This window comes from Schistocerca serialis, chromosome 8, assembly GCF_023864345.2.
Source record: "Schistocerca serialis cubense isolate TAMUIC-IGC-003099 chromosome 8, iqSchSeri2.2, whole genome shotgun sequence".
Classification (NCBI taxonomy): Eukaryota; Metazoa; Arthropoda; class Insecta; order Orthoptera; family Acrididae; genus Schistocerca; species Schistocerca serialis.
The window spans coordinates 581,741,740-581,813,828 of NC_064645.1; positions in this window are offsets into that span (position 1 = coordinate 581,741,740).

Genomic DNA, 72,089 nt, shown 5'->3' on the forward strand with positions numbered 1-72,089 from the left:
GCGCCGTAGTCATGCCGCTCAGGTTGATGCCATGTTTCTTGCCGTCAGAGAGGCATTTGACACCGCCCCAGCTGCCGTTGAGTGAAAACAATTCTAGCTTATCGAGTACCGGAATAGATTTGCGATTGGATTCGAGACTTCCTTGCAGACAGAACTCAACACGTCGCTCTTAACGGAACAAATTCGGCAGATGTTAAGGTAATTTCCAGAGTATCCGAGATAGCGTGATAGCACCACTACGGTTTACATTATACCGGGTGGTTATAATTAAACTTTCCCTATTTAACATCTTATAACACGGAAACTAATTACCCGCCAGGGTATCCGAAAGCGCTAATGCGCTGCTTACTGGACTCGGGTAGGCGCGCTGGCCCCAGATCCAATGCGCCCGGCGGATTAACGACGTAGGGCCGGTGTGCCGGCCAGCCTGGATGTGGTTTTTAGGCGGTATTCCACATCCCTCAAGGTGAATAAAAGGGTGGTCCCGACGTTCCGCCTCAGTTACACAACTTGCATACATTTGCAACACATTCACACTATTCCATGGCTTACTTTAGACACAGACAGCAGGGGTACACTAATTCCTTCCCGGGAGGTACAAGGTGGCGGCAGGAAGGGCATCCGGCCACCCCTTAAACTTACCATGCCACATCCAATTAACCATGGCCGACCCTGCGTAACTGCGAAACAAGGCTCAGACAAAGAAAGAAAGAAAGAAAGATCACGGAAACTAATTACCGTACGAGTACCAAATTTGGTAGCATTAATGTCCCGAGTATGGGGTGCATTATTTCCATGTGTCACAGCGCCACCTTCCAGTCCCAACTATGGCCGCCAGGCGCCGCGATCAGTCGCAATGATTCATAGTCTCTCACAGTGCAGTTGTTGAATTGTCAACATGGGCCTGGACAAAAGGAGCAGGGCATTGTTGGTGAAGCTCTATTATCAAAACAACAGTAATGCTGCAGCTGCACTTCGAGAATATCCCCGACTGGAAGGATTAATGAAGGGTCCTCTTTCTCCACCTGCTGTGTGCAACATGATGAAGAAGTTGGAATCAACTGGACAACTGGGCGTCGCTCTGCTATGAGGCAGACGACCGGTTGCACCACAGGTGGTTGATGAAATTGCTGTTACTATGGCAGACAATGCAGTAAGTGAAACAGGCAAAAAGGAATACAAACGTCTCAAAAATGAGATCGACACTAAGTGCAAAATGGCTAAGCAGGGATGGCTAGAGGACAAATGTAAGGATGTAGAGGCCTATCTCACTAGGGGTAAGATAGATACCGCCTACAGGAAAATTAAAGAGACCTTTGGAGATAAGAGAACGACTTGTATGAATATCAAGGGCTCAGATGGAAACACAGTTCTAAGCAAAGAAGGGAAAGCAGAAAGGTGGAAGGAGTATATAGAGGGTCTATACAAGGGCGATGTACTTGAGGACAATATTATGGAAATGGAAGAGGATGTAGATGAAGATGAAATGTGAGATACGATACTGCGTGAAGAGTTTGACAGAGCACTGAAAGACCTGAGTCGAAACAAGGCCCCCGGAGTAGACAATATTCCATTGAAACTACTGACGGCCGTGGGAGAGCCAGTCCTGACAAAACTCTACCATCTGGTGAGCAAGATGTATGAAACAGGCGAAATACCCTCAGACTTCAAGAAGAATATAGTAATTCCAATCCCAAAGAAAGCAGGTGTTGACAGATGTGAAAATTACCGAACTATCAGCTTAATAAGTCACAGCTGCAAAATACTAACACGAATTCTTTACAGACGAATGGAAAAACTAGTAGAAGCCAACCTCGGGGAAGATCAGTTTGGATTCCGTAGAAACACTGGAACACGTGAGGCAATACTGACCTTACGACTTATCTTAGAAGAAAGATTAAGGAAAGGCAAACCTACGTTTCTAGCATTTGTAGACTTAGAGAAAGCTTTTGACAATGTTGACTGGAATACTCTCTTTCAAATTCTAAAGGTGGCAGGGGTAAAATACAGGGAGCGAAAGGCTATTTACAATTTGTACAGAAACCAGATGGCAGTTATAAGAGTCGAGGGACATGAAAGGGAAGCAGTGGTTGGGAAGGGAGTAAGACAGGGTTGTAGCCTCTCCCCGATGTTGTTCAATCTGTATATTGAGCAAGCAGTAAAGGAAACAAAAGAAAAATTCGGAGTAGGTATTAAAATTCATGGAGAAGAAATAAAATCTTTGAGGTTCGCAGATGACATTGTAATTCTGTCAGAGACAGCAAAGGACTTGGAAGAGCAGTTGAATGGAATGGACAGTGTCTTGAAAGGAGGATATAAGATGAACATCAACAAAAGCAAAACAAAGATAATGGAATGTAGTCTAATTAAGTCGGGTGATGCTGAGGGAATTAGATTAGGAAATGAGGCACTTAAAGTAGTAAAGGAGTTTTGCTATTTGGGGAGCAAAATAACTGATGATGGTCGAAGTAGAGAGGATATAAAATGTAGGCTGGCAATGGCAAGGAAAGCGTTTCTGAAGAAGAGAAATTTGTTAACATCCAGTATTGATTTAAGTGTCAGGAAGTCATTACTGAAAGTATTCGTATGGAGTGTAGCCATGTATGGAAGTGAAACATGGACGATAAATAGTTTGGACAAGAGGAGAATAGAAGCTTTCGAAATGTGGTGCTACAGAAGAATGCTGAAGATTAGATGGGTAGATCACATAACTAATGAGGAAGTATTGAATAAGATTGGGGAGAAGAGAAGTTTGTGGCACAACTTGACCAGAGGAAGGGATCGGTTGGTAGGACATGTTCTGAGGCATCAAGGGATCACCAATTTAGTATTGGAGGGCAGCGTGGAGGGTAAAAATCGTAGGGGGAGACCAAGAGATGAATACACTAAGCAGATTCAGAAGGATGTAGGTTGCAGTAGGTACTGGGAGATGAAAAAGCTTGCACAGGATAGAGTAGCATGGAGAGCTGCATCAAACCAGTCTCAGGACTGAAGACCACAACAACAACATGGCAGACAATGCTGTACACAATTCCCGATCGTGAGGCATTGCGCGTGTTTTGTCACGACAGTTTAACATACCGTGGTCCACTGTGCGGAAGGTGCTTCGAACCGTTCTCAAATGGTATCCGTACCAGAACCATATTGTACAGCAGTTTACAACACAGGACGCACAACGACGTGTTGACTTCGCTCTCCACTGTCTCGCAAGGATTGAAGTTGACAGGGGCTGGCCCTGGAACATCCTATGGACAGACGGGGATGATTTTTCTCTGACGTTTCAAGTGACGACACAGAATTGCAGAGCGTGGGGAGCTTCTCCTCCAGTCACTGAGGATGAAGTTCCTCTGTATGGTGAACGTGTCACTGTATGGTGTGGCTTCACAGCTATATTCATCATTGGGCCATTCTTTTTTGAACAGGTTAGTGGGACCAAAAGGGGGATTATGGCTCACTGGCTCACTTTCTGACTCAACCTCAGTGTTCGTCAGAAATTGATCCAGTTATCCACAGTCCCCCTTTTGCTCCCACTATACCCCAAATTCTCAAGCCTTACTCACCCCACATCCATTCAAAAGAATATAATTTTGAAAAAGGTGCACGTACGAAAAATGATTTATAGTGTTTTTTATATATATAAAAGGTGCTCATAAGAAAACAAAGTTAACACAATTTTTATAAATGATGCATGTAAGAAAATAAATAAAATGAATTATGTTGAATGTGCGAAATCTATTCCTTATCCAAAATTTTAGTAATTCTTTCTTCCTCAACAGCAATAAGATTTTTATGAACTGCCGAATTTTTATGTTTTTTGAGATGAGACTTATTTACAGTTCTACCACATTCACATTTAACTTCTGGCCTATTAAGATATTTACTACATTCTTTACAAATCCAACAATATCTATCTTTTCGATCATTATATTTATAAAATTCATTAATATTCCTTTTCTCTACACAGAAACCACATTGCTTTAGCTGTTTGGTACTGTCCATCTAAAGAATATGACATATAAAAAGTCACCGAATTTTCCCCGATTGAGAATATTTGGAGCATTACGGGCAGGGCCATCAAACCAGCCCGGAGTTTTGACGATGTAAAGCGCCGATTGGACAGAATTTGGCATGACATCCATCGGGAGGACATGCAAACACTTCATCAGTACCAAGGCATATAACGTCCTCCACAAGCGCCGGAGGTGGACCAATGCGGTATCGATTTTCTCAATTTGTAACGTTCTTTCTTGTGAATAAACCATCCAGTTTTTATGAAGATATAATCATTTGCTTGGCTGTACATGTGCATCACATCTACCTAAATATGGCCCATTCGGATGAATCCTTCATGCTGCGTTGATCTTTTTTTTTTCCTTTAAATAGTGTAATACCAACACTTCTTAACGTTTTTATTGAGATCGACTGGAAAACATTTTACGTTTCACTATGTTCCGTACACGCATTTTCGTATAATTCAACTTTTGTTTCTCACCTAAGCTTTCACTTCGCTTCAATTTGTGATAAAACTCTCTTTGCTTTCATAGCAACATTCTGGCATGGCTATTAAATCCTGCTCCTCGCTTTTGCCTCATTCCTAATGTCCTCACTTTGACAGGATGTTAAAGCCTAAATTTCCATCCTTCAAACATCTCTGACACTTAGGAATATAGATCTAGAGATTAATTTATTATTCGCTGTTTACGAAATGCTGGACGATAGTCAAGTTTGAAAATAAGGCTAAAATAACTTTGGGCTCACTGTTCATTATCTCGTAGTCATTTATGCAACCCCCTCCTTCCACCATCCCCACCCCTCCACACCCCGGGAGCAACGCAGCAATTTCCTATTTAGATGCTTATCTCTTCCTCATCCCACTCATACATTTCAGTAAACGTATTCGAACATAATATTTTCTAATGGTTGTGTTCCATAACTTTTATAAGCTTTAGAAATGATATGTGTTACACTGAAATTTTCTGATAAAAGTATCCTTCACAGAGTGACCATTTTTCAGCACATTTAGTACAAACGTCATGAATATATAGAATCTAGGTGACAAAGTATGTTTCAAAATCATAGCTTACGTGGGAATACAAAGAGGTCAAAAACAGAGCATAATGTGAAAAAAAAAACAGTGAAAAAAAAGATTGACTGAAGTGCAGAGCAAGAAACAAGAAGTTACAGCCAGCAGATCACGTATGTGAACATGATATGTGTGATAGTTAAACATATTACATCACGTGTATCAGGAAACAACGTGATAATATGGCACAGAATACTCTGTGCTGATGAGGTTTGTACAACAGGTACTGGAAAATGCTGTTTACCTGAAACTGGCTAGTTATTAAAGAATATTTTTAAAAGTAGCTTACAGTGTTTCTTAATATAATTTCTAAAATTTGAACATAAACTGAATGATATTCTAGACAAATGGCAAAACCTCAGATAAAAAAAAGTTTTTTAGATAAAATGGGAACCAGAACTAGCATACAGATTTTCAACAACATACAAACATGGTTTTTGCCATGATAACATATATAAACGCTGTTGGCTGCAATGTTTTGTCCTGTTTTATGTGAAGAAATGTAGAGTACTGGAAGACAAAGTGAAATTAGACGCAAAACGCTAGCGACAGTTGTAGAAATACCTGAAAATTGTGCATGCAGACGATACTTCTTGAAGAAAACGAAAATCAGACAAAAATCCTGAAATAAAAATCACACTTCAGTATATTTTAAGACTAAAGTGTTTTTAGATCTAGAAGTAAACCAGAAACCCTTAAATGAAGCAAAACATCTTTTTAACGCAGCAGAGGTTTACTTTAGCACATTCCCATAAATATACCTTCAGAGACAGAGTGCAAAAAACAATGAATAGTTTCACTCCACACCAGTAACAATGTATCACGTTACTAAAGAGTAATGCGCGGTGGTTGTCTGTAGCGTATCCCCGATGTTATTCAACCTGTACATTGAGCAAGCTGTGAAGGAAACCAAAGGGAAAACTGCAAAGGGAATTAAAATTCGATGAGAAGAAATAAAAACATTGCTGTTGAAATTTAAATCTGTCAGAGACAGCAAAAGATTCGGAAAAGCAGATGGACAGAATGACAGTGTATTGTAAGATCATAATCAATAGAAGTACACTCCTGGAAATTGAAATAAGAACACAGTGAATTCATTGTCCCAGGAAGGGGAAACTTTATTGACACATTCCTGGGGTCAGATACATCACATGATCACACTGACAGAACCACAGGCACATAGACACAGGCAACAGAGCATGCACAATGTCGGCACTAGTACAGTGTATATCCAGCTTTCGCAGCAATGCAGGCTGCTATTCTCCCATGGAGACGATCGTAGAGATGCTGGATGTAGTCCTGTGGAACGGCTTGCCATGCCATTTCCACCTGGCGCCTCAGTTGGACCAGCGTTCGTGCTGGACGTGCAGACCGCGTGAGACGACGCTTCATCCAGTCCCAAACATGCTCAATGGGGGACAGATCCGGAGATCTTGCTGGCCAGGGTAGTTGACTTACACCTTCTAGAGCACGTTGGGTGGCACGGGATACATGCGGACGTGCATTGTCCTGTTGGAACAGCAAGTTCCCTTGCCGGTCTAGGAATGGTAGAACGATGGGTTCGATGACGGTTTGGATGTACCGTGCACTATTCAGTGTCCCCTCGACGATCACCAGTGGTGTACGGCCAGTGTAGGAGATCGCTCCCCACACCATGATGCCGGGTGTTGGCCCTGTGTGCCTCGGTCGTATGCAGTCCTGATTGTGGCGCTCACCTGCACGGCGCCAAACACGCATACGACCATCATTGGCACCAAGGCAGAAGCGACTCTCATCGCTGAAGACGACACGTCTCCATTCGTCCCTCCATTCACGCCTGTCGCGACACCACTGGAGGCGGGCTGCACGATGTTGGGGCGTGAGCGGAAGACGGCCTAACGGTGTGCGGGACCGTAGCCCAGCTTCATGGAGACGGTTGCGAATGGTCCTCGCCGATACCCCAGGAGCAACAGTGTCCCTAATTTGCTGGGAAGTGGCGGTGCGGTCCCCTACGGCACTGCGTAGGATCCTACGGTCTTGGCGTGCATCCGTGCGTCGCTGCGGTCCGGTCCCAGGTCGACGGGCACGTGCACCTTCCGCCGACCACTGGCGACAACATCGATGTACTTTGGAGACCTCACGCCCCACGTGTTGAGCAATTCGGCGGTACGTCCACCCGGCCTCCCACATGCCCACTATACGCCCTCGCTCAAAGTCCGTCAACTGCACATACGGTTCACGTCCACGCTGTCGCGGCATGCTACCAGTGTTAAAGACTACGATGGAGCTCCGTATGCCACGGCAAACTGGCTGACACTGACGGCGGCGGTGCACAAATGCTGCGCAGCTAGCGCCATTCGACGGCCAACACCGCGGTTCCTGGTGTGTCCGCTGTGCCGTGCGTGTGATCATTGCTTGTACAGCCCTCTCGCAGTGTCCGGAGCAAGTATGGTGGGTCTGACACACCGGTGTCAATGTGTTCTTTTTTCCATTTCCAGGAGTGTATAACTGGAGTAGGCGAATGTAGTCGAAGTAAGTTAAGTGATATTGACGGACTGGGATTGGACGATCAGACACTAAACGCAGTAGATGAGTTTTGTTATTTCATCAGCAAAATAGCTAGTGACGGCAGAAGTATGGAAGATACAATATGGAGACGCAATAGCAAGAAAAGCATTTATGAAAAAGAGAAATTTGTTAACGTCTGGTATCAGTTAATGTGTGTAACAGGATGCTGGAACTTAGGAAAGACTGGAGCGATTGATTAAGCTCCGTTGCCAGTTTAAACACAATATATTTGTTGTAAACAGATAAATAAAAGATTTCAAATTCAATCAGTAGAAGATATACTGATACACTAAGAATCATAACAGGATGTGAACTCTGAATATATATTCAACGCTCACAGTTTGAAAACCGTAAAAGGTGGCCGTTACAATTCTTTATGATCCCACATGTGATACGGGTCACATCGCCTAAGCAAATTTCTGCAACAGACAGGTTTACATCAGCAGCCAGGCGGCTTCCTCTTTCATTCCTTCCCCCATTCCATGTTCACCCACTACTTTTCCTTCTCTTCCTTTTCCTACTATCGAATTCCAGTCCCCCATGACTACTAAATTTTCGTCTCCCTTCACTATCTGAATAATTTCTTTTATCTCATCGTACATTTCTTCGATCTCTTCGTCATCTGCGGAGCTAGTCGACATATAAGCTTGTACTACTGTGGTAGGCGTGGGCTTCGTGTCTGTCTTTGCTACAATAATGCGTTTACTATTCTGTTTGTAGTAACTTACCCATGCACCTATTTTTTTATTCATTATTAAACTTACTCCTGCAGTAACCCTATTTAATTTTGTATTTATAACCCTGTATTCATCTGACCAGAAGTGTTGTTCCTCCTGCAACCGAACTTCACTAATTCCCACTATATCTAACTTTAACCTATCCATCTCCCTTTTTATATTTTCAAACCTACCTGTCCTATTAAGGGATCTGACATTCCGCGCTCCGATCCGTAGAATGCCAGTTTTCTTTCTCCTGATACCGACGTCCTCCTGAGATCCGAATTCGGAATATTTTATCCAAGAGGACGCCATCATCATTTAACCATACAGTAAAGCTGCATGCCCTCGGGAAAAATTACGGCTGTAGTTTCTCCTTGCTTTCAGCCGTTCGCAGTACCAGCACAGCAAGGCCGTTTCAGTTCATGTTCAAAAGCTAGATCTACTGACACACAATTGAAATACAGTTACAATGATGTGGAATCATCACATCGAAAAGAAAATAGTATGAACGAACAATGAAGTCGAAGAATCTGTAGATGAAATATTGTATTTAGAACAGTTGAAGATAATGACCTGATGGACAGGTAAGTAAATTAACAGAAGAGTAAAAATGGCATTGTGTGATGCTGGTAAACTAAAAATAATTTTCAAAGGGAAAATTCTGATGTTTCTGAAACAGATTGCTTACTGCTATTAGGCATTGCATTTTAATGGTTTAAAAACTGAGGGCTGCTCAGTAAGCAATGGATTTTGTTAGGAATTAGTAGGAAAGGCAGGAAAGTACACCGGAATTTCCATTCCCTAGTTATCACTTTAATAAAACTGCGATTCCATGTCCACCTGCGTTCTTCAATGGACTCTGGAAGAGTTACTGAGTCACGATGTCCATATTTGTAACTTCAGAGGTAACCGTGTCAGAGAGCGGCTTGCGGTTCGTTAAGGATTTTGAGCGTCCGCAATTGACAGTGATGTTACCCAGTTCGACTTAGGAACAGCGAGACCGAAGCTACAATGTTAAATCCAGACCGTTAAAGGAATTAAATGATCTCTTTCGTCTTGATCCCGTATCTTATCTCTTCGAATGCCTAATCTCGCCAAACAGCAAAGTTATAAAATAAACATCTAAAAATCGTTCCTAAAAATAAAATTATCGCAACAGTAAGTGATGGAAGATTTGCATGGCTGCCTTATATAGAGTAAGTATATCTATATTGTTCTAAAGAAGAAAAAGGGCTGCTTCTTGTCTGAATGTAGGGGAAATCATAACGTGTGAACTGTAAGGTGTTCCCTGGGACACAGATAACAGCTGTCAGATACAGGAACAACGGTAGAAATGTGCTGCTAACTTCTGTTGTCATAGCAGGTGAAGGAGCATTTTTTCCTTATTCCGGCTTATTCGTGAACATTATTCAGAGATCTGACCAATGAAGTAATGTTTTCAGTTTATTCGTACGTGCACGATAGCTAGAAAAGTTCTTAAATATGTTTTTTTTTTATTTATTTACCCCATCAGTTCAAAAAGTTTCGAGCCTGGATTAATAAAAGAAATGGTTTCAATGCTTCAGAAGTACTACATTTTCTTCCGTCCCCCCTCCTCCGCCACTTGAGTGCAACGCACAGAACGTTCACAGTCACATGAATCTGTCAGAAAAGTCCTTGTTCGGGATGCTGTTGAACTTAGCTGGAATTTCGATAGTGTCGTCAAAGCGTTGTCTCTTCAAGTGAATTTCTCAGTTTTCAGTTTTGCGGTAGGTTCGTATTGAGTCAGCAAGCCTCGCCACCCGTTATGATTTTTTCCCGGAAACAACTGCCCACGTGTTGCACTTCAATCAAGTCGCGGCAGGCGTTCACGCGTCCTTGCTTTTGTTCGGGTATCAGTTGTGCGGGACAAACTTTACAAATACTTTTTCAGTTCGTTAAAACATTCTGGAGACTGTCTTGAACATTTGATTTACAGATGTTGCTCCATTGCAATCTGTGATACAACAGTGTTGACGTTACAGTCACACGTCCATTATTTAACACTTCCTTTTCACGACTCTCTGGTAGAATGCACATCCGTTATGTACAGTTGTTAGTTCAAGCTGCCACCATAGTGACTTCGGTGACGTCGCATATAAGCTAGGAACAAAATGAGTCTCGTAACTTTTTCGGTAGATGGTGTTTATTACCCTAGTGAATGTCACCGGCATTAATATAATCATTACCATAATGAATGATTTAACTGCTCCCGTACTGTTCCGTCGAATGGTCGAAAAGTGCATTTAGTGTACGCAAGAGGTACACAAGAAAAGGGCAGACAATCCCTCCACGGTAGTAACGCTGGCCAGACAAACAGGTTTGTCGGGAAGCATTGAAGCGGGGCGTTAGCCCTACAAGCAGGCCAAACCTGAGCAGCTAATGTAGCAGCCCTAGGGGTCTTCTGCGTAACACAAGCCTTTGAGGACAACTGATCCCTCATTTAAAACGTTCGCATGTAAATAGAGTCTATTCTCGAGACGTAAAAAACAGTATTAACATTAATAGGGCTCGTTACCCAAAGCTTGGTTGTAGTACCATCGGGCTGAAGACAGCACGCCCTTACCTTCCTCTGAAATGAGAACAGGTTCACATGCTTTTTGTAGTAAGGGCTACAGTATGACTCATACAATAATTTCAATAGACGAACTGCCAGCAAATGTCATAGGGACAACCGGTGATCTAATCTCCTACTTTTCGACTTTAACTTACCTGCACATCTAGCCTCGACTACCGTAACTTGGCTCGTATTTAGATATCTTACACTAGCCATAACCAACAGAAGACAATTTACTTAAGACTAGTAAAAATGCTGAAGGCCACGCGGATTAGAGGCGCCATGTTACGAACTGCGCGGCCCCTCCCGCCGGAGGTTCGAGTCATCCCTCGGCCATGAGTGTGTCTGTTGTCCTTAGCGTAAGTTAGTTTAAAGTAGTGTATAAGTCTAGGGACCGATGACCTCAGCAGTTTGGTACCTTAGGAATTCACACACGTTTGAGCATTTGAATGCTGCAGGAAGCTCTGCGTATTACTACAGCATGCATACGATCATTCTACTAACTTACTTAACACATAACAGGAACCTGTGTCTCCAAATATGTACTAAGAGTTCGTTTCTTCTTATTTGGATTCGTTTGCTCAGCGATGTGGTTTCTTGTACTCCCCGCAGCATCTCTTCATTGGTAACACATCTTTGTAGCTGATCATCATCCTTCTTTGGCTCCTGGGAAAGAAACGCCGGGGACGGCCAAGGATGTCACACGTGCAGCAGATTATGAATACTTTGGGATGCACTACATGCGTGGAATGAAGATAAAGACAGAAGAAGGAATGGCACACTGCTGCAAACCGCCGGTCGGAGTGGCCGAGCGGTACTAGGCGCTACAGTCTGGAACCGCGCGACCGCTACGGTCGCAGGTTCGAATCCTGCCTCGGGCATGGGTGTGTGTGATGTCCTTAGGTTTAAGTAGTTCTAAGTTCTAGGGGGCTGATGACCTCAGATGTTACGTCCCATAGTGCTCAGAGCCATTTGAGCCATTTTTTGCTGCAAACCAAACTCAGGGTTGAACACTAAAGAGAGAGAGAAGAGCCTGTGGAAGAGTTACGACACAAGCTTAAAAGAATAGTGCACATAGATTTGTAACTGGTAGAACACTGACCGGATCATAACAGGTATAAAACCAACCATATGACTCTAGATGTAGAAATGTTAAGTGAAACTATCCGGCAGTCGAGAGAGCAAAGCGTGAGGCCTTCAATCGCTACGATAGAAAAATAGAAGGATCTCTCATTAAACCCACTGTGTTCATACGTAAATGATATGTGGCACCATAGTTAAGCGTCGAAACTTGTGGATGAATTAAGAACTCAAACTTACGATAGCAGCCGGCTGGAGTGGCCGAGCGGTTCTAGACGCTTCAGTTTGGAACCGCGCGACCGCTACGGTCGCAGGTTAGAATCCTGCCTCGGGCATGGATGTGTGTGATGTCCTTAGGTTAGTTAGGTTTAAGTAGTTCGAAGTTCTGATGACCTCAGATGTTAAGTCCCATAGTGCTCAGAGCCATTTGAACCATTTTGACGGTAGCAAATGCGTAAATGCTGAAATTCCTTTCCAAACGTTACTTTACGAAAGAAGGTACAAAAGTGTTGTCCTAGTTTACTTCTCATGCCATTATGATGACTGATAGAAATATTAGTCCCAGTGACACTGGAAAACAGCTGAAATCACTAAACTGATACGAAGCTCCAGAGCCTTATGGAATCCCTGCTATACCTATTCCAGAATCTGAGGCGACATAACTCCCATTTCAACAACAACATGCCGTAAACCACTCGAACAAAATAACTGTGCACAACGGTTGAGGGAAAGTACATGTCACAGTGGACTGCAAGACGTCATCCACAAATCTGCTGTGCTCCCTCATTGTTGTCCATATGTTGCAGAATTGTATCACATACCTTGAGTTCGAACATTTTTTTAATGAGCTCCTTCGAACAGAATGACCTCTTCCACGTCAGTCGGCATGGATTTCGAAAACATTGACCGCGGGAATGCAGTTCGCGATTTCCTTACAAGACAGCCTGAAAGTCATGAATCAAGACAATTACGTAATTGTAGTATTCCTTTACTTCCGTAAAGCATTTTACTCGGTACCACACGAACGTTTATTAAAATAACCAGGCACACATTGGGTATCAAATAATACGTTTCTCAGTGGATTCAGTATTTCTTAGTAGGGAGGATGCATCATTTTATACTGAATGTAGACTCATCAATAAAAGTGGAAGTAACTTCAAGCCCGCCACCCACATGGAAGTTTGTTAGGACCCTTTCTGTTGGTTTGTACATGTGTTGATGACCTGGCAGAGAAATCAACGATAACTCCAGGTTTTTTGCAGGTGACACACTTACTTATAATGAAGTACTGCCTGAAAAAGCTACGCAGATATGTAATCAGGCCCTAATAAAATTTCGAAGTGATACAAAGTACAGCAACTTGCTTCAAATACACAGAAATGTAACACTGTGCAATTCGTATAACGTGGAGAGGTAGTATCCTGAGTCTACAATGGCAGTGACTCAGAGGGAATCAGTCAAGTCATACAAATACCTGGATTTCACAAGTTTTGGGGTATGAAATGAAATGATCACATAGACTCATTTGTGGCTTAAACAAGTGGCAGATTTTGGTTCATTGTTCGACATTCCTAATAATAATAATAATAAAAGAAAAAAGACGACTGAATTCCTATTCTTTCGACGAACCTGGTGTCTTCCTGTGATGTCACCCCAGCAGAGAGGCAGTCTGATTTGGAATCCGCTGCTTTTGTTGACAGGCTTTAAGGGAACGACAATGAAACAGGCTAAGGCTATTTCTCAATGAAAAATGAGTTCCATGGTTTATTGGGATATAAGTTTCTTTATACTGTGGACATTTCTTCACATAGAACAGCAAACTGAATATCAATGTTGCGTAATCATGCACACGCCGACAAGTGTCACACACAAACTTACCAGTTATTCTTGTAGGTCAAAATAAATTTTGTATCACTTTCCAACTGAGTATCAAATATTATTAACACATCAAAAGCCATATTACACATGCACTGCTTGCAGATACCTGATGACGTGCATGCCATCCGATCAGACTTACTTCTCTGCACTCTATCCTTCCATTTTAGAAACTGAGCTGTTTGGCATGAAACACGTCATAAGTCAGTCATTCGGAACGAAGCAGATGACAAACGAAACGGTTCGGCTCTTTCCAGTATTCAATGGCCTGCTTCAAGTGGTTGAAAAAAAATCATGTTTTGGTTTCATAATGATAGCGTAATATTAAGAGGCTCTTCCATATTTGTGTCAACAAAATCCGAATAATAAAATTATAAACAGGCGACCAGTTGCAATGGATAAAGAATTTTTTACCTAGGTTTCAACAAATTTAAATTTGTCTTCTTCATAAGGTGGCCTACGGACAATGAACATCATAGCTTACATTAGAAAGGTACGAAACTTAAGAATAGATTTTAACACAAATTAGAGAGCTCTTGCATTACAAAAATATGAGAACGACGACTGGTACTTACAATTTTACATTAGTATGGACTGATGTATCATCGCCGTTTTTACAAATGTCTGCATAGATCCATTTGTCAAAATTAAAATATAGCCCTAAAAATAGGGTTTGTCACGTAAATATAAATTATTGCATGGATGTTGCAGAGCTCACAACCGACTGAGTGTAATCGGCCAGCGTAGTTACTCTGCGGCCAGGGCAGGTGTCGCTCATGGGGCGAACCATGTGCCGATTGGCGTACAAAAGCAACGTGTAAATTGTCAGTATTAATAACGTCCTTAGATAAAGTAACAATAAAAAGAAGGAAAGCGTTTAACACTCCCGTTATAACAGTATGGGAGCCTTGGTACAATTAATGTAGTTTTACATCAAAAAGGCAGGTGGCGCTTACGCCGAGAGAGTTACGTACAGTGGTATATACAGCCAGAATATAAAAATTACATTACAATATTAGTGAAGCCCACACACGGTATATATGTCAGAACTTTAAAATTGACAATAATGGCTCTTAAGACAGAATTACGAACCCCGGTCTACAATCCAGTTAATACACATTCGCAGGGAACCAACGTTTTAGAGCCAGACAAAATCACATAAGGGCCGATGTAGTGGCAGCCATACATCGTGAGAAAACCACATTACATAAAGGGTAGTGAGCTTAAAGATTTGAAAGTGCATCATACCTTCCTGAGAAAATAGATCACTGAGGTTACCAGCATTGTTATACCATAAACAGTACAGGTTTAAAGCCTTCGAAAAATTGTCTACAAGCAAGGTTCAACTGGTCGTTCAGTATATTACCGTCTTTGAGCTCTAGATGTTTAAAAACTTGTAACTCTTCCCACAGATCTAGTTTACGCCCTTTGACTTGTCTGTGTAGGATGACCGTGTCTTCTAGCTGTTTAGGCGTATGGCCGGCTATCAAGAGGTGTTCAGCAAAAGTAGAGCTGTGTATATTCGCTCCTTTTTTACCTAATAGGGGTTCTTTATATCTTGTTTTCACAGCTCTGCCTGTTTGACCAATATAACATGAAGGGCCGTTATTACAGGTTAGTTTGTAAACACCTGAATTGGAAAACCAATCGCTGGCAATCTCTACTGAATGTACAAGATTTCTTTTTAAACTGTTATCTGTAGAGAAGGAGACGTTACAGTTATATTTTTTCTTTAGAAGACGTTTAATCCTATACGATACATTACCCAAGAAAGGAATGGAAATAAATGTTTTAGCTTCTTTGCTATCAGTGGGGAGGTTGTTGCTCAAAGTCGAACAGTTTTGGGAAATTTTCTTATTGAACAAGTAATCGATCATATTCTGATTGTACCCGTTATTAGCCGCAATCGCTTTGATGACATTCAATTCCTTTTGTTGATCAGCAGGAGATAAAGGAGTAGTTACCATTCGGTGAATGGCAGAATGAAAAAACGCCAGTTTATGAGCTTTTGGATGAGTTGAGTCAGCAGGGATGACATTATCTGAATATGTTTCCTTACTGAAGATATTGAAATATAAGGAACTATCCTGTATAGAAATTGTTAAATCGAGGAAGTTAAGTTCACCTTTTTCATTCTGAAGTTCTTTTGTGAAGGAAATCTTTTCATGTAAACCATTGAAAGTATTGAAGAGAAGCTCTAACTCATGAACAGTACCATCAAATGCAATGATAATGTCGTCAACATAACGTGCATAATAGCGGATTTTGTGGCGTAATTCTGAACTTGAATTGAAGAACGTTATTTCCAGGGCGTTGATAAAAACATCTGCTAAAATACCGGCGAGGGGGCTACCCATTGCTAGACCATCTGGTTGCACATACATTTTCCCATTAAACGTGAAATAATTGTATTTTAAAACGACCTTAAGCAAACCAATCAGTTGCGCAATCTGAATCTCACTTAGTTTTTTATGTTTGAGAAGATTATTTTTTACAAGGGCTATGGTTTCATCAACCGGGTCATTTGTATAAAGACTGACGATGTCAAAGGACACCAGTCTAGTGTCAGGTGTACATCTTACAGTTTAAATATTGTTGATTAATTCCTTAGTATTTTTAACAGAAAAATTAATTTCCAATGTGAAAGCATCTTTAATTTTAAAATGGAGGCGCCTAGCAAGTGTGTGAATTTTATGTTAAACCAAGGTGACTAGTAATTACATATAATAAACTGTATTAAATGCCGTTGATCGCCGCTGGGGGTGTTGCCGTCTATTCAGGTGATCTCAGCACGCTATTTAAGCCCATACGAAGGGTTAGTCTCGCGTAGTTTCTTGCCGTTATGTAGACAGGAGTGACACCACCAGCAGTCGACCAATGGGTAATATATTTTAAATTTACGTAATTTTAGCTGTTGTATAGTAGAGTCTTTCTGACGGATATCTATCATTTCACAGTTTAAACGCCCAGAAGATGACCCCTACGTCGGGTTGAAACCGGTTGGCGGTATGATAATAATAATAAATGCGATTAAGACTGTTTTTGCATAATTGATTAACCATACTAATCGCTGCTTCATCTCCACAACCATGTTGTCCAAAAATCTGAATACATTTGTGATCTCATAAAAATGAGGTGCATCCAATGACACAATTTTATTTTCAATATTTTTTAACACTACAGAAGTTAATATTTCACAATGAAGAAGCATTTTCATAATGAACCTCTGAATTAACTTTTAATTGCTACAAGCGATTTCAACATATGGTACCTCTGATGATAGCATTTGCGCTATAGTTATCGTCACTGAAAGCTGTGTATCTGCAGCTATTTTATTTATTGATTTACCACGTATTTTATACCTTTTATTTGTGCAAATGTTTCTCAATAAATACATACTCCACAATGAGATAGCAAAAAATGACTACCTCATATTTTGTCATACTTGTGTATTTATTTAATGAACAGTTTACCATTTTGCCAGTAACTTTACTCAAATGTTGATTGCAATTGCTATTGAAAATCTGTGCTAATTTATAAGTGGTCAGTCGCATGTGTTAGCAAACACCACAACTGAAAAGTGAACCAGAAGATGCTCTGACAAGAAGGCACAAATAATTATTTAAACAAAATTTAATGAAAATCCGTTCTCATTTAACATGAGTGCACTTGCACAAGAATACTAGCTTATTTATTTATTAACAAACTTTTATTTGTAATTGTTATGAATGATCTGAGTGTGGCTACATATTTAAAACTTTTATTTATTTAAATATTGTTGTAATATATTATTTTAGACCAGGAAATTGTCAAGTTGAATCAAATCATGTCTGTAGAGATTACGAGCGATGGGGGACAGTCTTCAGCCAGTAGAAAATCAGATAGTACCATAACACTACAGGGTCAAGTGAAGACTGGGACTTTTCGAGTGAACAGCTCAAGGGAACGATTCTTGCACTTTGGGTCCAGAGCTATAAGCAGACAGACCTGCCTGTGATAACATGCATCATTCAGTCGTATAGATGATTGGCTGTGGGTTGTGAACTGACACTTAATTACTCTAACCTTTGAAGGGACTCTAGCTCATGAGATATCTGAATGGCCCCAGAGCACTTGCATTACGAAACTGGGGATAGACGGAGTATGAGTTAATATTCTTTGTATCATAACTGTTAGTTTGTAAATCATCATGTTGAACTTTGGAGTGTTTTCAGCTGGTGAATATTGAGTGTACTGTTATTACAAAATGAACTTATCTTCGCGTATTGATGATTACAATTTAGTTTGCGGTTTTGCTACAATTCTCATAACTCTCCCGACTTTACAGCATTTGATAATGGTATGTCTCGTCTGTATTTTAACTGAATATCGTAGACCCACTTCTCGCTTATTTGAGATGACCTTTCATGGGCCGGCCGCGGTGGTCTCGCGGTTCTAGGCGCGCAGTCCGGAACCGTGCGACTGCTACGGTCGCAGGTTCGAATCCTGCCTCGGGCATGGATGTGTGTGATGTCCTTAGGTTAGTTAGGTTTAAGTAGTTCTAGGGGACTAATGACCACAGCAGTTGAGTCCCATAGTGCTCAGAGCCATTTGAACCATTTTGAACTTTCTTGAAAAACGTTATTCAACATATTTCTCTGACGTCTACATCGATTACAGACGTTAGGACAGAATTATTCATTATTCGCCGGCCGGAGTGGCCCATCGGTTCTAGGCGCTACAGTCTGGAACCGCCGACCGCTACAGTCGCAGGTTCGAATCCTGCCTCTGGCATGGATGTGTGCGATGTCCTTAGGTTAGTTAGGTTTAAGTAGTTCTAAGTTCTAGGGGACTGATGACCTCAGAAGCTAAGTCCCATACTGCTCAGAGCCATTTGAACCATTTTTTCATTCATTTAACTTTCATTTTGTATTTCTGTGTATTTTATTAACTCGCAACCCTAGCGAATACATAGACTATTTGACTGCACGATCACAGCTACAGGTTATTGTTTGCAGCGAATTAGCTGCAGGGCATGAAAACAGAGGTTCACGCTCGACCCTATGAATACATGGAGCCATTCTTTTTAAACATATCTTCACATAGCTCAGGTACCTGAAGTACGAGTAAGCACAGATAAAGAAGCAACTGCTTTGCTCCTATGGGATGCTTTTTAAAAGAGCATCTATTCAGCAATAAGCGATAGGTACCGTCACAACATTAATGGCTCACTTGCGCCTCACGTTCGTGGAGGTACTACCCAGCCTTCAAATATACAACTTGTAATAGCTATAATTATTTCTCTGAAAATGACGTAAATACTGATGTAGAGTTGTTCAGTACATCTTCCTCTGCACTAATACCCGGTACTCCGTGCATATCAGGAAGAGTGACATGCGTAGCGTGCTGCACCCACCGCGTAATTTCATAACGGTGTACTGAGGCTGCATGTGTAATTACAGGCGTTCGTAGAAAGCGGCCAGCCAGCCTGGCCAGAAGTTTGAAGACACACAATAGCCGTTTGTGAATGGACTGGTGGAATGTGACCAATAGGATTTCGGCAACGGGACAGCGCTAGGCGTAATCGTTGACTCCCCAGGGTAAAATCAACAGTCCAGGTTGCGATGCACGTCTAAAAAAAAAAAAAAAACAACACTGGAGTCCGTCAGGATACGGAGTCGACGAATCACGGCCTGGTATGTAAATTTTGTATGTCCTATTTACCATAAAAACTAATTACTAAACTGAAAACATATCAGTCGGTCTTCCACAAAGTCTTCTGGGAAGATGAGTCAAAGCAACATTTTCCGTAATATTAAAAGCTTAAGTTGTGTGGAAAGAGATATCGGCCCTTGAGTCGCTAGCACGAACATTTGTTGTGCAAGCCAATCGGCAGATGAGACCGATCGTAAAGAACACTTCGTGCTGATCACTCGAGAGCAGCAGACGCGCAACACTTGTTGATTGACATTCCTGAGCTGGTGAACAGGTTTCAGTTTAGTGAGGCACTACATTTGTGAGATGCTGGATATCAGGTACCTTGCTTCACTGACGTTCGTTCTTCTTATCCAGAAATAATTTGTGGCCTAACCGCTTAACCATACAGCTCTAAAGAGAGGAAAATGTTACACTACTATCAAACCATGGTAAATTTTATTACTCCGAATTTTATTCATAAGAAGTCATAAGTTATAAGTTGTGCACCTAGTTAATTACAGTTATTAGATCTCCAATGGTATGTTACATACAAAATAAGAACAAAATGTATTGTTTTATATTTTTAATGAGAATTCTTCTACTCAAAATATTATTGGAAAGGAAGTTATAATTTGTGTTATGCATTAGGTACAAGTTAATGTAATTATAGTGACTCAAAGAGTACGGTATTCTAGACATAAAACGTGTAGATTCTTCTACTTTAGACGCTATTATTAAAATCGAAGCTAGACCCGGTGCAGCATTCTGCCAAATTGCTCTTGAGCAATGGTGATAATATGTTACACATTTCTTCCTTGAGGTAGTTGCAGGCTCTGCTGCTACTACTAAGGTGAAGATCCCTAGCAAATCACCGACTATGTTAGTGTCAAATTTAGACTGAGTACCATTCATATTGAGCTAATTTCAATAGCAAAAGACGAGATTAGCACTGAATACAGCCAATGTGATAGAAACTAAAACTCTTCCAGCTTTGACTGCTTTGTATTTCAGCTAAGATGCAACACTGAGACAAATTATAAGCAATAAAACAAATATGACGACTATTAGAAAGCAGGTTTATCATTACTAAAATTCAGCCGCGCGGTTTGAGTTGTCTAGCCACCCCCTTCGCCCCTCCCCCGTCGGAGGTTCGAGTCCTCCTTCGGGTATGGGTGTGTGTGTTTGTCCTTAGAGTGAGTTAATTTAAATTAGATTAAGTAGTGTGTAAGCTTAGGGACCGATGAGCTCAGCAGTTTGGTCCCATAGGAACTTACCACAAACTTCCAAATTACTAAAATTCGTAATATTTACAAGAGCACCAGCGCCAGCAAATACCTAGAGTCAGATAATAAATAATTCAGTCATTGTTAACAACAGTGTTTGCCATGAAGGTACTCAAGAGGACGTGTCTCTCAAGTGTCCGTGGAAACCGTAAAGAGATACCGACTGCATTCGTAGGGTTTAGTAATCTACGGTTAAGTGCAAATAATTAGAGTAAAGAAAAACTGTCATTGGGGTGCAACAATTGAAGTAAAAACTGTCTTACTCTGACTTAGTAATGCTTATTCCGGGTTGGAACCCAGTAGCGACAACGGCGTTTTTATTACCTCCCGCTGATGTTGTACATGCTGTATACACAGTGTTGGGTGAATACGTTGTGTGACTGGACACTGAAGTGATAGCGTAAGTGATGTGGCGGTATCGGTTTTCTGGATTCCATGGGTTGTGGATTCCACAAACAACATTTTAAACCCATAACGCACCAGAATTACACTACCGCAATACAATATTTCGTTATTTACCATCCTTCCAGGTGTCGCAGCTTTTATTGATCAGCGGCGTTTCATAAAACACTCATCAATGAACGATGAACCGAATGTTTTACGATTGACAATTACACGACACCTAACATTGAGCGAACTTCTCTGGCTGTACCAAAACGAACGGAATAACTAATATCTGTTTCAAAACATGATGGATATCCTGGTTCACTTCTGTTTTCAGAAACAAGGCTGTAAACCTAGCAACAGCGTTATACGCTGTATTGTGTTAAGAGAATAATGAGAACTTTTCCTATAGTACATATGTGTTACTCTTGTTTCGTGTTGCCTTAACAGAGTTAGAATAAAGAAATTACTGGGATTCTGCGCTACGATGAGAGCGTGGCTCTGTAAACATATAGGTTAATTTACACAAAACGTAAAAACAGCAGCCAGCTACAGCCAATAACGATATTTATGAAAAACATACACCAATGAGTCAAAACTTTATGACCACCCTTTTAATAGTATGTTGTTTCACTTTTCAAACACAGTACACTAGAGATTCTGGTTGGCATGGATTCTACAAGTCCTTGACAGAACTCCAGAAGTACGAGGTGCGACAATAAAGTAATAAGACTGATGTGAAAAAAAATGTTGCTTACCGTTTTAGTCAAGTTTAGCGTTGCCTCCTTCAAAGTAGTTCCCTTCGAATTGCACACACTTTTTCTAGCGCGTCTGCCATTGATGGTAACATTTCTGGAACTCATCTTCTGTAATATCCTCCAAAACCCTTGTTACAGCTTTTTGGACATCTTGTGTTGTTTGAAAATGGTGTCCCTTGACCACCGTTTTAACTCTTGGAAACAGAAAAAAGTCGCACGGAGCGATTTGTGGTGAATAAGGTGGCTGTGGTAGAAGTGAAATTTGTTTTGAGGTTAAAAATTGCTGTACTGACATAGCATTATCGTGATGCAGGGGACCATTTTTGCACAAATCTTTCTCATACCAAGATCTTCAGTTATTATTAGACGAACCGTTTCTAGATTGATGTTCAGTTCTTCTGCAATCATTTTCACGAATAATCTCCGATCAGTTCGTACGAGTTCACGCACCCTGGCCAAGTTAACATCCGTCCGTGAGGTTGATGGTCGCCCACTGCGGTCATCATCTTCAATATTCGTTCTGCCTTCACTAAACATTTAATGCCAACAAAAAACTTGAGCTCTTGACATAACCTCCTCTCCAAAAGCCTTCTGAAGCTTACCGTAAGTTGTCGTCGCGTTTTCACTCAATTTAACGCAAACAGAAACTGCATACCCTTGCGCAATATTATGCGGTTCCATTTCCGTGACGAGAGACACAAACACGTGTTAGCTTATCACAGCACAACTCACGATTGAGCAGTTGCACCGATGTGCTGCTTGGACTAGAAGCAACTTATAGACCAAGCTCAACGATATTGTGCCTACGCAAGCCTGTAGGCATGGAGGTAAGAATAAGGGGTGATGGCGCTACGTATCCCAGCCGTACTACGTTTTGAAGCCATGGGGGCGTGGCTCGCTGCCATGACACTCTGACCAAAACATTGCCAGTGTGCTATAGCGCTGCGTGTATTACAGTCGCTAATTGCACCATATACGCATGTAACGTCACCAGATTGGTTGTTTCAAAGTTTTTGTTTAAAATAAAATCTCGTTAAGGCGAAATTCCGCGTTTCTTCTGATTAAAAATAGTTTTTAATTTAATATTACGAATAGCTAGCCTTCAATGCAAACGATACAAATTTGTTAATTCAGTAATAAACGTGTATCACAAACTAAATAATAGAAACTGAAAACTAAGTTAGCTATACCCTCCCTCCAAAGCCCCATAAATACATCTTGTTGGTAATACGTACTGGGACATTTCAGTTAAGGTACACTACTGGGAAACACTGTTCATTACCACCAATATTTACTGAAATACGGTACATAGAATGGCAAATCCACACAGTGTCCTGTTTAGGCCTATACTTTACGCCAGTTAATGTAGTGTTAGCTTTTAATTTGGTACATGATGAAGACAAAGTGAGTTACTCAACACTTCGATTAGCGACGATACGTACGTATTATACTGAAACGTGAACTTGAAAACTAAGAGTTTAATTCTTTGAATTAACATACCTTTTGCAAATGTTTTGGGTGTGTAGGGAAAACTGATGGTACAGCATTTTCTCGGAGCCTTACTGTTGAAAGGGAAGTTCGGTCTATGTCCTCTTCTCGGAAATGCTGAGAACATACAGTGCTCCATTTAGACGCACGCCTATTCTTCCTCCTCACGGCATTCTCCCACAGAGCTTTCCGACTTTCATTTTTAGGAAATCGAAAATCATACAGGAGAAAAACAAGCTATAGTACAAGTACCGATGCAGCACACGTTCATTCACAATGAAGTTGTAAAATCACACTTAACGAGACAACTTACACATGAAATGTTATTCCCTTCGATTTCGCATCACAATCAGAACGATTCGTACATCCGAACACCACACAAGTCACCACAACAGCGCAAAATCCTTCCAAAAGCGAGCGACAAGCCTATGCACACAAGCTTACGGCAGCAATGTTTTGGTCGGATTGAGATGGCTACCCTCGGCTTCACATAGCTTCACAGCTGTGACGTCACGGCGTCTCCCTCTATTCTTACCTCCATGCCTGCAGGGTTGCCACATCTTGCAAAGAAGATCAGTCTCCTTACTTTATTGTCGTACCACGTATGTGGCACCAAATGTCTACACACAGGTGACCAGTACTCGCAAATTACAGGATTACGGGCACGCAGATGACGCCCTTATGTGTTGCAATGGGCACAGATCGTGCACATTTGCTGGCCAAGACATCTATGTGAATTAATTATAATGCCCCTCAAACCACTGTAGCACGAAACTGACCTTACAACACAGACAGCTGTGCTGCCGGAAGATGTCGTCGTCATAGGCGAAGACAGCAAGCATAAAGCGATGCACGTGGTCCCCAATAATGTTCACGTAGTTCACTGCTGTCGTGATGACTTCTATTACCACCTTAGATCCCATGGAATCCCAACTCAATGTATTCCACAACATAATTCTGCCCTCAACATCTGTGACGTGGCGCATGTTTCATGCAAACATTCGCCTGGATGACGGCATGTCATCGATTCGGTGTAAAAGGAAATGCGATTCGTTCGGCAGGCTACATGTAACTATTGGAAATGGAAATGCCGAGTGGCTAGGCCTCCCGTCGGGTAGACAGTTCGCCTGGTGCAATTCTTTCGAGTTGACGCCACTTCGGCGACTTGCTTGTCGATGGGGATGAAAGGATGATGATAAGGACAACACAACAGCCAGTCCCTGAGCGCAGAAAATTTCCGCCCCAGCCGGAAATCGAACCGGGGCCGTTACGTACGACATTCCGTCGCGCTGACCACTCAGCTACCAGGGGCGGACATGTATCTGTTGATTCACTGTGAAAACTCAGTTGGTTGGTTGGTTGTGGGGAAGGAGACCAGACAGCGTGGTCATCGGTCTCATCGGATTAGGGAAGGATGGGGAAGGAAGTCGGCCGTGCCCTTTCAGAGGAACCATCCCGGCATTTTCCCGGAGTGATTTAGGGAAATCACGGAAAACCTAAATCAGGATGGCCGGACGCGGGATTGAACCGTCGTCCTCCCGAATGCGAGTCCAGTGTCTTACCACTGCGCCACCTCGCTCGGTGAAAACTCAGTGATGCTGTGCGGACTGCAATCATAACTGACGATGTCGTGGGGTCGACATAGCAACAGGCAGCGGTCTTGGGGTGTGGAGTTCCATGTTCAACAATGCCATTCGAATGGTGTGCTCTCGTGCCTACAACAGCATTGTACTCTATCGTCACACGTGCCACAGATCACTGCCTTTCCTGGCTTACACAGCGGGGAATGCAGCGACCTTTAGGTTTTGTGACGAGACGTGGTTGTCCAATACCATACCCCTTACGTGTTGTTTCACCATCCTTCAGCCACTTTTCATAGGTGCTCACGACCAGCTTCGAGATTTCAGGAATTCTCGTTTCCAGCTAATGCGCCACATCAATGTGCCCTTTGACACAACCGTTTATCTCAGTGTATTTCCGCATTTTCGGCCCGTATCTTCGCTACAACGACTGTCCATTCGTCTCTCCTTATTGCGTCACGTGTCCGCAACACCACCAGGAGGCATTCGACGTCGCGGTGGGCAGTGGTCATAATGTTTTGACTCACCAGTGTACAGCGGCGGTACCGGTTTTGAACAGTCAAGGTTCATGCTCAAACGGCCGTTCACGCTTAAAATTGCATTTAGCTGATGGAATATATTGCGACACTGGCTACTTTCGTGGTGCGAATGTTCCCTGTAGCACCCGCGGCGGTGGCCAGAATCCACGCAGTGCCGTGCTTCGCGAGACAAATGACGCGAAGTACTGGGCCACAGATTTACTCAGAAACACAAGAAATGTATTCGCGACTGCAAATACTGCGCGACTCCACCTGTGCAATTTATTGGCGACGTATAAAGAATGTGCTGGACCGGGACTTGAATGTGGTCCGAGCGCGCTTCTAGAACCGACCCAAACCTCCATTTGTCACAGTGCCTCCACCTCCTGCACTTACAAAATCGCTGTGATCCTCGCACAGAAGGAAACCAACTTATTACACTGGTCTACAAAATTCAACTTCGTAAAATTTTCGATCACGAAAATAGGTTATCCTCATGTATTTCGACCTGCTGAACCCGAACCTGGCATTGCTTCTTCCACAGCATCCACAGTTTTTGTGTAAAATGTACTATTCGCTATCTAATTGTATTCGGTTTTTGTGTTGCTTAAACAATATGATTTCGTCTGTAAATGCTAATTTATCAACACAAAGACCATGAAATGCAGATGAAATTTGTTTTCATACATATTTAAATTATTTTGGGATGTTTCCTGCGCCTCTTACTTATGGTGCTACCATCCTGCAGTAGCGTCCAGCAGTAGTCAGCCATCGTATTTGTTGCACAATGCCCCTGATATCGTTGCTCCAATTTAGATTTGGCATACTTACAAGACAACCTCCCCATCGCACCCCCCTCAGATTTAGTTATAAGTTGGTACAGTGGATAGGCCTTGAAAAATTGTACACAGATCAATCGAGAAAACAGGAAGAAGTTGTGTAGAACTACGAAAAAAATAAGCAAAATATATAAACTGAGTAGTCCATGCGCAAGATAAGCAACATCAAAGAGCATGAGAGCATAGGAGTGCGGTGGTCCCGTGGTTAGCATGAGCAGCTGCGGACAGAGAGGTGCTTGGTTCAAATCTTCCCTCGAGTGAAAAGTTTACTTTTTTTTTTATTTTCGCAAAGTTATGATCTGTCCGTTCGTTCATTGACGTCTCTGTTCACTGTAATAAGTTTTGTGTCTGTGTTTCGCGACCGCACCGCAAAACCGTGGGATTAGTAGACGAAAGGACGTGCCTCTCCAATGGGAACCGAAACCATTTGATCGCAAGGTCATAGGTCAACCGATTCCTCCACAGGAAAACACGTCTGACATATTCTATACGACACTGGTGACGGCAGGTGCGTCACATGACAGGAATATGTTGTCGACCCACCTAACTTTTACACTTGGCGAATGGGTAAAAAGATTCTTCTACCTTCCCCGATTTAGGTTTTCTTGTGGATGTGATAATCACTCCCAAAAAAGTGACGGACAGATAATAATTGTCTGGAAATAAAAAATTAAACTTTTCACTCGAGGGAAGACTTGAACCAAGGACCTCTTTTTTTATTTTTTTTATTTGTTTATTTATATAGATATCAATGTGCGAACAGTCATAGTTAATCAAGCTTGGAAAACTAAAACAGAATGAGGACACCATCGAAGATAGTAAACATAAATAACATTAAAATAAAGCTACCACTTCGTACTTAGGCTTCCCAGCGACTGCGCCCACTGATAAAGATTGTTCAATATATGATCGTTTGCAGTTCGTTCTGACCTCATCTGCCACTGCCTGGAACATTCCAACTACACGGCGGGCTCTGAAAGGCACTCCATAGGTAGTTCGCGAAGCATTGTCGATATCTGGTATGCCCGGAAATAGTATGATGTCTTTCTTTCAAATAGAGCCAGAAGTCAAGGAAATTCTTGTGTCCGTCATGACAGAGGTAATGGACCGCATGTCCACGTATCCAGGTGACAGAGTTGGTTCGCGTCGTGGGGTAAAACGTCTCATCCGGAAACAATAACGTGCGTGCAGATATATGCTCCGGCGTAACCCGCAAGAGATAAGCCAGCATCTGCCGCACTAGGTGCCAAACCGGTTCCGCCTCTCCACAGCTGAGGCGGTGCTCGTCAGAATTTACTGTATTACAACCCACACAATTGGGAGATTCTGCCATGTGGATATTGTACAGACGTTCTTGCGTCACCAGCTTCCCATTAACGACCACGTACCATTGGGAAACAACATCGGAATCAAGCATGGCATCGTGTACAGTCTTCCACACCACGCGCCACCGTACGTCAGGATATTTTAGTTCGACCACATTTAGGGGGCGGCGTTGCAGCATGTCATGATATAGGTGTCGAGTCGTGGCCATTTGTGGTGTCGTGAGCGCTACACTGCAATAACTTTGTTCTAAATAGAAACGTCCTATATAAAAGAGGGGCGCTGGGATGTCCTGTAGTGGCACCGGCGCTCTTAGTGAAGCAGGTCGTAGCGCCGTCAGAAGCAGACTCGTGAGGCTCGTAGGGCAACGGCGCAGCAGACATAAATGTGAGCTAACATAAAGGGCAATGGCCCTATCATGGACGTTGACTAGGCCGAGACCACCTTTTTCCTTGGGGAGGGTAAGAGATACGTATCTGATCTTCAGTAACATGCCAGCGGTGACGAAGTATCCCAGCGCTGCCATAATGCTACGAGCCAAGGGTTTCGGAATGGGTAACGTTTGGGCGACATGCGGTATGCGGGACGCAAGATATACATAGGCATAATACGCCCGCTGAACGATGTTGAGGGATCGCAAGCGCTGATTTGCAATTCCGGCCCTAATTTGGTTAAGAAGGCGCCGATAATTGAGCGTCGTCGTGCGTCGCATGTCGTTCATGAAATCTAAGCCCAAGCAGCGGACAGTATCAGTGAAGCGTAAGGAGGCAATGCGTTCCTGCGGTAGCCCAATCCCGATGCTGAAGGCGACAGACTTGTCAACGTTGATTTGGCTACCAGAAGCTGTACCGTAGGTTGCAATCCAGTCCAAAGCTGCGGCCATATCGTCAGCTCCACGTATGACGATCATCAAATCATCCGCATATGCGGTGCAGCGATAGATGGAGCCACCGAACTGTATCCCAGTGAGCCTGTCTTGGAGACCACACAACAAGGGTTCTAAGGCCAATGCAAATAACAATGTTGATAATTGACATCCCTGTCGTACCGATCGGCGGTTCGGCATGGGTGCCGTCAGTCTTCCATTAACAAGAACTCGAGAAGTAGCCCCATGCAGAAGGCGTGTCAACACTGTGATAAAGAGGCCGGGGTATTCCATGCGCCGTAGAACGGCCGTGAGGAAAGTGTGGCCCACACGGTCAAAAGCCTGGCTAAAGTCGATAGACGCCAGGGCTGCCGGCAAACGTCTCACCCGTGCAAGGGAGATGAGATCTCTGTAACGACATAACGCAGTTCTGACGTTGTTGGGTCCCCCTAAGGATCTCTGATCTCTGGACAGGACGTGCAATAGTGTGCCGCGAATACGTTCTGATAGCAGCTTCGGAAAGATCTTGAAGTCGCTGTTCAATAACGTTAAGGGGCGATAATCGCGGACATGATTCCGTCCCTTCGGCTTATGGATGGGGACAATCAGTCCTTCCAAGAACGGTGCGGGCAACGATATACCCGGGGACATCAATTCCTGACAAATTTCAACCCAACACGGTACCAACAGTTGTTTAAATGCTCGATAAAACTCTAATGGTAATCCATCGATTCCTGGTGATTTATGGGGAGCACCTTTACCAATGGCGTCGAGCACTTCCTCCTCTGTCACTTCTCCCAGTAAAGTCGGTACCATGTCTGGTGGAACTGTACCGTGAAACGGTGTCTACCGTCGCCATATCAGGGAGCACTGCTGAATAAAGTTGAGCGTAATGCCCATAGCTTCTGCTATATCTGCTTGTTCTACCACGTGTCGTCCGTCGTCCGTTATCATGTCGGTTATCAGTGCCCTACGGCGCCTCCTGCGTTCTAGGAGCACGTGGTGCATAGATGGCCTTTCTGATTGTATCATGTCTGGAACACGCGACCATATAACAGCGCCCTGTAAATGATGGCGTGCTAAGGAGACAAGCTGCGCTTTCGCGCGATTGACTATGATCTGCCTGTCAGGTAAGGGCTCCATAGCAAGACATTCCCGCAGGACGGTGTAATAAAAGTTTTCCGTGCTGCTCCTCCATGCCGCTGCTTCCCGGCCGTAAGCCATGAAGGTGCGCCTAAGAGCAGGCTTCGCACATTCAATCCACCAACTGAGGGTCGATCGGTAACGACCACGACGCTGTAAGGACGCGTTCCACGACTCTTCGATAGCACCTTTACATGCCGGCTCGTCCAGATGGGCGACGTTCAGTTTCCAGGGGGGCCTACTGCGCCACACACGTGCAGGTTGGAGGGCAGTGGTGCAAATATAGGCTGTGTGGTCGGTGAATGCAGTGGGCCAGAGCTCTGCTCCTCTCGTCGCCGTCGAAAGGGTGCCTGTGACGTAAATCCTGTCTAACCGACTTGTTGAATGACTTGTATAATGGGTGTAACCAGGAGCTGGGCCATGGATGTGGCGCCACGTGTCGATCAGGTGGAGGTCACACACCAGCATTTCCAATTCCGCACACGGGACATGATGTGGCTGCGGATCAGACGGAGATAATGCACAGTTAAAATCTCCTCCGATCACCATATCGTCTATGCGGCCCATAAATAGACGCGTAATATCTCCCGAAAAAAAGCGGGCCCGGTCTCTCTGTCTCCCTGATCCTGAAGGGGCATATACATTGATGAGTCGTACACCGTATACTTCATTGGTGGTAAGTCCTTATAGGACCAAACTGCTGAGGTCATCGGTCCCTAGGCTTACACACTACTTAAACTAACTTACGCTACGGACAACACATACAGCTATGCCCGACGGAGGGCTTGAACCTCCGATGGGGCAAGCCGCGCGAACAATGACAAAGCGCCTCAGAATGAGCGGCTGTAGATATGGTCTGATGAAATTTTTCCTCATGTTCATCGGAGATTTGTCCAACAACACCTGCAGGAAAAAAATCCAAGTGTGAGTGAAGAACGTACAGTTTTAAACAACATGTTACCACCGAGATTACGGTAAGACTGTAGTAGTTCGTTGACTAACGCGTCACTATTGTCTACTCTTTTGTTTCCAAAGAAATCAGAACACAGTTTTTTGAAAGAATTCCAGCAGTCCAGTTCAAAGTTGTGCAAAAATCGGGATCGTGAATAAGCTGTCTAATCTGAGGGCCAACCTACACACCAGCTTTAACTTTGGCTTCACTCAACTCAGGGAATTCCTGACGCAAGTACATAAAAACAGGTTTATCTTTGTCCATTGCGACATCGATCGACTTCATAAGTCCAAGTTTTATGTAAAGTGGCAGTAACAAAATGTCTTTGAAATTCACCAAGGAATGTTTTCTCCGTTCTTCCAACCAGGTTCCATTTCTGTGTGGGCGGGCCAAATCCGTCTGCCGTAATGACTCTTCCGATCAGGGCTGTCCAGTTCGCAAAGAAAACAACAGCGCTTTGTATACCCAGATTGTAATCACGTAAATATTCCAGTTACTTTTAAGTCCGAACAGAGTTGCCACTTGCGGCTTTTACATTGAATTTTATTCAGCAAGAAAGTTCCACCATACTGCTTTTTGTTTCCTTCAAGATAGTGGCGTAAGCTACGGGAACAGGATAATATACATTGCTATCGTGAAGGAGTACCGCTTTGAGGCTAGTTTTAGAGCCATCAACGAATAGTCGCCATTCCGCTGATATCTGTTTCATTCTCATAGCATTCTCTTAGACCATCCACGACATTGCAGTAAGAAAGTGAGTCTTCCATGTTAAAGAATGGAGCGAAGGCAGCATTAGGATGTCGAATAAAACAAATCGTAGCATCTTTGGCAAGTAAATTCCATTCTTTCAGACGCGAACCCAAGCGTTCTGGCTTAGAAAGATTTACGTCCTTAACAAAGTCGTGTAAATCATTTTGTGCCAGGATATGTGGCGTCATTTATTCGTAATCGAAATTATAGCGTGCATTCTCCTCTTTGCTAGATTCGACCTGCGTTTCAACTTCCAGTGACCATGTGTCTGGAGAAATGGGGACAGGTAAGGTAGAGTGTGAGATGCAGATCGAATAGCTGACTTGATGGAGGGACACTTGATCGTCTTTCTGTCCTTTCCCTACACCTCCGCTATTTTATCCATGCAGAAATAGAAATCATTTATCTGAAGGATCGTCTCCCTCTATGTCATTGGAGTAGCAAAAGGCGTTGCAACTTTATCTTTTTTCTTCACCCAGCCATTACGACGAGAAGAACAGTTCACACAGACGATATGTGTACCCATTTTCGGTGCAGATCATCTAACTTGCACCCGAAATAAAATCAATAATTTCTTCACTGCTGGTGTTACACGTCGTCTGCATGATTTAACAGTACACTCCCTACAGATGTAGCAAAAGTTGTTTGGGTGATTTAAACATGTGTGTGCTGACAGCATCTGGAGACTCCTGTAGCTCATGCTGTCTCCGCACATCAACTTCGGAGTATAGTCTGAAGATGCTTGCCTTTGACTGAAACTGGTCACCAATAAATGTGCTTTTGTGCGATCTAGACTGTATTGCTAAGTACAACAGACTGCGTTTGTTAGAATGTGTCCCATCCATAGCACGATATTCTTTTTTAAATGCATTCTCATCAAATCAGAAAAAAGTCGATTCTCACCTATTAAAGCTCTACTGTGGGCAGCAAACAGTCAAATCCACTTAAAACGTGAGGTCTGCAAACAATTGCGGATGTTTTAATTTTAGTTCTTGCTTCATTTTCCCTTCATAAGTTCAACAATAGTGGGTTTTAAATGGAAAAATCGTTCCGGGCATGTCCCTTGACTTAACCAATGTTTTTTTTTTTTTTTCACTAGTATATAAGGCCTCCGTATTCTTCGTTCAGTTCCATCAAAAACTACTCAAACAGTGGAATAATGCTTGCTGCTTCAGAAATTTTGCTATTCGTACCATCAATTACTTCAAGTGCTACACGCCTGCGAGCTTAGCACAAAGTCCCTGGAGGCATTTTCGTTCCACCCTTGCAACGACGAGAAAATGCGTGTTCTCTCTCACCAGGCACGTTTCGCTTTATTGAGGTAAAGCAAAATTTCTGGTGGTAATTTCTGCTTGGTTTCTAGCCTGCATCAGGAAATGCCGTCTGATGAAGGCGAGAGACCTGGCAGAAATTACCGCCACTGATGAAGCTTCACCTCAAGAAAGCGAAACTCCTCTGTTGAGAAAAACACTAATTTCTTGTAGTTGTAACGACGGAACGTAAATAATTTCATTGTAAAGCAACTACGGACAACATGGCCACACAAATGAAGAATTTAGCACAAATTACTCCTTGATGTACACAACAAGGAAACCCGTTTGTCAATCGTTGTAATTTGATCATTGTGTCTTGTCTTTTCAACGAAATATATAAATTCTTTCTGCATGGTACTGCAGTATCGTTCCATAGCAAATATGCAGTACCCTTCCTTATGCGAATGAGTATTATATATTCAGAATTCTAATGCTTCTCTTATGCCTTTCCCACTCATTTTTAAAGACCTGTGACGATAGATCGCTCTCTTCGGTATGGAAGCATCCAGGTTCGATTCCCGGTACATCCTCGGAATTTTTTGAGATAGCGAGATCTGGACAGTGGTCCACTTAACCTCGTGAGGCAAATCGAGGAGCTACCCGAATAAAGAAGCAGCAGCATCACCGGGATTCATCTACTGACAGTAAGAGGCTACATGCTGATCACGTGTAACACAATCATAGATCGCACTGCCTTGTAAGCTACAGAAGGTCCGTCGAAACACGTCTGACAGGGAACCCCTTGAGTGCGACGTCACAAAAAGCCAAAGATGTATACAGCATCCGACGCCCGCCCCCGATATTGTCCACCATGCAACCACAATGTTGTTGTTGTTGTGGTCTTCAGTCCTGAGACTGGTTTGATGCAGCTCTCCATGCTACTCTATCCTGTGCAAGCTTCTTCATCTCCCAGTACCTACTGCAACCTACATCCTTCTAAATCTGCTTAGTGTATTCATCTCTTGGTCTCCCTCTACGATTTTTACGCTCCACGCTGCCCTCCAATGCTAAATTTGTGATCCCTTGATGCCTCAAAACATGTCCTACCAACCGATCCCTTCTTCTAGTCAAGTTGTGCCACAAACTTCTCTTCCCCCCAATCCTATTCAATACCTTCTCATTAGTTACGTGATCTACCCACCTTATCTTCAGCATTCTTCTGTAGCACCACATTTCGAAAGCTTCTATTCTTTTCTTGTCCAAACTGGTTATCGTCCATGTTTCACTTCCATACATGGCTACACTCCATACAAATACTTTCAGAAACGACTTCCTGATACTTAAATCTATACTCGATATTAACAAATTTCTCTTCTTCAGAAACGATTTCCTTGCCATTGCCAGTCTACATTTTATATCCTCTCTACTTCGACCATCATCAGTTATTTTACTCCCTAAATAGCAAAACTCCTTTACTATTTTAAGTGTCTCATTTCCTAATCTAATCCCCTCAGCATCACCCGATTTAATTTGACTACATTCCATTATCCTCGTTTTGCTTTTGTTGATGTTCATCTTATATCCTCCTTTCAAGACACTGTCCATTCCGTTCAACTGCTCTTCCAAGTCCTTTGCTCTCTGACAGAATTACAATGTCATCGGCGAACCTCAAAGTTTTTACTTCTCCATGACTTTTAATACCTACTCCGAATTTTTCTTTTGTTTCCTTTACTGCTTGCTCAATATACAGATTGAATAACATCGGGGAGAGGCTACAACCCTGTCTCACTCCTTTCCCAACCACTGCTTCCCTTTCATGCCCCTCGACTCTTATAACTGCCATCTGGTTTCTGTACAAATTGTAAATAGCCTTTCGCTCCCTGTATTTTACCCCTGCCACCTTCAGAATTTGAAAGAGAGTATTCCAGTTAACGTTGTCAAAAGCTTTCTCTAAGTCTACAAATGCTAGAAACGTAGGTTTGCCTTTTCTTAATCTTTCTTCTAAGATATTGTCTGCTAATGGCAAGAGGGGGCGGAACTGGAGGTATCCAACTATGAGCACAGAATTAGGCTACGAAGCGTAGTTGAACTGCTTAGTTGACGGATAGTACAACAATGCTACAGTGCTGGTGGTTTTGACACAAACCAGAGCAATAGCAACGATAAACTAAGCAAACACTGAATTTTCGTCAGAAAGGAAATCGAGTAATTTTCCCGAGTGAGATAGATGGCAGACGAAATATTAGCGTTTCTGGAATATGAGTCAGTTCAAAAATGGTTCAAATGGCTCTGAGCACTATGGGACTCAACATCTATGGTCATCAGTTCCCTAGAACTTAGAACTACTTAAACCTAACTAACAACACCCAGCCATCACGAGGCCGAGAAAATCCCTGACCCCGCCGGGAATCGAACCCGGGCGTGGGAAGCGAGAACGCTACCGCACGACCACGAGATGCGGGCATGAGTCAGTGGAATGTATTGTACCGTGTATGCCCGACTGTGCGAACAATGTACAAGAGGAGTACAATGATGACTGAACCGTTGCGCTATCGATAGGTGGGTTCCTGGATCGCGAATCATTATTACCTCAGTTGCGGCCTGCTGCAAGCCTCTGGACGTGTGGGCCGCCTACCGACGTTAGGAGCGGTTGTGTGCTTCAGCAAAGGACCGGACCTGGGGGCGGACTGCGGACCACCGCTCTATTGAAGATGTGTCTGCTCCAGGGTATCCTTCGTGAATCGTTGTACGGGTGCGTCTTGTTGAGCGTCTGTTTTGGTTTTTCGGATGCCAGTGAGTCGAGCATCGGCAGTAACCATAGCTATAACTGACATTTCCTGTAACAGTACTGACAAGGGGAGGCCGCCAATTGTGAAATTCAGATTCGATTCATACTGCGCATAATAAAAGCTCATGGCCAGAGGTGTAATGTGGCAAAGCACCAAGATGCACTTCTCAGCCGTTGTCGAGAAAATCGACAGTTAAAAGAAACCGTTGCGGTGAAATGCTATCTACGATCAATGATTTTCTGTAGCGTCGTGGCGTAGCGGTAAGCGCTCGGGTTCGTGATCCGAAGGTCGCCGGATCGAATCTCGCGCCATGCAACTTTTTTTTATTATTAGTTATATATATATATATATATATATATATATATATATATATATATATATATATATATATATTAATGAATTGCTCATGCATGTTGGTGAAGGCGGATCGCTCTCCAATTGTACCGCCTCCATTTTTCCCTTTTTTTTTTTAACAGGGTGTACCAAAGCTCTCCCGTCCGCACTGATTTTCGACGATGTTACAAGTTGCGCTAGGGACCGCATCTACCTTCTTTCGAAGTTAGCACGCAACTACGCTGTTATGCGGCGGCTCGTTTCGGCCCATTCAACATCTGTCCTTCAAGTGTAACGAGCGAGTAACGGAGTTTATATTTCATACCTGCCACAGCAAATTTGTGTTCGTGGTTTCTCTATTCTAATTCCAACGTTTGACTTACGCTATACGTATTCGTTTCGGAATATCGTTTCTACGTCTTCCGTTAACTATACGTGGATAACATTATGAAGATAATTAATAACATTTGTGAAATACAACTTTGTTTGCGGAAAACATAATGATGTTCGAAGTCGCCAGTTTTTCCACGACAAACGACTTTCAACAACTTATTATATGCATAATTGTTGCAACTGATTGCCGGGAATTATATATATATATATATATATATATATATATATTTGAATTACAAAAAACAAATACAAAAAAAAAAGGTTGCATGGCGCGAGATTCGATCCGGCGACATTCGGATTACGAAACCGAGCGCTTACCGCTACGCAACGACGCTTTAGAAAATTATTAATCGTAGAGAGTATTTCACCGCAACGGTTTCTTTTAACTGTCGATTTTCTCGACAACGGCTGAGAAGTGCATCTTGGTGCTTTGCCACATTACACTTCTGGCCATGAGCTTTTATTATGCGCAGTATGAATCGAATCTGAATTTCACAATTGGCGGCCTCCGTTTGTGAGACTGCTTAGTACCATAGTTTGCTCTTCCTTTGTGTGGCACAGTGGTTAGCACACTGGACTCGCATTCGGGAGGACGACTGTTCAATCCCGTCTCCAGCCATCCTGTTTTAGGTTTTCCGTGATTTCCCTAAATCGTTTCAGGCAAATGCCGGGATGGTTCCTTTGAAAGGGCACGGCCGATTTCCATCCCAAACCTTCCCTAACCCGAGCTTGCGCTCCGTCTGTAATGACCTCGTTGTCGACGGGACGTTAAACACTAACCACCCCCACCACCACCACCTCTTCGTTTGTAGAGGTACACGTCCGGTTCCATATCAGACTTTTGGTTACTGATCCCACTTCTATCTCTAGATAGGAAAACTGTTTGTGCACTCCTATAGTCGCGCGGAGTGGCCGCGGGGTTTGGGGCGTCCTGTTACGGACTGCGCGGTCCCTTCCGCCGGAGGTTCGAGTCCTCCCTCAGGCATGGGTGTGTGTGTTGTTCTTAGCATAAGTTAGTTTAAGTAGTGTGTAAGTCTTTGGACCGATGACCTAAGCAGTTTGGTCCCTTAGGAATTCACACACATTTGAACACTCCTATACAACGATTGAATTTCTTTATTTAATACTCCAATCTGAATGTTATTTGCAAAGTTCGGTCTCAACTTCCCAGTTAACTGTTGCAAGCCGTCGGATTTCTGGCGACGCTTTTATATATTGTTTCGTTTCATGTGCCACGCCCTGCATATAGTATTACTGGAGCGCACAATTTCGTCTATTGTCTTATTGAGTGTTTAAAATACCAAATTTGACGGTTTATTTTATTGTTTGTAAGGTTGGGGCCTCTTAATCCTATCATTAAGTCTACCTCAGTGAAGACTTTATTTTGCGTTTGTTACTACTATCTTCTATGTGGCTGTAATGTTATTCACAATGTTATGTTCTATCTGCTGTTAGCCAGGGGTTCGTTAACCAACCGAAAGCGTTAGCTTAGGGTTTAGTGCTCCACTCCATGTGGCGGTTACACGTTTACCCCTTGTCCACGTGAAGCGAGTTTGGTACAATTTGTTGTTAGCTGTCGAACTCCCTGCTCGGCAGCTGTTCAAATGGCTCTGAGCACTATGGGATTCTGAGCTCATCAAATGGCTCTGAGCACTATGGGACTAAACTGCTGTGGTCATTAGTCCCCTAGAACTTAGAACTAGTTAAACCTAACTAACCTAAGGACATCACAAACATCCATGCCCGAGGCAGGATTCGAACCTCCGACCGTAGCGGTCTTGCGGTTCCAGACTGCAGCGCCTTTAACCGCACGGCCACTTCGGCCGGCCTGAGCTCATCAGTCCCCTAGAACTTAGAACTACTTAAACCTAACTAACCTAAGGACATCACACACATCCATGCCCGAGGCAGGATTCGAACCTGCGACCGCAGCGGTCGCGCGGTTCCTGACTTTAGCGCCTAGAACCGCTCGGCCACCCCGCCCGGCAGCTGTATTAGGAACTGTGTTTAGATTTTGGTCGCCTTACGAGTTTCATTGGTTTGACTGAGTTCACTCACTGAAAAATTATTTAGTTGTTTTTCTTGTTGCTTTGCCGCGCGGGATTAGCCTAGCGGTCTTAGGCGCTGCAGTCATGGACTGTGCGGCTGGTCCCGGCGGAGGTTCGAGTCCTCCCTCGGGCATGAGTGTGTGTGTTTGTCCTTAGCGTAAGTTAGTTTAAGTTAGATTAAGTAGTGCGTAAGCTTAGGGACCTATGACCTCAGCAGTTTGGTCCCATAAGGCCCTACCACAAATTTCCAATTTTCATGCGGCGGCGTTCGGTATACAACAGAGACTCGGTTCAATTCCTGTAATATATTCTGTATTTCTCTGTTAATTAACCTACCATTTTTGTTTCCTTTGGTGGAGCTTGGATGAAATCTGCCTGATCGACAGGGCATACGAAAGCACAACCAAGTCCGCGCTTACCGAACTACCAACCGTGTGCAGTTGGTCCTTCAGCACATAATCTTCCAGAGCCTACTACGTCTTGCCAAGACAGGGTTGTACAACACTTCTATGTAATTATTTGCTCCTTAATCACTATGCTCCTGTTATAGATTTCCTTTTAATTTTGTTATATTTCCAGATCACGTAAATTGTTGAGGTATTGACCGGCTAATTGCCGGCCGCTGTGGCCGAGCGGTTCAGTCCGGAACCACGCGGCTGCTACGGTCGCAGGTTCGAATCCTCCCTCGGGCATGGATGTGTGTGATGTCCTTAGGTTAGTTAGGTTTAAGTAGTTTTAAGTCTAGGGAACTGATGACCACAGATGTTAAGTCCCGTAGTGCTTAGAGCCATTTGAACCATTTGACAGGCTAATTTGCCACCTGAGTCATTACTAGATTCATTTACTTAAACGTGTACATGCAAGGGTGGCTCGGCCAACTCATTGCTCATTAAACTTACTGCTTGTATGCACTACTGGTTTCTGAACTGTTACTTTCATGAAGTTTTTCACTAACTATTCGTACCATTCAGGACGCAATTTTAACATCAGTTTTGTCTGATTATTTTTCTTGCGTGCCTTGCGACTTCCGCTGTCCGGCGGTATAGCAATTTTCTTACATGGTACTTATTTGTGAAGTATACTTCTATTTTGGATTGTAAATCTTAAAGTTTGCTTTCGAGAAAGAATTCTTAGCCCTTTTATTATACTACTACAGTTTTTACCATTGTATTTAATCTGTTTGCTATTAATCAGTCTGGTACAGTTTTAGTATTGTAAATTTTTCTGTTTCTTAGTAGTCAGTACCGCTATAGGTGTTTCCCAATAGATGTTTAATAACTCTAACTTCGAGTATTCTGTCAAAACAAATAGTAAGCTCACAATACGAATGATTTTTAATCTCTCTTTGGCCCTGCCTTCCCTACCACAGATATTTTGACGCAGGTATTCCGTAACAATGACGATACGGGCTTAAGAAGTGGAAGTGATGGCGAAACAGGTGTAGAGCTACATAGTTCATCATCCTTGTCGGACAGGGACCTATAAAACGTGAAGTGTGGTAAAGGACAATCGTTGTCCAGAGCGGGTACATGGAGGCTCAACCGCAGCATTAGTAAACAAACAGTTATGAACAGATTTCGAATAAATCGTCGGCAATATGAATAACTACAGATATTGAAGGTAGGACAAGGCGTACTTGTTACACAAATTCGTGTTTGTGCGTTTGAAGGATGTGCATGATAGTAACCTACTACGTTATGCACATTACATTGGGAGCGACTTCGACTACAGTCATTTCCAGGGAAGCAGTGGATGGCTGCATATTTTCAAACAGTGCTACAGAACTGGAAAACGCAAGATACGAATTCAAAGAAAGTGTCAGCCTGAAGATTCACAGCAAACTGCGCAATCGGCTCAAAAACTTATAGATGATATAAACAAATTTATCCCATCGTTCAGTAAGGAATTTGTTTTCAACTCCGACCAGTCGGGATTTGAGGAGGAAATGCATATGAAAGGAAACTTGGAAATTGGAGAATTCAAGAGAGTTGTATCAAGATCAACTAACATCAGTGCCTTAACGCTTTCGTATACAATTACGCCGACTGTTAATTTGGATGGTAAAGTGGCTGGAAAGTTATTTATTGTACTGCGAAACATTGGAGATGCTCTGTCTCTTACGATTGTTTCTCGTGGGCATCATTTTGCAAGGACAGTAGGGAATATTTACACCGCAGCAAGAAAGAGTAAGAAAATTGGCGTAAGAGAATTGCAACCGATATCTGAGCAGTGCGCTTGGACATTATGTGGTCAAAATAACTTGCTTTTGCTTGATTCCTGGTCTGCGTATGAAAATCATACTCTTTAGAGCAAACTATCAGTCCTGAAAAGTATGTAACATTGGAATTCATACATTCCAACTGGAACCACTGGACAAATTTAGCCTTTGGGTGCTTGTTTTTATGTGCCAATAAAACACATTATCAAACTATCTGCAGCTACGCCTTATGGGACAGCCAGTTTCACGATAAGCTCCACGACAGACTGTTTCGGATTCGGTTGCATGCCATCACATTCCATCTGTTCTCATCGCCCTGATACGACTTGCACGGTTTGTTAACTCCCAGGGAGATTTTGGTGGCGCGACATTTGTGGTCTCTGTTGGATGCCATTTTTCATTCGGTGTTCATGGCGCAAGTTAATGATTTGTTTTAAACATTTCTTGAATGTCAACGTCCATCCCATAGAATGTTGATCTAAGCACCTCTCGGACACTCATTTCCTGTCGCCTTCCTGATGCATACCGTGAGTCATTAGCAGATAAAATTTTTCCTGCTGTAATTGTTAACACAAGACTTTCGAACGAGCCTTGATAAAGATTAAACTTGCAACTTCAGACTCAAGGGGTTCCTCGTAAGGCCTAATCCGTGAATGGCTTTTTACGTTTACGTTACCAGACTACGTATAGCTCCTGTACAGAACTATTTTATTAATCCACAGTACTCAGTACCGGAAAAACAGTTTTGTTTTTAAGAAGCAACAATATCGAACAGTTCACACTCTCCAGCATTCTGCGATGTCTTAAGCCGTCGTCACACGTAACGAAGTAGCTAACGTTGACGTGGCACTCTACGACTCAGGGCGTGCGAGATGTACTGACCCTGCAACGAACTTGTGACGTCACACTAGTGGGCTTGTCCGCCACATTTCGCGAACGATCGGCTACATGTAGAGCCAACGGGAAACCAAAACTTAATTGAAAAGGTACCGACTACAGATCTTAATTGTGCCATGTGATATCGATAACTTTCATGCATTTAAAGACGTGTTCAAGAGTTATCAAACTCGTCTGAAATAGTTACACGTTCCCTGCCAGAAGACGGCTGCTGGCACTGATATGACCTGCAGTGTCACGTGCCACAGTCTGTCTGTCTCGCAGGCCTCACTACAAGTTTTTTGACGTCACTTACTGCTATTTCGTCTCTTGAAACACAAAATTATTTCTGCGCTTTTTCGGCAAGAGTAGAGCGTAAAGTAGAACCTACGAGGCGTATTCGGAAAGTAAGGTCCGATTAGGCGCGAAATGGGGAACACAGTGAAAATCCAATGGAACTTTGCACAGATGTTTCCAGAACGAGATTTTCACTCTGCAGCGGAGTGTGCAATGATATGAAACTTCTTGGCAGATTAAAACTGTATGCCAGACGGAGACTCGAGCTCGGGACCTTTGCCTTTCGCGGTCAAGTGTTCTACCATCTGAGCTACCCAAGCACGACTCAGGCCCCGTCCCCACAGCTTTACTTCCGCCAGTACCTCGTCTCCTACTTTCCAAACGTCACAGAAGCTCTCCTGCGAGTTTTAATCTGCCAGGAATTTTCATATCAGCGCACACTCCGCTGGAGAGTGAAAATCTCTTTCTGGAAGCATCCCCCCAGGCTGTGGCTAAGCCCTGTCTCCGCATATCATATCTTCCAGGAGTACTACTTTGCACAGATGTGTTGGGCAGTGTCTTTAGTGTGTCTATCGATCGCTTCACGTCGCTCTTTTCAGTTCAGAGCGCAAAGTGATCATGTAGGAAAGCCTAAAACAACTGTCTCTACCGCCAAGTATGTGGATCTGGTGAGGGATGCCGCCTGAAGCTATACAGCCCACGTAACATATATGTCATGCCTTTCTTTCTTCAAGGCAATTTCCAGCCCCCTTCTGCAGGGGCAATGAAGACGCTACCGCAGCGTTTTCGATGAGAAACGTTTGATCATCCACAATACAGCCCTTAATTGACTCCCTCCGTTGTTCATCTCTTCACATGAACTGCTGGCTACGAAGACAACATTTTGGCACAAACAACGAAAGGTAGACCAGCGTACATAATTGGCGGAAAGCACAGGCGGCTGCTTTCTGCGACGATGGTCCAGGAAAGTTTGTACAACGCCACGACAAAACGTCTAAGTCAGAGCGGCTACTATTTAGAGAGGTAGCTGGAAGGTGTGGCTAACTGTTGTGAATAAAAAAAAATTCTAATTTTCACTGTGGTTTTCATTTTGCGACAGATCGGACCACATTTTCCGAACAGCCCTCGCAGAAGAAGCAAGAATGCTCTCAACCTCACAACCAGAACTTGAGAGATGCCGTATTGCCTTTGTCGTGTTCAGTTGAAGCCCATATTTGCTGGGCTTTATAACGTACACCCTGTGAAACTATACTGTTTATAAGCACCAGCATACTGAATCTCTCGAAAACTTCTAAGTTATTGGTACACATTGTTGTAATAAAGCCGGCCGCGGTGGCCGAGGGGTTCTAGGCGCTTCAGTCTGGAATCGCGCGACCGCTACTGTCGCAGGTTCGAATCCTGCCTCGGGCATGGATGTGTGTGCTGTCCTTAGGTTAGTTAGGTTTAACTAGTTCTAAGTTCTAGGGGACTGATGTCCTCAGATGTTAAGTCCGATAGTGCTCAGAGCCATTTTGTTGTAATAAAACGACAACATACGTCATAGTGACGGTTAAAGAATTTTCGTATATAGTTATCTTCGTGTTATTACTTGCATGTTTTGGAATGTACATTGTTTTAGTCCATTGACGCCTTGAAGATTCATCAAAAAATATCGTTCTTGGTGGCACTTGTTATAATTAAATGACGAGTAATAACATAACAGCGATTAAATCCTTCGGAGGACTGTTATACAGGGTGGTCCATTGATAGTGACCGGACCAAATATCTCACGAAATAAGCGTCAAACGAAAAAACTACGAAGAACGAAACTCGTCTAGCTTGACGGGGGAAACCAGATGGCGCTATGGGTGGCCCGCTAGATGGCGCTGCCATAGGGCAAACGAATATGTACTGCGTTTCTTTAAATAGGAACTCTCATTTTTTATTACATACTCGTGTAATACCTAAAGAAATATGAATGTTTAAGTTGCACTTCTTTTTTCACTTTGTGGTAGAGGGCGCTGTAATAGTCACAAACGTATAAGTACTCAGTAACACGTAACGCTCCGCCAGTGCGGACGGTATTTGCTTCGTGATACATTACCCGTGTAAAAATGAACCGTTTACGAAGTGTCCGGACCGTTCGCCGAATAGTTACGTTATTTAAGGAAACAGGAAATGTTCAGCCACATGTGAAACGCCAACCACGACCTGCAACAAATGATGATGCCCACGTAGGTGTTTTGGCTGCTGCCACGGCTAATCCGCACATCAGTAGCAGACAAATTGCGCGAGAATAGGGAATCTCAAAAACGTCGGTGCTGAGAATGCTACATCAACATCGATTCCACCCGTACCATATTCTATACGTCAGGAATTGCATGGCGACGACTTTGAACGTCGTGTACAGTTCTGCCACTGGGCACAAGAGAAATTACGGGACGATAACGGATTTTTTGCACGCGTTCTATTTAGCGACGAAGCGTCATGCACCAACAGTGGTAAACCGGCATAATATGCGCTATTGGGCAACGTAAAATCCACGATGGCTGCGACAAGTGGAACATCAGCGAGCTTGGCAGGTTAACGTATGGTGCGCCATTATGGGAGGAAGGATAATTGGCCCCCATTTTATCGATGGCAATCTAAATGGTGCAATGTATGCTGATTTCCTAAGTAATGTTCTACCGATGTTACTACAAGATTTTTCACTACATGACAGAATGGCGATGTACTTCCAACACGATAGATGTCCGGCACGTAACTCGCTTGCGATTGAAGCGCTATTGAATAGCATATTTCATGACAGGTCCATTGGTCGTCGAAGCACCATACCATGGCCCGCACGTTCACCGGATCTGACGTCCCCGGGTTTCTTTCTGTGGGGAAAGTTGAAGAACATTTACTATCGTGATCCACCGACAACGCCTGACAACATGCGTCAGCGCAATGTCAATGCATGTGTGAACATTAGGGAAGGTGAACTACCCGCTGTTAGGAATGCCGTTACACGTATTGCCAAATGCATTGAGGTTGACGGACACAATATTGAGCATTTATTGCATTAATGTGGTATTTACAGGTAATCACGCTGTAACAGCATGCGTTCTCAGAAATGATAAGATCACAAAGGTACATGTATCACATTGGAACAACCGAAATAAAATGTTCAAAACTAACCTACGTTCTGTATTTTAATTTAAAAAAACCAACCTGTTACCAACTGTTCGTCTAAAATTGTGAGCCATATGGTTGTGACTATTACAGCGCCATCTATCACAAAGGGAAAAAAGTGGTCCAGCTGAAACATTCATATTTCTTTACATACTACACGATTATGTAATAAAAATGGGGGTTACTATTTTTTAAAAAACGCAATTGATATCTGTTTGAGCTATGTCAGCGCCATCTAGCGGGCCAACCATAGCGCCATCTGGTTTCCCCCTTCAAGCTAGACAAGTTTCGTTCTGTGTAGTTTTTTCGGTTGACGCTTATTTCGCGAGATATTTGGCCCAGTCACGATCAGTGGACCACCCTGTATAAAATGCAAGGTCACTCGTTGAACAACTTAAGCGTAAACAAGTCGGTAGGAGCGAAATGTTACAAAACAGAGGGTAGAGGTCCGGGTCTTTTTGTATCTGTACTTTTACTTTCTTTTTGAAAGGTTTCTGTTGGATTCCTTTCATGTTAATTTCTTAAATCTGTTGTCATTTACGGCATAAATTCCTCTTCTAAATTTACTGTGGTGTTTCTGACTATCTGGGAGGAGACTGAGCAATGAAACGTGTTACTTTTACACATAAACAAGAACGATCTGTCGCGCTACTACACTTTAAAACACAGTTTATATGTAATTCATGTCACACAGTCTCATACGGAACCTACATCGGCTTTCTTTTATATACTGTATATGATAAGATACTGTCATCCCCCTTCCCTTCTGTGTGAGAGGATGAATGAGCAAATGTATTCCTAGTTGCATGCTTGCGGGTAGCAGACAGGCCTGTCTGCTAGAGAACAGTAGGACCAACGTCGGAACTGGTAGCTACGCTTTCTAAAAGCAAAGAGGTTTCTATCCTTAGTATGGTCCTGTCCGTCCCTTGTCATGTTGGTATAGGGAGCTGCCTCTCTGGTCACTTCCGTCTGTATTTGGGAAGCACGCTTGGTAGGAGTCCAGGTCAGTCTGTCTGCGGCGAGCGTCTGAAGTGGTAAGATCTCCGGCTAAGCGCGTGTCTGCTAAGTCCGTAGGACAATGGATTTCTTAAGTTCAACCTAACTGAAAATTTAATCACCTTTATTTCAGGTTCAGCTCTAAAATATCTAATGTTATCTTAAATTGCAGCGCAGTGTAATTCGAGTGTGAAGTTCAGAATATATTCTGTTAGTTGCTTTGTCACTACTTTGTGAGTAAAGTGGAACCACGGGTTGATCAGTAACTCTAACTAAGATCATCAATCTTAAATGCGAATGTGCGTGAGATTATAACGTCTCGCCTTGACAATATTTTTCAATATAGCAACTTTTCTTTATGTTCAACCCACGTGGGGTGTACTTTGTGAGACCAGTACCACGTGCTCATGCATTGGTTTGACCCATCAGGTTAATAGTAAGACGGTAGTAACCAGTTTGAGGTTTTTATTTTGTAAATTGCTTTTCGATCTAATTTATTTTAATTATCAAAATTATTGTGGAGTTACACTCTTTGTGTAAACCAAGTTGACCACTTGAAGCATGTGGTGTAATCATCAAAGTAGGCCTCAGCTACTCTTTTCGGGAAGATTTCACAGGGAGTTAATATAAATTTAGTATACCAGTGTGTGGTAATTACATGACGGACAGGATTGTGCTACGAACGTAACTTCTTTGGGTGAAAATTGAATCGGTTGGTTGTGGCTAATTTCCTCTTGCATACGTTTCAACGTTCTTCGTGTGTTATTTTATGAATGCAGTGTTGTATGCAGTCTCCCAATCTTGGCTCCATATTTGAGGTGTTCCGTAAGATTACAAACTCACATTTTCACAGTCGTAAATAAGGCACCAGCTTAGTTATGACTCAAGTTTAATGCGCTGAAATGTCAATGATCAATGTTAAAATAAATTTTCAAATATAAACTGATTTATTTCTTTTTATTTAAATTCTTATATACATATATATATATATATATATATATATATATCACCGGTTGTCGTATGACTATTAAAAGATTATAAGTAATGTTAGTCTGGTTGGGAATTTGGTAAGCTAGACTGGATACCTGGTGAAACAGTTGGTCAGTAACGCGAGGTTAACTTCCCGAGACAGCTCACAGCTTTTAACCCGATTTTATTGTCTATCAGCACCGCTTTCATAAGAAATAAAAGTAACAACGTTACATTTTTTCCTTCACATGTTTTAAGAGTTTAAACTAATAGCAGTAACTTTTGTAATATTTGATATTATGTAAATTTAAGTACACTTTTTCTCAGGAGTAAGTCTGTTCGATTTTGTGAACTTCTAGGAGTTGATGTTCTTACTGCCTGGACGTGTATCTTTTCTATTTGCCTTAAAATATTTTCAGGGATACTGGTGATTTTATTTATGTCTACTAGACACAGATCAACATGACTAGCATATAGGCTTTCGACACCATTCCTCAGAAGCGTCTTCTAACCAAACTGGATGCCTACGGAGTATTGCCTCAGTCGTGCGACCGGATTCGTGATTTCCTGTTAGAAAGGTCACAGTTCGTAGTAATAGACGGAAAGTCATCGAGAAAAACAGAAGTAATATCCGGCGTTCCCCAAGGAAGTGTTATAGGCCATCTGATGTTCCTAATCTATATTAACGACAAAGGAAATAATATGAGTTGCCGTCTTAGATTCTTTGCAGATGATGCTGTCATTTACCGTCTTGTTAAGTCATCTGATGATCAAATCGACTTGCAATGATTTAGATATCTGTATAGTGTGAAAAGTGGTAATTGACCCTGTACAAAGAAAAGTGTGAAGTTATTCACATGAGTACTAAAAGAAATCAGCTAAATTTCGATTAGGCGATAAGTCACACAAATCTGAGGACTGTAAATTCAACCAAATACTTCGGGATTACAATTACAAATAACCTAAATTGGAACGATCACATAGATAATATTGTGGGTAGAGCAAACCAAAGATTGCGATTCATTGGCAGAACACTTAGTAGGTGCAACAGGTCTACCAAAGAGACTACTTACATCACGCTTGTCCGCCCTATTCTGGAGTATTGCTGTGTGGTGTGGGACCTGTATCAGGTGGGACTGACGGATGACATCGAAAAAGTACGAAGAAGGGCAGCTCGTTTTATATTATCGCGAAATAGGGAAGACAGTGTCACAGACATGATACGTGAATTGGAGTGGCAATCATTTTAATGGCGTTTTTCGTTGCGACGGGATCTTCTCTTGAAATTTCAATCACCAGTTTTCTCCTCCGATTGCGAAAACATTCTGTTGGCACCCTACATAGGGATAAATGATCATCACGATAAAATAAGAGCCGGCCGTGGTGGCCGAGCGGTTCTAGGCACTACAGTCTGGAACAGCGCGACCGCTACGGTCGCAGGTTCGAATCCTGCCTCGGGAATGGGTGTGTGTGATCTCCTTAGGTTAGTCAGATTTACGTAGTTCTAAGTTCTAGGGAACTGATGATCTCAGAAGTTAAGTCCCATAGTGCTCAGAGCCATTTGAACCATGTTTTTTATAAAATAAGAGAAATCAGGGCTCACACAGAAAAATTTAAGTGCTCGTTTTCCCCGCGTGCCGTTCGAAAGTGGAACGGAAGAAAGACAACATGAAGGTGGTTCATTGAACCCTGTGCTAGGCACTTTATTGTCAATTGCAGAGTAATCACGTATGTGTAGATAAAGAAGAAATTTGCGATTTAATAGAAATTTTATGCTGGTCGATTTTCAAAAAAAAATTGTTCAAATGGCTCTGAGCACTATGGGACTTAACATCTATGGTCGTCAGTCCCCTATAACTTAGAACTACTTAAACCTAACTAACCTAACGGCAGCACACAACACCCAGTCATCACGAGGCAGAGAAAATCCCTGACCCCGCCGGGTATCGAACCCGGGAACCCGGGCGTGGGAGGCGAGAACGCTACCGCACGACCACGAGCTGTGGACGTCCATTTCCAGAAACGGTTTCGTTTGCGAGCTACATAAATCCGACAGCTGCCGCTGGTGAGCGCTGATGGTTCAAATGGCTCTGAGCACCATGCGACTTAACAAATGGTTCAAATAGCTCTGAGCACTATGGGACTCAACTTCTGAGGTCATCAGTCCCCTAGAACTTAGAACTACTTAAACATAACTAACCTAAGGACATCACACACATCCATGCCCGAGGGCGACTTAACATCTGAGGTCATCAGTCGCCTAGAACTTTGAACTAATTAAACCTAACTAACCTAAGGACATCACACACATCCATGCCCGAGGCAGGATTCGAACCTGCGACCGTAGCAGTCGCTCGGCACAAGACTGTAGCGCCTAGAACCGCACGGCCACTCCGGCCGGGCGGTGAGCGCTGAGAACGAAGACTCACGTTAACCAGCTCGTCCCGTGTCCCGACGGCGCTGTCACTTGACGTTGTATGTCCCTTCCACGTCCACGTCAACGTTAGCTCCCTCGTCCCGTGTGACGACGCATTTACGATCTGCGCACAGGCAGGCAGTTGCGGTTCACCCTCGCCGGTGCTTCAGCCCGCCCACTGACGCTGTTGTTGCAGCCACGGTCGGCCGCGGGCCGCGGCGCGATGCGCATCTGTTTGCGGCGGGGCGCGCCGGCCGGCTAACAAGGTACACAAGGAATATCGACCGGCAGGCGCGCGCTCATTTGTTAACCCCGAATTCCTGCCCGCCCGCCGCCGTAACGGCCAGGCCGCTGCGCCGGGACTTCCCCGGCCCCCACTACTGTGCGACGCGCGCGGCTTTGTCGCCCTCGCGCCCCGACGCCGTCACCGTCTGACCCGCTGGCGCCGCGCCGCGTCGCGCAGCGTGGTGCGAGGCGCCCGAAAGAGAAAAAAACAGGAGAAGCAGGGAGACGAGCGAAAGGGAGGGGCGGAGAAAGAAGGGAAAAAAGAGCTGTGGCGAGGGCGGCCGGCGCTGGGCTGATGGCTACGGCCGTGGCGCAACTCCCCCGGTGCCGACGGCGGCGCCGTCGCAATATCTGATTGCAGGTGGCGCCCAGGTCGGCCAGCGGGAGGGCGCCGCGTTAACGAGGAAAAAATTAATTTGGCCCGGGCAAGAAAACAGGATTACGGGAGGCCGACGAACCCCTCCCCGCCAACCCCACCCCCAGTTCCCCTAGAATTTCCGCAGTGATTAGGAAAAGCGCTCACCCAAATGCCGGAGCCGATACTGACGTCAACGGCTGGTAGCCTACGTCAACCTGCTTAGCTTTGGAGGCGTCGCCGCTGTCTCCTGATGTTTGATGATCACTGTCTTCGTTACATCAACCCCGACTGAGATAGCTCGTGTAACAGTATAAATGCACCGTATCCAACATTCAGACAGGCACTCCATTAACTGCTTCTGCTAAAATTTCGTCTTTTCTGCAAACAAAATTTACACGTTTCGTACCTGACCTCGCCTATGTGCTATTGTGAACATCAGGGCAAGTTCCCAGTAGCTGGGGAAGGGAGCTTACAACAATGCCCATACGTTGGTAAGTTGGTTGGCTGATTTGGGGGGACAGGACCGAACAGCAGCATCATCGGCCCCATCGTATTACGGAAAGATGGGGAAGGAAGTCGGATGCCCCCCCTCCCCCCCAAAAAAAAGAAAAAAAAGGTTCAAATGGCTCTAAGCACTATGGGACTTAACATCTGACGTCATAGACTTAGAACTACTTAAACCTAACTAAACTAAGGACATCACACACATCCATGCTCGAGGCAGGATTCGAACCAGCGACCGTAGCAACAGCGCGGTTCCGGACTGAAGCGCCTAGAACCGCGCGGTCACAGAGGCCGGCTCCGGCCGTGCCCTTTCAAGGGACCATTGCAGCATTTGCCTGAACTGATTTAGGAAAATCAAGGACCCTTAAATCAGGATGGCCAGACCTGGCGTTGAACCATCGTCATCACGGAAGTGATTTAGGGAAATCACGGAAAACCTAAATCAGGATGGCCGGACGCGGGGTTGAACTGTCGTCCTCCCGAGAGCGAGGCCAGTGTGCCAATCACTGTACCACCTCGCACGGTGTTGGTAAGTACGTGTCCCGGTGTCTAGGTGTAATAAACCGACAGTACAAGCGAAAATTATTTGGTGATGCGCAGATCCGTCAAACCTCGACATTGATATCTCTCATCTCGCGTCTTCTCCGTGCTGGTGCGTCCTATGTGTTCAGTGGCTCAGTTTACCCCGGAAAAAAAATTGACTGTGCAAATTATAAATGTCTGTATTTAACCAATCATTCTTCGTTTCTTTCTCGTATTAGATCATATTATCTTCATTTCCAAAGTATTTTTATTTAATGACTGCCCTTTCAGTCATTCAGCTAGCATGCATACGTTCCAAAGCGTTCCCCACGCACTGCCGAGATCCAATTTCTCTTCTGAACCTCCGTCTTTGTTGGTTGTTCCTTCGGCAGGTAGGGACAAGGGAAATCGTCGCCAAGTAGTATGCGCATATGTGCTGGTGAAAGAACCATCTCAAGTGCAGGCCTGACTCTGACTGAAACTCACAAACTGGCACGAATCGAAAAGCGGCAGCCCTCAACCGAAACAGTTAGAGCGAGGGCCTTCATCGTGATGGAGTGAGTTTCTTACAATCACTTAATAGTGTATTCAGTTGTGCTTTAGTGTTCTTATGCACATTCATCCGTTTTGGAGTTTGTTCAAAAGAAGGATGAGTAACTATAGAAACAAATTTCGCAGCTTCAAATTTGGAAGAGAAGTGTGAAATAAAGAATCTTATTTGGCCGATGCCCCAGCTCCAATCAAAACGAGCACAAACAAGCCGAAGTAAGACATTTTGGGGGTCTTTTAATGCAGATATGAAAAGGCAATAGTCGAATTTTTGCGGCTGCATTTCTGCATATAAACTGTTTTGTGTTCCGTGGTTGCTGTATGCTAAGGTTAAATATATAAGCCGCTCATGCACTAGCGTGTCAGATGTGTCATCTAAAACAGAAGGTTAAGAAACTTCTAGTAACGATGCTTGCTCCTTAGCAGCTTACATTAAAAGTTTCGTCGCCGATGTTGTCCAAGAACAGAAAGAACTAGTCACACCTCAACGTTATGCGAAGCCAACATGCAGGGGTTCCGACTATTGTAAGAGAAGGGTATCATTTCGCTTGTTATGTGCACTGTTAGGCACACCAGCTGAACTCATTTCTTGACCGAGCAACAACTCAAAATCAAGAAAAAGGCCTGATCCCAGTGCTATTGCAGAAGTATCAATATTCCTTTCTCATTCACTCTAACAGTGACTGTTCAAGATACAACTGTGAAAAGAAGGGGAGCCCTCGTGGATTAACCACAAAATGGAACTTTAAATCAACAACACTCCTTACACTTCCTGAGAATAAACAGGCCGTTCTAGAATGTCTTTAACACATTGAAGATACAAGCAACCAGACAACAGCTGAGAATCAAGCATATATCTATGACTGAAGCTGTAACAACCAAAATTTTCCTTTTGGTTAGACATATTTTACAAAATAATCCCCCACGTGGTCATCTTGTATAGCCATTTACGAAAGCGGACCACAGATCCTGCTCCAATAAAGCAAGAAGTAGCATTATTCGAGAACGAAATTTTGAAAATTAGAGACAACGTTGATAATATTGTCATCGAGGAAGAACCAAGTGTAGCAAAGAGATGATGTGAAGCCATATACATAACAAGGAATGTAGCGGCAAAGCAAGTACGTGACAGAATAATTCAACAATTTGAGCCTCTCACGAATCTGAAACGCAAGCAACCTCAGTCACTCACAAAAGAGTTATTATTCCTCATTCAGAAAATCTCTTCCACCCCTAATCCGAAGCAGCACAGAAATAATCTTAAAGCCATCACTCGCTTTAATCATTAATATATGTCTGAGGGAAGCTACTCATGTATCACCACAATAAAATAAAAAATGTGAATATTAGAGGGAGTATGAATGAGGACAGTGGCGTATTTAAGTTTTCAAAATAACGACAAGTTTTATTAATAATTTAGTAACAACACGTGCTCTTACGAGAACACTCCGCCCACAATTTCCTGATGTAGAAAAAGTCATTAACCACACATAGCAAATGTACTACCGAGGAACACAGAGATCACGCCCTAAAATATGAATGTTAATCTGACTGACAATGTTAAAGTATGAGAGTGGCGTGCCGCCTCTCAACCTTTTCTTCTTCAGCAAAGAATTTGGGGATAATTCTGGACCATTAACTAGATTGGGCTGAACACACAACTTCAGTCTGTAAGAAAATGTCATCAGCACTTCATTCATTACAGAAATATTAGAAAGTATTTCCTCTCGAGCTTAAAAAAAATTCGTAGAGTCACTACACTCGTTATCCTCGATTATGGTGATCCTATTCTCCAAGGACTTTCGTATCGGAGGTCGCGTCCTCTGGAACTGGCGCTGAATGCTTGTGTACACTTGTGGTGTGCGCTACTTCGACCATGTCATTCCTGCCTATGAACAGTTGTCATGGCTACGTGCAGATAAGCGTAGAGATTATCACAACCTGTGTTTTCAATATTTGCGCTTCTTCCCATTTATCTTCAATCCTTACGCTGTTATCTGAACAACAAAACAGAAATACTCGTTCGCAAAAAAGCAAAATTTGTCTGGACTACTACACAACACTGCCACGTTGTCTAAATCGGTTTCTGTCTCAGGAGCTCGACGTAGGAACAATCTTCCTCAAAATATTAGAGAAATGAAAATCCTTTAGAACATCATAGGGAGCTAATTGCCCATCTATTACAACAGCTATCTCTTCTTTCAGCTCTCTCTCAACCCTCCTTCGCCCATCACTTTTTCCTCCCTTTGGCTACAGAGTTCTCTATTGAAATTCTTTTCTTTCCTAGCAGCTAATGTCACTTTTATTTCAATCCACTACTCTTTCATTATCTCTTCCACTTCTTTTAATACCAAACAATGCTTCAAAAGTGCTAAATTAATCAATATCATTCTCAATGCCTCCATTATTATTATTATTATTATTATTATTATTATTATTATTACATCAGATTATTACTTTTGTTAATAATGCGAATTATTAAGTTTTGTTATGAAATAACTAATTAATATCATTCTTAATTCCTGAATTATTCCAACATCATTAGTAGTGTTACTATTATTTTTATGATTGCTAGTTATTTTTATTAATAATGCCAATTATTGTTAGTGTGAGTATTACGTAATCTATATTTGGATGTGTTGTCCCTCGTCAGATGTTTGAGGGTGCCATTAGATCCTAATATGGTCAGGCGAAATAAGCAACAAATAAAAAAGTAATTTACTTGACCAGCACTTCATCTCTCGACTGAAAAATAAATTTCCCGAAAAAGTTCTGTCTGCTAATGTCAAGTTCTATCAATTTTTAAATAAAGCTAACTTCAAAACAAAACTATAAATTATTTACTCTCGAAATGAGTTTCAATAAATGCAAAGTGCGACGATTCTTCTAAAGTTTTTAGTGAAAGTAACCTACAAGAACATTTTGGTGACGTTATGAAACTGTTGGAACTAGTAGCTGCTGTCCCACCACAAAGTGCTTCTCCACTTTGTCGCGGATAAAAACGTTTCTTGGAAGTACCATGAATGAAGTTAGGCTCTCTGCTCTTGCCCTGCTACCTACTGAGAGTGAAATTGTCAGCAGGCTTCCAGATTTCAACTACTCCTAGACAGATCTTCAACGAAAAAGGACAGGGGGATGGACTTTCTCTATAACTATACCTCTATAGGAAATTCAACGCCATGAACGTCATCGTGCTCATTTTAAGGTAATTTTGGAGCTACAGAAATATTTTTAGTAATTTAGAAAATTAAATTATTTGAAAAGGTGAGCTGCATAAAGCAGTAAAAGTAGTGAACCCATCATCATTTTAGGACCATCCACCACTGTGCCTTCTATAGGTGACGTTCCTTTCGCAGCAGTTGGTTGTGTCGTATCGTTGACTTTTTGGGAGTACTTGTTAAGTGAAAATCGTGGGAAAATGACGAACTTTATTTCAGTAATTAACACTTAAAGTAAATTTTAGGGATGTTAGCATTAATAATCGTCTGCAGTTCCAGTCGCAGTAAGAACAAAAACATTTTTATATTCACTAGTATCACACAGTACATGAATCCAATGGTATCTAACATGTTGTAATATGCAACGATTGTCGATCATCACACTGACGTCCCGTTTAATAATTACAGTTGTAAACACTCTCGCGATCATCTCCGTTTCATTTTGACTATGATGTTGACTTCAGTTCACAACAACTGAGACACTGTGCAGCAGTTTGTGCGACCCATGACCGAAACGCGACCCTTCGCCTGGGTCGACGCCTGAGACTCACCGAGCTGCGACAACGAAGTTCCTGGACTTAAATTCTTAGGCCAGTCAGATGCATTGATTCTTCTTGTGTTCATATATGTTTCGGATGCTTTCAGCCAGTAGCTACCGAGGACGTTGTTCCCCTGTGGATGATCCCATTAGTATTGGAACAAGGCCGGTACCATTCCATTGCCGGTACCATTCCAAAGTACCGTTATCCATGATTGCGGCCATGACGTCGGAGACACACACCCCCGCCTACATATACGCGCTAGGCATAGCCTTTCGTAAATGTTTTCATAACACCGCCACCATTCCAAAGCACCGTTATTCAACAACAACAACAGTGTATCCACCACGTGGTGCGTGTCTAGTCCCTATTGCCGCGGCGCGTTGCGAGAGAGAGAGATAGCGTCATCTCTCTATGTCACATCCCCGCGCCTACATACACGCGCTAGGCAGGACCTATATAAACCAGTGCACGGTCCACCTCACTCTCACACTGCTCGTATACTTCGTTATCCAGTACTTGTCACGTCTTCGTAATTAAACGTGCAAAAATGAAGCTTTCACGATCCGCCAGTGGCAGCAGCAGCAGCAGCAAATGTGCTCATGTGGACGAAGTTCCTTCGTGGTTCTCGTCTGCTGTCCCGCTCGTCGTCAGCTGGCCAGTCACCGCCACAAAGTGTAACTGCACTCACTAAGGATACGATATTTTATACATGATTACTTATTGCCTAAGCCACTTCCTTTTACGTCATCACGTACAATACATTACAATTATTTTACAGAAAGACATTTCTTAAACAAAATTCTCAAAACAAAATTATAAAAACAAGCATGATGGTCTATTCCTGTGGATAAAAAAAAGTTTATTAATTTAGTCATTCCATCACCACATGGTCTCTAACTACTAATTTATCTATTTCTACTTTCTACAGTTGACGTCAACATGCTACTACTACATACCGTGACCTTTTATAGTAAACTCCTTTCCCTGGCGTCGCTCAGTTGCTGCTATTATCTGTGAACAATTAAAAACATTTGTTGCACATTATTGTAGGTTACTGTAACTCCGAATTTCTCCGATACCCCTTTGATGTTGTGCTTGTTTGACTGGTTATGGCATTGGTCTTCCGCTCCTAGTCTGCTTCTGTCTGTAACGGTAGCCTCAATTCAACGTCATGCTTATCTGTTGAACAAAACAGGAGTTAGTTTTGCACGTTACAGCAAGTAAAAATCAGTGATAGTTGTCAAGGTTCAAGGCTGGACTTCCGAGCATCTATCTTTTGTGGTGAACTTCATTATCTTCCTTTAAACTGAATGGCGTGTTGTTTTAGCGTCTCTGCTTAACTCAAATAGTTAAGCCCAGACTTGGCTAGCGTCGCTAATACAACACTCCTACGGCGCAAATCATCAATAAGGTCTGTCGATCACGCTATTGCGTGCGACCAGCCACCTGATTTACGTCTTTCTATGACGGCTCAAAACTCGCCTTTTCACACAACATCTTCATCCCTCCCATTACGAATTATCCATGTTTGGTGCGTCCTTGTCGCCTAATGGCTATTGACTGGCCACTGGATAATCGTTTTGATCACCGTACTCACACTAGCAACACAATTGAGGAAACAGGTGCGTCTCGAACACTACTGCGTCGGACAGACCACCTCATAATTATCACCCGAAACATCCACTATCGCCATACGCTAGTAACGCAAGGGGTGGGTCCTGAACACTACCGCGTCGGATATCACACTCTGCACTCGTCTCAAGAAACGCAACACATTCTGTGGGACCCAGTGTCCACCTACCACATCACAACACGCTCAACACACCCCAGATCCATCCACCACATATCCAGATTTTGTCCTGAAAGTTCTCCTGTCCAATACCCTTGCCATAAAATTTTGTATAGTAAATTATCTACATAAGATAGCCCCTTCTATAATTAATCTAATACTTCTAAATATTGTTTGTGTCATAGCTGAAGCAAATTTTCTATACTAAGCGACCCAGTGGTCCCCATACAACAAAATTTAACATCAAACACATACTATAAACACAATCCATACCAAAATAAAACAAGCACATGAAAAATAGCAAAATAAATACACACAACATAAAACAAATAATCACAAAACACAAATATAACACTGCCTATACTAATACAAATAAACATCGCCAACAAATCACAAAAATCTAATCTAATTATACAATACTTTGTTGCCGGCCGCGTTCAGCCGCTGCCGAGTGTACCGCCCTAGTCATTCTTGTCTGTTTTGCGCAGTTTGCGTATGGCCAGGGTTCGTCGGGCGTATTTCGATTATTTGTGCAGGTTCTGGATTGCGGTCTTCACTCGCTCTCCAGTTCTGCACTGGTTCCTCTCTTCCATTTTGATTGGCTGGGTTCCAGTAATTATTACCCTGGTTCCACCTACGTTCCTGTGGTGGAAAATTTTGTTGTCTATTATCGCGCCACTGTGGGTTGTTTCCCCTATTGTTACCGTTACCGGCATAGTTATTCCTCATCTGGTTTCTGTTTCTCCCTATATTCGCGTCTTGGCCTTCCTCATGCGGTTCCCTTTGCTTCTTCTTCTCACGCACCTGCTGCTCGTTATAGGCAAACTCCAGTTCCCTAAGAATGCCCTTAAATGCTTCTACGTCATTTCCGCATCTGCCACCTAGTGTCTGCTGGTATGTAAGTGGCAACTTCATATAGCATACGCGTATAATCTCCCCAGGGCTGCACGGTTCGTCCAGATACTGATTCTTTTCAGCGTGTTCTCAAAAAATTTCACAACACTTCGGAAACCTGAGCTCTCGAAGTCGCGTGTCATAAGGTTTTCCTGTTTAATTCTGTTTTGGGTCTCCTTTGACCAATATCTGCTCATAAATGCGTCGCCGAACTCTTGGTGCGCTCTGCAACCTTTAGCAACACTACGCATACTTTCCGCTGATGCACCTTCCAAGTGCGCACACACAAAGTCAAGGTTGTACATTAACGGCCACTGTGGTGGTAACGTTAGATCAAACTGTCCAATGAACGTTTCTGGATGTGCTGGAACTTGCGTACCGACAGAAAGTGTTTATAATCAAACTGCCTAGTTTCATCTTTCTGCGGTGGCGTTTCGATGTTTTCATAAACTACCTCCGTGTGCGCCTCCTGGATACCCTGTGGCTCTCGCAAGTGCGAGGTGGATCGCCTAAGCGGGTAGCAATTGCTTGCGCCAGTTGTTCTGCTACTGAACTCCGCCTCCGGCACATCACTTATTACACGCGGTACCTCCGTACGTGTGACTCGCGGTTCATAGCTGCCATGACGCTCTAACGGTCTGGTTTCCAGCATGCGTGCTTCACTATCACGTCGGTTCACAACTCCTGTGACAGATACTGTGTCCCGATGCCGTACTTCAGAGGTTACCTCTTCCGTGGATACCGTCTGAATATCGGCTCCAGTTTGTCCTGTATTTGTAGAAGTTCTGTCGACTGACAGTGCCTCTACCCTGCTCTCGATTTGTCGTTTAAATTCGGCAAATTCTGCCATCAGTGGTGCCTCTCCGGCTTCCTCCTTCCTGCTCGACACGGTTTCTTCAATCTTCTTCACTCGTGTCTGCAGCTTATTTATAACAGTTTTGCCGACCTTGGTCGTGTTCTCTGTGACCTCCTTCGTTTCTCTCGCTATTCTCTTGGCTCTCCGCGCAATTAATTTCGCCTCATTGGCGGTTCTTTTCGCTTCGGCTATCTCTCGCTCTAACTTCTCGCGCAACGCTTTTACTTCATCCTTCACACCGCATGTTTCACGCTTTATGATGGCAAGCTGCTCCCGGGTTTCCTTTCTACACTCCTGTATGCTGCTCTGTGTTTCTTCACTGATTCTTTCCAGACTAGCTTACCTCTCCTTTCTACACGTTTCAATTCTTTCTTGAATCACTTTAGTACTAGCGTCTATCTTCTGCATCATACGCTCCAAGAATCCAGCGATACCTGAACCGTCAACCGCCAAGTCTCCCCTTTCCGCGTGATAACAACTGTCATGACTTGCAGGTGATCCCCTGCACATTCTTTCGTCTCCTGTCGAGTAAGGTCCAAACCCTGCTCGGTACGACAGTGTCGGACTATTCAGTTCCGATCCTCCTGTACGTAACCCATTCATGCTTCTCGTGGGCGACGTTTGCCTCCGTGGTGACACACTGCCGAACTCGCGCGTGAGTATCACCAGTTCAATGGGCCTGATTGCACCTCTTGGAGTCGCCAATGGCCCACCAATCCCTGCATCATTCTCCATGTTGTCCGGTGACGCCATGCGCTCTGTTCGTCCCAGAAAATAGCTGTTTTCTCTTTCGAATTCCGCTGTCGCTAATTCGTGTAAGCTGTCGCTGCTTCCTCTCATGACTGTCATTCTGTCAACCCCTGCTGCGCCCTGAACTGTCTCTATTAAGCGCGCCTTAGCCCTCGTAATCATCTATGTTTCCTTACCCACTAACGTTATACACTAACAAAACTTTACACACAAAATACACACTATAATCATTAACTCCCAATACCTCCACAATATTCACAAACAGGTTACCCAACAAATCCCACAAATCTTCCCGATCTCTGCGGATCCTATTCCTAACCAATTGCTGTCATTATTTCCCTAATCCAAAATATTTATTCAATCCGTGACAAAACAGAGAACACGAAACAACACAGTAATCCCAACAAGAACAAATTAACGACGCGCCAGCAATACATAGAAACAATGAAACAAATACACAGCATAAATACACAAATACAAATATAAAGAATTTACCGCGCACGAATAACTGCCGCCGTGATTACTGATCAGAAGATTACAGCTGTCTACACATCCTAGGCAGGGTCAGCCACGTGGAAGGGGTTTCTTTCAATAAAATGCTGATTAGGGACCCTACGCGGGTCAGCCAAATGTCGGGGGTTTTAACAAGAATGCTTTTACTTGTTCACTTTGCCTACTGGATCGGGTCGCTGGCTCTGGCTGAAGGCCTGTTATGAGACCCAACCTATTAATTAAAACTGCTCTTTTACTAATTTTGATTAATATTTAATAATTAAATAGTGTTCAGGGAACTGATCACTACTAAACACGTCGGCCAGTGTGGCCGCGCGGTTCTAGGCGCTTCAGTCTGGAACCGCGTGACCGCTACGTTCGCAGGTTCGAATCCTGCCTCGGGCATGGATGTGTGTGATGTCCTTAGGTTAGTTAGGTTTAAGTAGTTCTAAGTTCTAGGGGACTCATGACCACAGATGTTAAGTCCCATAGTGCTCAGAGCCATTTGAACCACTACTAAACAAACAAGGATAGCACTGAACACATTTATTTAACAATAATCTTCCTAACATCAAAGTGAACAAAGACATACATCTACAATTGATAAAATGAAGCTAATAATGGCAATGGCCCTTAAATTACAGAACTAACTCTTAAGGTCGGTTAACGCATCTGTACTTGTTATTTTCTACACTCTCATCTTGTCAGACGGCATAAAATACGTCAGACAAACCTACTTCAATTACCAAATTTTCAGTAAGAGCGTGGCTGGAAAACTGAGCTCTGGTAATCACAGGCTGAGCATCACATTACCAAATGCAGCGCCGTGGACAGGTCAGCAAACTGCCGACGGCGTCTGCGTCGTCGAGGAGCCTCAGTTGCAACAAAATGAATTTATTTTCGCGAACAGACCTCCTGTTCGTAAACTCCTATTCAAAAGCTAATTCTGTTTTCTTTCCAGTCGTCTCGCACTCGTTAAGACGGGACTCACCAGCCCAAAGGCGGAATCCAGTAACGTCTTTAATAAAGTGCGGCTCAAGGAAATTGCTCTGCTCCTGTCTGCTTCCTGTGAGACAGTATTCCCAACCGTAATTAGCGGAATCAGCCCGTCTCTAACAGTGAAACACGGCAGTACCCCTAACTGAATACTAGTTTCAGTTGCAGCTGGCAGACTTATTCAAAGTTCTGCACAGCACACTGAAAAGAATTTACTCTCCTACAGCAGAGCCGAAAGCACGACGTCCGCTCGCTGCAGGAGCTAATACGCTTCTCTCGATAACAGCTCCAAAAGCTTCCTTCTGCAAAAATCAGCACCCCGACGCTATTTTTCGAGCTGGCCACTCCAGTGGCTCCTAATTATGAGGTGGTCTGTCCGACGCAGTAGTGTTCGAGACGCACCTGTTTCCTCAGTTGTGTTGCTAGTGTGAGTACGGTGATCAAAACGATTATCCGGTGGCCAGTCAATCGCCATTAGGCGATAAGGACGCACCAAACATGGATAATTCGTAATGGGAGGGATGAGGATGTTATGTTGTGTGAAAAGGCGACTTTTGAGCCGTCATAGAAAGACGTAAATCAGGTGGCTGGTCGCACGCAATAGCGTGATCGACAGACCTTATTGATGATTTGCGCCGTAGGAGTGTTGTATTAGCGACGCTAGCCAAGTCTGGGCTTAAATATTTGAGTTAAGCAGAGACGCTAAAACAACACGCCATTCAGTTTAAAGGAAGATAATGAAGTTCACCGCAAAAGATAGATGCTCGGAAGTCCAGCCATGAACCTTGACAACTATCACTGATTTTTACTTGCTGTAACGTGCAAAACTAACTCCTGTTTTGTTCAACAGATAAGCATGACGTTGAATTGAGCCTACCGTTACAGACAGAAGCAGACTAGGAGCGGAAGACCAATGCCATAACCAGTCAAACAAGCACAACATCAAAGGGGTATCGGAGAAATTCGGAGTTACAGTAACCTACAATAATGTGCAACAAATGTTTTTAATTGTTCACAGATAATAGCAGCAACTGAGTGACGCCAGGGAAAGGAATTTACTATAAAAGGTCACGGTATGTAGTAGTAGCATGTTGACGTCAACTGTAGAAAGTAGAAATAGATAAATTAGTACTTAGAGACCATGTGGTGATGGGATGACTAAATTAATAAACTTTTTTTATCCACAGGAAAAGACCATCATGCTTGTTTTTATAATTTCGTTTTGAAAATTTTGTTTAAGAAATGTCTTTCTGTAAAATAATTGTAATGTATTGTACGTGATGACGTAAAAGGAAGTGGCTTAGGCAATAAGTAATCATGGTTCAAATGGCTCTGAGCACTATAGGACTCAACTGCTGAGGTCATTAGTCCCCTAGAACTTAGAACTACTTAAACCTAACTAACTCAAGGACACCACACACATCCATGTCCGAGGCAGGATTCGAACCTGCGACCGTAGCAGTCGCGCGGTTCCGGACTGCGCGCCTAGAACCGCTTTTTTTTTTTTTTTTTTTAGGTCAGGGGGCAGAGTGGGCAGGGGTCGTACTTGGAGGCCTGGCCACGGCGTCCCCGTCTCCCGACAGGATAAATAAGGGAGAGGCAACAGGAAGGAAATATTGTACAGTGTAATTTCTGTGTTAGTAACAATAATATCTTATTTATTCATTTAATTTTAATGTCCCAAAAGAAAAATCATACATAAAAAAGAAGGGAAAGAAATATAGGGCGGAAGTGACATCATCGTCACTTCACTGGGAGTACATCCTATTCCTCGAAACAACGTAAACCTGGGACTCCCCACCGCTTCGGGGGGTTATGAAACATGCTGCCTAGAAAGTTCGCAAAATGCGTTTTATATTTAGAGTGGCGTCGGATGATTTCGTGTTGCTCTAGTAGATAATGCTAATAGTCCATGACCGATATCAAGGTCCGCGAGAGCACGTAGTGTGATGGGTGTCCTCCAATCCATCGGATTGCCGATGTTTTGTGTGAGGGGAAAAAGACAGGGTCAGGGAAAAATAAAGCGTCCGTCGTGATCGTGGATTCGTCGGTGCGTCGGAGGAGGGCCATGATGCGTTGCGTCAGCCGCCAAACATCCTTTGCCTCACCGCACTGCAGAGAATGTTCGTCGGTGTCCTGCATGCCACATATAAGGCAGAGCGGGGAATCTACCATGCGAAAGTCGTACAATCGTTGGCGGTTGACTGTCTTGCGGTTGATTAGTGTATACCATGACGATCGCGCTGCTGTGGTGAGGTGAGGTCTGTGGACCGCTCGCCAAATCTGTCGCCAGTTTCGTGTTGGGTATTTAAGTTCGACAACATTGCTGCCATGATGACGCCGCAAGTATCGATATATCTCACGGGTAGTGGGGATTCTGGTAGAAGGTATCTGTAATTGGACATAGCTAAAATCAACAAAAAATCGCGCGACGTGAGAAAACGAGGGCGAGATGGTGCCGACTGCTACCGGTGGTTCAAAGGACGTGGGAAGAAGCACATCCAGGATGGCCGACGTGATGGCGTGTTGCCGCTGGTTCCAAGTTCGTAGCGTCGCTCGCAGGTATAGAGGTAGAGCCTTGTTCCGCACATCCGTGTGGTTAAGTCCTCCAGAATGGTATGGGAGAGGTAAAGTCTCGTATTTGATCTTAAACAACATTCCTTGGCTGACATAGTATCCAAAGGCCGCCATTAATCTGTCAGGGAGACCATGTGGCATTGGCAGTACCTGTGCCAAGTGCGGCAGTCGCGAGGCCAGGTGAACATTAGTGTAGTCCACCCTTTGGAGCAGGTCGTGCGTTCGGAGTGAATTGTTGCGTATGTGCAGTCGGACGTTCTGGAGGAGACGTCGATAGCTCGCTGCCGCTGATTGCCGTAGCGATCGGGTGAACAAGACACCTAAGCATCGCAAGATGTCCACCGTCGGAAACGGACTTCGCAGAGCGTCCAGCCCTCGACCGATGTGCATGATCTTGGTTTTATTCATGTTGACCCTGCTTCCCGCAGCTACCCCGAACGTAGTAAGAAGGGTAACCACCTGACTTACTTCGTTCTCCGACCGGACGAGTATCATTAAGTCGTCGGCATATGCACGACACGTGAAGGAGCTCGCACGGAGTCGGACGCCTGTTAGAGTCCGTCTAAGAGTCAGCATCAATGGTTCGAGCGCTATTGTAAACAGTATCATCGACAAGGGACATCCTTGCCTAACTGAGCTGCGAACAGGAATCGTTCCTACCTCCCTGCCATTGACTCTCACCGTCGAAGAAGCACCGCGAAGGAGGCGCATGAGGACGGTAATAAAATCCTGTGGTATCGCCATGCGTCGCATGGTCGAGTCAAGGATAGACCACCGCGGCCGGCAACACCACTATCAGTCGGGTCCGCATGGTGTTAGTATTCGCCGGGACCACTGTTAGCGAAAGTGGGCTGCTGTTGGTCGTTTGCTCGGCCGGTCCTCTCACTCGACGACGTCTTGGATCTTCAGGTCGAACACCATTCTCCGAGTCGGGATGTGGTTGGACTTTTTTGGTCCGTTGGAACTGAGCAGCGACGTAGTCTCCACAGCGCTAAGGCAGCCCGGGGTTTTTGGCGGCTGGCACGCGCTGTTGCATTTGGAGGCGCTAGCTCTGTGAGCGACTTTTCGCTTTCCTCCGAAGCAGGACCCTCAAGTTGGGTAATTAGTTACCTGTTCTTAAAACGCCACTGTTACGATTGGTTCCTTATTTTTTGGATGGTTGTTTCCTCAGCCGTCGACGCCTGTGATGGCTAGTGGTGCGTGTTATTGCCTAGAACCTGCAGCCTTCTTCCGTACTGATTTGACAGTTGTGTCTTGTGTTTCCTGTATTCTTTAAACTTGTCTTGAGTGGTATTTGATGCCTTGATCTTGGTGAGGCCGAGTTTGAAGTTGTGTGTATCTTTGCCTACTCGCCATCTGGCGATATTTACCGTTATTTATGCAGTTCCATCTGACGGTTGAAAATCGGTTAGATTGTCGGTCCGTCGTGAACCGTCCCTAGGTCGTTATTTAGTGTTACGCTTGGCTGCCTGTCTCACGTGAACTGTAGCCAGCACAATAGCTCAGAGTGTCGGACAGAGGGTTAGCAGCCCTCTGCAATAAAAAAAAAACTGAGTTAATAGATAAACGACGAAATGAAACGGGTGTCTTGCGGCGTCCACCCCGAACAGATGCAACGAACAAAATGAGATTTAAAAAAAAAGAAAAAAGAAAAAAAACTGTTGTTACAGTTTCCTCCCTCGGCCGAACCTTGAAACACTTCTGAGCACCACCGTTTGTTGTTCCTGGTTGCCATTTTATTTGGTCGCAGGTACTTTGCCAGGCCTTCAGCCGTGTATTAATATTGTCTGTTTTATGTTTAGTATATGGCCTTCAGCCAAACTTCGTAACAACTTTAAGATTAGGCCTTCAGCCGTGTTCCATTTTAAATTCTTGTTGCTCCGCATTTAGGCCTTCAGCCGCGTTTGTTTCAGAATCTGTGGCTTTAGTATGTAAATCCTTGTCTGTAAGATTTACCTTTAATTATCTTGAATTCTTGAAAGGCCTTCAGCCGTGCTTTGTAAATGTTTATCTTAGGGTTGCCTTTAATTATTCTTGAGTAATTGTTTGGGCCTTCAGCCGACAAGATACTTCAGGTTTTCTTAAGGTGTTTTTTTTCTGTTGAACTGTGCAAAAACTTATCTTTAAAGACTCTTTTATTAGATAAAGAAAAAATTTGTATTGGGCCTTCAGCCGAAGAATTAACTTGAATTTTCCTTAAAATGGCCTTTGGCCGGAATTTGTAAATGCTTTGCTTTTAAAGGATTACTTAGCTGACCTGAAATATTATTTTGGCCTTCAGCCGAGAAGATAATGTAATTTTGCTCAAGTAAGGCCGTAGCCCGGTGTTTTAAAAGAAATCATTCAAACTTATTCTGGAGAAGTTACTTGGGCCCTCAGCCGTGAATTTATTTTTGTTGTTTTATATAAGAAAGCTGTGTATTGGTTTGAGCAATAAAGTTGTGTGTGTTCTTGTATAACTAACAGTAATTTACCTTGGCCCCTTTCCACAACCTAATACGTTCTGTCCTGCCAAACCAGATTTCAACATCCACTACCGGCCGGAGTGGCCGGGCGGTTCTAGGCGCTTCAGTCTGGAACCGCGCGACCGCTATGGTCGCAGGTACGAATCCTGCCTCGGGCATGGATGTGTGTGATGTCCTTAGGTTAGTTAGGTTTAAGTAGTTCTAAGTTCTAGGGGACTGATGACCTCAGATGTTAAGTCCCATAGTGCTCAGAGCCATTTGAATCAACATCAAGTGGCTCTGAGCACTATGGGACTTAACATCTGTGGTCATCAGTCCTCTAGAACTTAGAACTACTTAAACCTAACTAACCTAAGGACATCACACACATCCATGCCCGAGGCAAGATTCGAACCTGCGACCGTAGCAGTCGCGCGATTCCGGACTGAGTGCCTTAACCGCTAGACCACCGCGGCCGGCAATCAACATCCACTACAGAGGAAGTGCTAAAGGTGCTGCAGGAAGCAACACTTTACAGCATCCAGGATATGGCGAATTAATGTACCTACATACTATACTGGCGGTTGGTTGGATGAATGCCTGAAAGGTAGAATAATTTTGGGGACCGTTTTTGGAACTCGAGAAACTGGGAGTCAGCTGGCTGTTCTCGTGGGTTGTGGAGCTCATGTACCCTCTGTGTGGCGGTGGTCTTTGCGTGATTTCTGAAGTAGCGAGTAGGTGATCAATCAAGTTATTTCTTGAGGAAAATGGGAGTATCCGAAGGTGTGGTTTTTTGGTTGAGTCACTTCCTGTTTACCAGGCAGGTGTTGCCGTACAGCGAATGTGCAAACGCTCCTTTGACAGAAACCTGAAGTTATGTTGTGGAGCCAACTAAATAGCTTTAAGGTAAGAGAAATAGCCCTTGCGAAGTTTTATTGTAGCCAATAAATTACATTCGTTTCCGTGGAAATGTGAATGCGGTGTTTTTGTGTGTGTTCTTCCCCACCGACTGAACTATAGCCATGTTTTGCTGTGTGGACATTATCGGCGGAAGTTGCTAGGCGTTAGTTGGAGGCGCTATAAGACCTGTAGGCGCACATGCCCGTCCACGTCTGACGGTTTGCGTGGCGGAGGGTAATTCTGGCACCACTACCTCATTCACCCTTTCCTGTTCCATTCGCGAATGGCCCGTGGGAAGAATGATTATCGGCAAACCTCTGTATTAACTCTCATTTCTCGGATTTTCTCGTCTTGGTCATTTCGTGAGACGCATTCGGGAGGAAGAAATATTTTCTCCGACTCTTTCTGGAATGTGCTTTCTCGGATTTTCAAAAGTAAACCCCTCCATGATGCACAACGTCTCTCTTATAGCGTCTTCTACTGAAGTCTGTTGAGCATGTCTGTGACTTTCTCGCGCCGACTAAACCACTCTGCGACGAAACGCACTGGTCATCGTTGATATTTTCTATTTCTTCTATAGGTTTGTAACCTCTCAACAGATAAATTATATGATAACCTCCCAGCAGATAAAATAAGTATAGCATTCACATTTAGTGTAACCTCCCAACAGAAAAGTTCCGAAACCTCCCAACAGTAAAAAATATAGCTATAACATTGACATTTAGCGTAACCTCCCAATAAATAAATTGCGTAACCTATCAATAATAAAAGGTGACTAATCTCTCAATAAAAAATTGTGGCTCACTTATAACCTTTCAATAAGGTACGGCCAAACTTTCAGGAAACATTCCTCACACACAAAGAAAGAAAATATGTTATGCGGACATGTGTCCGGAAACGCTTACTTTCCATGTTAGAGCTCATTTTATTACTTCTCTTCAAATCACATTAATCATGGAATGGAAACACACAGCAACAGAACGTACCAGCGTGACTTCAAACACTTTGTTACAGGAAATGTTCAAAATTTCCTCCGTTAGCGAGGATACATGCATCCACCCTCCGTCGCATGGAATCCCTGATGCGCTGATGCAGCCCTGGAGAATGGCGTATTGTATCACAGCCGTCCACAATACGAGCACGAAGAGTCTCTACATTTGGTACCGGGGTTGCGTAGACAAGAGCTTTCAAATGCCCCCATAAATGAAAGTCAAGAGGGTTGAGGTCAGGAGAGCGTGGAGGCCATGGAATTGGTCCGCCTCTACCAATCCATCGGTCACCCAATCTGTTGTTGAGAAGCGTACGAACACTTCGACTGAAATGTGCAGGAGCTCCATCGTGCACGAACCATATGTTGTGTCGTACTTGTAAAGGCACATGTTCTAGCAGCTCAGGTAGAGTATCCCGTGTGAAATCATGATAACGTGCTCCATTGAGCGTAGGTGGAAGAAATTAAAATGAGCTGTAACATGGAAATTAAGCGTTTCCGGACACATGTCCACATAACATATTTTCTTTATTTGTGTGTGAGGAATGTTTCCTGAAAGTTTGACCGTACCTATTTGTAACACCCTTTATATCTGCTCCTATAAGAAATTTTTCTGGCACAGCCGAGTGCAATGCTGCCCGACAGATTTGTCATGTATAAAAATAAACAACTGATTTTCAATAATCGGGATGACCAAGGATTGGAGAAATTAGTAAATTCTTTAAATTGAAATGAATGATTGTCAAAAGTTACTTTTTATGAGAAAGATTATTACTAAGAGATTTTTTTAAAACATTTACATGGGACTTGATATAACGATACTATGTATGCGCGAGGCTGCTTTTACCTTATACTAGAACGCTCAGGCGCCGCCATCGCTCTCCACGACCGGCCCAGCCACCACAATACACCAGACTGCTAGCTACTATTTACTCCTACTGACACACAGTCCCTACTCCATACAACACTGCTCTTTGGTCTGAGATTCTCTTACAGCTTACATATTGCAGGCAGCGCGTGAGCAATCCATCGAAATTACATCTGCTCGAGTGCGCTAGCAACAAATTCCTTAACCATGGACCTCTTACAGGTTCTGTCTGGTAACGGCCCAAGAGTCACAAGCAATAGTCAAGAATCGCTGGAACAAATGTTTTGAAAGTCACTTCTTTTGTAGATGAGTTACATTGATAAGGTTTTCATATGTTCTCTGTCCGTGTAAATAATTCTCCTTCACTGCAGTGGGACAAATATGAATGGGCGCACTCCACTAGTAGTGAACAAGATCCCTGACCCTGTGTTTAAGTTGATCTGTGGTTTGCTTGCTCGCAGCGCTTGCTTGCATGCTTGTGCAGCGTTGAGACGGAGACATAGCAGCGAGCAGTTGTTTTCAGAGAAAGATATTTGATATTTTTGAGTTTGGGAGAAATTATGTGACATACTTCTTATGGAGATGAAAACCTGTAAACATATCTTGTTAATTCTACGGATGCAGTAGAGTTTTCAAGGAATATTTTCAAATTAACAAATGCATGCACAAGAATGATATGTTTGTTTGTGAGAACTATTAATTGGAGAAAATCTTTGTCCCTTACATAGCTAGTAACATTCATGATTAATGTTAATTTGTTCTCGTTGTTTCCATTACGTCACAAGTAACATAATTAATTTAAATGTCTGTAATTCTTTTAGTAATGAGAGAATTTTGTGTTACAGTCTTCTTATGCTGTACAGTCTTTCTTGTCAATAACCAGTGTTTAATTGTTCAAGAACGATATTCTGTAACTTAAAACTTACCTCCATCATTTTAAGTGAAGTTATGAATATTTTTGTCATATGTGCATTGCACCTTATGCCACACGAAGCCACAGAAGGTTTCTGACAGACGTAAAAACTTTTGTAGGCAGTAATTTACTTTTTCTTTAGCTGCTGCATCTGCTGATTACTATTAGCTTTTGAGAACTTCACACCAGACACGAAACAGCATGAGGTAAGTTACTTTTATTTCAGGACAGATCTGACGTTCCTTTCTTATGATTACAGTACATACTCAGGATGTTCAGGTGTTGTGCTAAATAAATCTCAAACAGTTATTTTCTTCTGAGTAGAGTAGTATTTACTTTTTGCAATATATCAAGCCAGAATTACAATACCTAGAAATTACGATTACGAACGACTTAAATTGGAAGGAACACATAGAAAATGCGGTTCTAGGCGCTTCAGTCTGGAACCGCGCTGCTCCTACGGTCGCAGGTTCGAATCCTGCCTCCGACATGGATGTGTGTGATGTCCTTAGGTTAGATGTTAAGTCCATTGTGCTTAGAGCCAAAGCCATAGAAAATGTTGTGGGGAAGGCTAACCAAAGACTGCGTTTTATTGGCAGGACACTTAGAAAAAGTAACAGACCTACTAAGGATACTGCCTACACTACGCTTGTCCGTCCTCTTTTAGACTACTGCTGCGCGGTGTGGGATCCTTACCAGACAGGAATGACGGATAACATCGAAAAAGTTCAAAGAAAGGCAGCAGGTTTTGTATTATCGCGAAATATGGGAGAGAGTGTTACAGAAATGATACTGGATTTGGGCTGGACATCATTAAAAGAAAGGCGTTTTTCGCTGCGATGGAAGCTTCTCACGAAATTCCAATTACCAACTTTCTCCTCATAATGCGAATATATTTTGTTGATACCTACCTACATAGGGAAGAACGGTCACAACTATAAAATAAGGGAAATCAGAGCTCGTACGGAAAGATATAGGTGTTCATTCTTCCCGCGCGCTATACAAGATTGGAATAATATAGAATTGTGAAGCTGGTTCGATGAACCCTCTGCCGGGCACTTAAATGTGATTTGCAGAGTACCCATGTAGATGAAGATGTAGACGTGTTACGCAAACTCCATAATGTACTTCAGTATTTAGTTACCACTGAGCATACAATTACTTTCTTTTGTCATTTAGTTGGATTCATTTTCATTATTTCAGATTTAGTATTTCATTAAGATGAAACTTTTGTTTCACGACACTGTTCACCCGAATTCTTAAATCAAACAGTATATTGGATTTCGGCCTAAATTAACGACTTACGAAACCAAGTCGTATTAAAGGTGAAGCCTTCATTATGGGATGTAGAGCATGACCACTGCTCATCGTTAGTTTCAGTAACGCCTGATGACGCTGGGGACACTGAGCCGGCCGGTTCTAGGCGCTTCAGTCTGGACCGCGTGACTGCTCCGGTCGCAGGTTCGAATGCTGCCCCGGTCATGGATGTGTGTGATGTCCTTAGGTTAGATTCTTAGGTTAGTTAGGTTTAAGTAGTTCTAAGTACTAGGGGACTGATGACCTCAGGCGTTAAGTCCCATAGTGCTCACAGCCATTTGAACCATTTTTGGGGACTCTGACGAGGTAAGAAAAGCATGTAACTGGATCAGAGGCGTGTGGGAGATCATTCTAGCGACGACACAGACGATAAATGGCGAAATCCACTGGTGTAAGGCAGTTCGGTACTGCCGGACACTTGGTTACGAAGCTCTCGAAAATGATGCCACTGATCGGCTGTTTACGTGCAACTGTCGTGAGCATCAATGGAAAGCGCCTGAAGGGCAGCGACACCGGGAATAGGCGGCAAGGTGATGGACGTCCGCGGCTAATCGCAGAACGTGCAGGTCTGTGGTTTTTCCCTTCTGTAAAGAAGAATAGGCGGCGATCTGTGGCAGATCTGACAGAGTATATTGCTGGGGCAGGTACGAGTACACTCCTGGAAATGGAAAAAAGAACACATTGACACCGGTGTGTCAGACCCACCATACTTGCTCCGGACACTGCGAGAGGGCTGTACAAGCAATGATCACACGCACGGCACAGCGGACACACCAGGAACCGCGGTGTTGGCCGTCGAATGGCGCTAGCTGCGCAGCATTTGTGCACCGCCGCCGTCAGTGTCAGCCAGTTTGCCGTGGCATACGGAGCTCCATCGCAGTGTTTAACACTGGTAGCATGCCGCGACAGCGTGGACGTGAACCGTACGTGCAGTTGACGGACTTTGAGCGAGGGCGTATAGTGGGCATGCGGGAGGCCGGGTGGACGTACCGCCGAATTGCTCAACACGTGGGGCGTGAGGTCTCCACAGTACATCGATGTTGTCGCCAGTGGACGGCGGAAGGTGCACGTGCCCGTCGACCTGGGACCGGACCGCAGCGACGCACGGATGCACGCCAAGACCGTAGGATCCTACGCAGTGCCGCAGG